General features: G+C 51.1%; 2 protein-coding genes and 2 non-coding genes across 6 annotated transcripts; 1 reads left to right on the top strand and 3 right to left on the bottom strand.

Moving 5' to 3' along the window:
* Positions 1-3,060: 3,060 nt before the first annotated feature.
* On the bottom strand, positions 3,061-8,485 carry RPL12 (ribosomal protein L12). Its single transcript, XM_065418669.1, has 7 exons — positions 8,329-8,485; positions 7,761-7,834; positions 6,672-6,770; positions 5,617-5,698; positions 4,503-4,589; positions 3,254-3,366; positions 3,061-3,156 (listed from the first exon to the last, which is right to left on the bottom strand). The coding sequence occupies exons 1-7, from the start codon at positions 8,477-8,479 to the stop codon at positions 3,151-3,153; spliced, it is 612 nt and encodes a 203-aa protein (XP_065274741.1). The 5' UTR covers positions 8,480-8,485; the 3' UTR covers positions 3,061-3,150.
* On the bottom strand, positions 4,731-4,858 carry LOC135891480 (small nucleolar RNA SNORA65). Its single transcript, XR_010562269.1, has one exon. It is a non-coding gene; the product is annotated as a small nucleolar RNA SNORA65 (small nucleolar RNA).
* On the bottom strand, positions 5,943-6,072 carry LOC135891481 (small nucleolar RNA SNORA65). Its single transcript, XR_010562270.1, has one exon. It is a non-coding gene; the product is annotated as a small nucleolar RNA SNORA65 (small nucleolar RNA).
* A 5,369-nt stretch (positions 8,486-13,854) lies between the features above and the next one.
* LRSAM1 (leucine rich repeat and sterile alpha motif containing 1) lies at positions 13,855-56,313 on the top strand. Of its 3 annotated transcripts, XM_065418768.1 has the most exons (24): positions 13,855-13,926; positions 16,590-16,646; positions 19,080-19,124; positions 22,191-22,268; positions 23,002-23,070; positions 28,144-28,228; positions 31,541-31,662; positions 32,090-32,180; positions 34,747-34,877; positions 37,304-37,333; positions 38,669-38,791; positions 39,310-39,449; positions 41,042-41,086; positions 42,273-42,343; positions 43,650-43,749; positions 44,748-44,835; positions 45,522-45,596; positions 47,535-47,615; positions 52,133-52,228; positions 52,887-52,985; positions 53,991-54,122; positions 54,694-54,775; positions 55,088-55,224; positions 56,121-56,313. In XM_065418768.1, the coding sequence occupies exons 1-24, from the start codon at positions 13,855-13,857 to the stop codon at positions 56,244-56,246; spliced, it is 2,175 nt and encodes a 724-aa protein (XP_065274840.1). In that variant the 3' UTR covers positions 56,247-56,313. The 3 variants fall into 3 exon arrangements, with proteins under 3 accessions (XP_065274840.1, XP_065274842.1, XP_065274841.1); XM_065418770.1 differs by lacking the exon at positions 52,887-52,985; XM_065418769.1 differs by lacking the exon at positions 47,535-47,615.
* Positions 56,314-69,653: the final 13,340 nt, after the last annotated feature.

The raw sequence follows: 69,653 nt of genomic DNA on the forward strand, positions 1-69,653 counted from the left end.
TTTTTGACAGTTCTGTGCTGGTTAAAAAAAAAAAAAAAAAATCATTCCCCCCCACTCACATTACTATAGTAGCTGAAGTGTAGAGCTGGCCTTGGGACCAGAGAATGTTCAGATTTACAAGATTGTCAAGAGTTTAGCTCCCATTTAGGTACCTCAAGAAGTAGCAAGGTTTTTAGGATTGCTCACCATCCCCTTGAAAATCTGACCTCAGAACACAGGAATTTCTCTCCCGAAAAAGGGGAGCTGAGATAGAAAGATGGAAATAGGGACTGCTCTGTTCTAATCCCAACTGACACCACCTCAGCAGCCAGGTTGGATAAGTCACTTGAGCTCTCTGGCTCAGTTTCCCCTTGTAAACTGGAGAGGTGAGCTAGGGTGGGAGGTAGCACATGTGCTAGGTAACAGCTGCAAAGCATTTTGAACATGAAAGGCTGGACAGTTGACTATTGTTCATATTTAGGAGATGCATAGCACTGCACACACACTATTGTAAATACTTCCAGAGACACATCCCTGACCTTCACACCATGAAGAGAGTAGGCTGTTCTAGCTCAGGAGTTACCCAGCAAAGGCTGCATTGTGTTTTCAGTTACAAGTTGTAGCCTGGTTCAGACAGTTAGACTGTATAATTGCCCAGATAGGAGTGGATGTTACACTGAGGCTAGGTCTACACTACAGCGGGGGTCCGACCTAAGATACGCAACTTCAGCTACGTGAATACCGTAGCTGAAGTTGCGTATTTTAGGTCGGCTTACCTGGCGGTGAGGACACGGGAAAGTCGACCGCTGCCGCGCTGCCGCCTCTTGCCGAGGTGGATTTCCGGAGTAGACGGCAGAGCGATCAGGGATCGATTTTACCGTGTCTTCACTAGACGCGGTAAGTCGATCCCCGATAGACCGATTGCTACCCGCCGGATCGGCGGGTAGTGAAGACAAAGCCTGAGATGAGGAAGCCAGGACAAAAACCATGTACAGAATGTGGTTCTTACACATGGACTAAATATTTTAGGAGTAAATCCTGTGGTGAAACTGCCATTGTAAGTGGGAATGGCGAAAAGTTATTGGTGCACTGGGCACAAATCACCGAAAACATGCACTGGTATTCCTGCCTAGGGTGATCAGATAGCCTGATTTTATAGGGACAGTCCTGATTTTTGGGTCTTTTTCTTATATAGGTTCCTATAACTCCCCCTCCCCCTGTCCTGATTTTTCATATTTGCTGTCTGGTCACCCTAATTCCTGCCATTCATGTATTTGGCTATTGTTATGTGCAGTTACCCAGCCTAGCTCTAAAATTACTATTTTAAGCTCTCTGGAAATCTAGCTCTTCAAGCATTCAGTTTAAGTTAGTACTTTTCCATTGAAGGGGTGGTTCACTTATTCTAGCATGTAGGCTCCTGCACCAGGGTATCTTCATAACTGGAACATTTAAATTAAAACAAGCAGGTTGCAGCATCTGAATTTCATTGGGTCTCTATACATCTAAACAACCCTGACAGACACATCAAGTGGGGCAGAAGCAGCTATGGAGTTGGTTGTTACAGCTGTAGGTGAAATCCTCAAGCTCATAAGATGCATTTCACATGCTAGAAATTAATTCATGGACAAAGCACTAAGATCCTGTTTTCATGTTGTTAGGAAAGCCACTGGTGAAATGCTGAGCAGAGACTCTTAGAGAGAGCCTTTTAGTACTAAGAGAAGGGCAGATAGTCGACAAGTTTAAAATGTACCAGCTGCTGGATTCTCTTCCTTTCAGGGAACACGCCAGGACCAGGATTGTATGATGTTGAGAAGGGGCAGATAGCTCGTTTGCCCAGCTCCCCAAGTGTCATCATCCAGGGCATCAGAAGACCTAAGAGACATGAAACTGGGCCCTTCACAACTCTCTGAACAGGAGCTGCAAAGACCAAACTTTGCTCAATTTCCATCTGCTTGACAGCAGCCAATGTAGTGTGTTCATCAAAAGAGACTCACAAAGTTAACACAGCCTAAGATTCATTATGCTGCATACTCTATTACTAAGTCACCTCCCTACACTGTGATTCTGATCTGAAACAACCTGTTAATTCAGAGGCAGAAGTACAAGCCCAGTACACCTACAAAGCTTGGAGCTGTACTGTAATAATGGGTAGCTTTCGCTGTTAGAAATTGAGGATGCTGCCATTCACCATACATTTACTAGTAATAAACCCTTGAAAATTGAACATTTGAATTGGACTAGGTGCCTATTACACACCAAGACTGAGGGTGCCTGCCTTCACTACCACTCAGGTTGAGGAGTTTGGAAGCACTCACTTTTCACCTGTTATTAAAACTGATTTGTCTAAGTATATTTAACATGGCTGGGTGTTCAGGAGTAACTTTCCATTTAAGATGGTAGCATTATATAATGTCAGGATCATACTGTATCCTGTTTCATCACTACCATGCATGAAAGCTTCATAATTTAAATGAGTTAGTGCTTAAGCTAGCCACCTGAACAATCTGCCTGCAGGATGTACTACATTTTAAACCATGACTGCAGTTCTCCATAGCCTACACATGCAAAGATATCAGTATTATTTATGCTCCTCTAGCTGCTAGGTACACATAGCACTTGAGCATAAGTTAAGATTTGCACAGATTTACTATTCTGAATAAACCACCTGCTGGCATCATAGCAAATATGACTAAGTAACTTCTGACAAGCAGTACATATATTTATGATGGCAAGTTTTAAGAGGGATTGGAGTTAAGCAAAGCCAGTTCAAGTACAGTGGCACTTTATGTTCTACACCATGAGGTATTGTCTCTAATTCTAATCGAGACTATCTCCACTTTTAAACCTTTGTAAGATTTCTGTAGCATGTTTTCTCCATTCCAAAATGCAGGGGGTGTCTCAAGTACAACCCGTTAGCGTAGCTAGTAAATTAGTTCACTGTGTGACCAGAAAAAAATCCTGTAATCTTGATGTGGCATGTGGGAGAATACAAACTGTCTGGAACCAACCATGTGTTTAGATTCCAGCATTTTGCACCTTCAGATGACAACCTAAATCCTGTATTTAAACTACCAGACCATTCTCAGACAACTGCAGGTTTTATTGAGGTTTCATAATTGTTACAAAAAAAATCTTAATTAACTTTCATGTTGTGAGTTCTTGGCTTCTGTCTTAGTTCTGTTGAAAAAAAGAAAAAAAAATAAGCCTCCCATTAGTAAAGAGATATTTGTTCATAGTCAATGCTAGTCAATTTCAACTGAAGTTTGAGACTCACAGCTGGGCACTCTATTGTGCCACTGTTGATGTCATCGATGACATCATGAGGATGTCTGCCATCAATATTGCAGCCAACAGACTGAGCAGTTCCTAGAATCTCCTTAATGGTTCCTGTAACAGAGAGACTGCATCTTAGCCCCACCCCACAACACAGTGGTGTGACATAGACCAAGCCTGACTTGCTTTCAGAGTTCAGCTTTTTCCAGAAGAAGGAGGGGGGGGGGGAAAAAAAAAAGCGCGTCCCTGCTAGGTATGTCGGTAGCAGCAGTCAGTGACTTACGACAGCATGTTAACTCTAGTGCACATCTCCCTCCTGGTGGAAGTCTGTTAAATGCTGAAGTGTTTGATGAATGGGTGCAAGGAGGCTTGGCATGTGTTATATGGGATGCTCCTGGGGTCCAGTGACCCCTAAAAAAATTTCAAATGGAGGTGCAGACCCCTTTGGAAATCTTAGGCATAGTCTGGGGATCGCTAGGGATTGATGGATCACAGGTTGAAAGCCACTGCCCTATGCCATTTTTCTACCTATACAAGCCATAATCTCCATTCCCAGAGGTCTGCAAGGTGCATTAGCAGGATTCACAGCTGAGGGCATAATGAGCATGTCCTGGAACGTGAGTCTCCTGCATGAGTGCAGAGCATTGACATACCCAGGAGACAACCTAGAAAGGTCACTGATGTTTCAGGACAGACAGGAAGGTACATGGAACCTTCCAGAAGGACATTCACAAGTTCCCTTAGTATCCCCCTTCATAGCTGACTTGGCTGAATGTAAGACAGGCCTGTTACTAAATGGGTCTGACCAACTTCTAAGACTAAGGTATCTTGAGAAACTGAATCAGATATGCAAGCTACTCAAGAGGATTTATATTGTAGTTTAGGAAGCTAGCTAATGCCCAGGTACCTGTCAGCAGAGGACCAGTTAGTCCCCTTTGGGAACAGACTGCACTGTGACAGGGTCAGAAGTATGGGGGGAAAAACATGTTCTGCCTCTGCCAGCTTGACTGTCCAATGCTCTGAAACTACCACTTCACACCAGGAAGTATCGTAAGTGAAAACCTACAGCAGAGGCTGAAGTTGCTGGCATGGAGCCCAGAGCTGCACTGTAGGCCAGCTAGTGGGTAGACAAGCAGGATGAGGGCTTCTGCAGCCCATCTGAGTTCAGAAGGCGGAGCTGGTTCAGGCACTCAGGACCAGCCTATGGCAGCCACCACATTAGTAACCCACTAGCAGCATACTGCTCTTACCAGAGAGCTCCCGGGCCAAGGACCTGTGCCTCATCTGGCGTGCGATGTTTACTATCTCATCAAAGCTGACACTGCCACTGTGTTTAACTGTGAACAAAATCAAACCACCTGTGAGTCCCCTGAAAAGTATTAACCAAATCAGTTCAACTTCTCAGCCCTGGGAGTGGAGAGGGTAGGGGGATAATACACCAGCACACTCATTCCTTATGAGGTCTTGGTTTTATCATCTGGTGTTCCCAGACTTTGGCACAGAGTTACCCACAGAGAGAATAACCCTGTTTCCTAAGCTGGTGTTTTCTATCAGCTCACCACTGGATTGTACCAGCCACTTCATACTAGACAGGTACAGTGGCAGGTGGCTGTTTTACTGAAGTTTTAGACAAGTCAATCTCCAGCTAGTCCAGGGGTTCTCAAACTGGGCATTGTGACACCTGAAGGGGTCACGAACTGTCAGCTCCAAACCCTGCTTTGCCTCCAGCGTTTATAATAGCATTAAATATAAAAATGTGTTTTTAATTTGTAAGGGGGGGGGGGGTTGCACCCAAGAGGCTTGCTGTGTGAAAGGGGTCACCAATACAAAAGTTTGAGAACCACTGAGCTGGTCATACAAGTACAATGATCCACAGGCAGATCATTTCAATTCCCTGCATCCTAGGGAGTAATTTTCCCTTCAGATAGATTTGGATTGTACTTCTGTGCTTTGCAGGTTGGAATCTCGAAGTGCTTCACAACATTAATGAAGCCCCACAATCCCCTACAATGTTGGCAAATATTCCCATTTTGCAGAGGAGTAAACTGGAGGCAGGCAAGTTAAGTGACAGCCAGCCAGATCTGGGCTGGCTGGATGCACCACTTAGCACTAGTACCAATAGAAGTTAGCAAAACGGGAATCTTAGGGGGCAGGGATAGCTCAGTGGTTTGAGCATTGGCCTGCTAAACCCAGGCTTGTGAGCTCAATCCTTGAGGGGGCCACTTGGGGATCTGGGGCAAAATCAGTACTTGGTCCTGCTAGTGAAGGCAAGGGGCTGGACTCAATGACCTTTCAGGGTCCCTTCCAGTTCTATGAAATAGGTATATCTCTATATATTATATTATTATTATAAATTAATCTTACTGTTCTTCTGCTTCTTCCTGTCACGAGGAGGCTCCTTGAGGGCTTTGATGATTAGGGCAGAGGCAGAAGGGACAACCTCAATCTAAATGGAGGAGAGGCACATGTTTTCTTTAGGAGATACTGAGGTCAGAAAGCAAATGCAGAATCCTTGACAGAAGAACTAGCCAGTCTCAGGACAGAGCTAATTAAACACATCCTCCGACTCACACAGAATTGTAATTAACCTAAATGCATTGTATTTACTAGAAAATAATTACAATCACCCTCCCACCTGTGTGTACTGGACATGCCTGTTGCGTCTTTCCATAGAGAAGAATAGTGTGACTCAATGTTCCCAGCCTTTCGGCACAGAGCTCTCCACAAACAGAATAGCCCTGCTTCCTAAGCTGGGGATTCCTCTCAGCTCACCACTGGAGTACACCAGTCACTTCAGTACAAGACAGGTATGGTGGCGGGTGGCTACAAGTATACTGAAGAGCAGTTGGAATATTTCGGTTTGGCAGTGTTCCCCTGGTCTAAAAACTTGCTCTCTACCTCCCACCTCCAGTATTTATCAGTCAAAGGTTACACCTGAAGTACTCTCTCAATGGTCTTGGAACCATGACGACAACACTAATATGATACCAACCCTGGCAGACCGATGAACCCACTTGTTTCTCTCCACTCTGTTGTCATTAAACTTGATGGTCAGTTTGATGCCTGCTCTTAACTCAGACACACACCACCATTTCTGAGCACAGTGAAACACACAGCGCCGTCGGTCTAGACAGCCCTGAATTACACTCTGAAATGCAGCTGCCTCTGGGCCAGAGGCAGTTCTGGCCTTGGATACTCCCCAGCTCTTCAGAGCCTACAGAGATTAGGAAGGACTTTGTTTTTAAGGTCTTGTCCAGGAGACCCCCACACAGTAAACTGCATGGAACTCATTTTATCTACCTCGAAAGGATGAAGGGCTGAGTCGACCCTGCCGGGACTGACATTTGTGGTTCCAGCTAATCCAGGTGTTTCAAGCCTGGCGCTTCTACCACTAAGCCAGCCCTTCTGGCGTTTAGTACCTGAGCTTGCCTGTTCTGGATAGTGAGTTTCACTGTGATCCTCAGCCCCTTCCAGTCACCTGTTGCCTTGGCGATGTCATCACCAACCTTTTTGGGAGACTGAAAACAAGAACAAGCATTTAATTGACTTTTTCTCTTCAGAGTGACATTTTCCAACACACTCATTTATTTGAACTCCTGTATTATGTTGCACACTTCATGCCCTGTACCTGGAGTTATTTTTATTGTTGTATTTGAAAGATTCCCCTCTTGCCAAACAAACAGCTAAATTCACTGATGTGAGCAAATACAAACCCTCCTGTGTATCTCTGCAATCTCATGGAGAGAAAAATGCCTCAGCAGAGCAAGCCAAAAACCCAGAAGTGGCAGCAGGGACTGCTGGACACACATTAGACAGCTTTCCCTCTGCCCTGACTGGCCATTTGCACCAATCCACTCCCACCCTCAGTCATTCCCCATCACACTTCTCACTCCCTTCAATGGCCTTTTTATTTTGCTAATCTTCCTCCCCTCCCCCCTCAAAAAACCCAGCTCAATACCACAGCCCCCTCACACACAGGGAGGTACACTAACATGTTCACACACCACACCCAAAGAGATACAATAGCCCAGTTATACAAAAACAATGGTAAATTCAATTTCTTGCAAGTTTGCTCTCAGCCCAGTCACAAGTATCAAACTCACATCTATGACAAACCCTACAGCATTTTAGAAGAGCCAACTCTTTTTATGTAGGGCAATTTTCATGCACTGAGAGTAACTGAACACTTTACAGAGACTGCTAAGGCAGTAAACAGAGTTCCTAGCTAAAAGGGAAGTGGGTACACTGGATTCCTGTAGTTAAAGAGGCAATTGACTCAGTCTAGCTCAGGACTCATACATAGTTAATTTCAGCTCATAGCTATTCTACAGTGGGGTTTTAAGAGGTTCGAGTTGGGACAAAAATCTCTAGCTTAGACTAAAGTAATTTAACCCTAATTATACCCTTTTAATAGATTAGCCATCCAGGTATCAGTTACAGCAGCATCTGTTAAGTACATTTTAATACCGTGAGTTACATATAGTAACAGCTTTCCCAGCACTACTTACCAAACCCAAAGGGCCGATTTTAGGTGCCAGCGCAGAAGTGGCACCGACCTCCCCGCCGGTGCATCTCAGGAACACTAAGGTAAAAGCAATACAGAGAGGTCAGGGAGCTCACACAGCCCGCGGTCGCTTGTAAGGCTTTGCTATAGCCTGTACCCAATGACAAACCCAAAGAGGGTCCGGCTGTACGCAGCACGTGCAGCCTGAGCTGCCCACGGGGAACAGCAGCCACGTGGCACCCAGGGCCGTAGCCCAGGCCCCAGCCAGACGGCAGCTGCGCAGGGGACACCGGCTGGCCGTGTCTCATCAGGCGGGATGAGATCGGCTGTAACGCTGCACAGCCCCCGGCTGAGCGGGGCGCGCTGCCAGGCCTCGGTTAGGGGCGCGCTAGGTACCTAGGCCGGGCACCGGCAAAGCAGAGCGCGCCAGGCCGCCCCACGTCAGACAGCAGCGGAAACCACCTCAGGGAGCGCCGCGCTCCGCTCCCCGCCCCGCCCGGGCACAGCGGCTCCCCGACGTGTCGCGGCCCCAGGCCCTGCATCTCCCGTGCCGCCCCCCCGCACCAACGTACCGACTTTGATCTCGTTGGGGTCGAACTTGGGCGGCATGGCAGCGGCGGGCCCGGGCCGGATCCGGGACGCGAGACACAGGCAGCTTCCCGTCACCTCCCGGCCTAGGATAGCGCGCACAAGAGACCGGAACCGCCTCCGATCGCGCAACATATACTAGCCGAGATCTCGCGAGACACATGCAAGCCACACCCTGGCCACCATGTTAGCTGTGGGCAAGAGCCCCCAGGAGGGCGGGGGAGCTCGCCCGCCATGTTGTGTGTGGGCAAGGCCCCCAGAGGCGAGCTAGCCGCCATGTTAAGTGTGGGCACAGAGCTCCGCGGAGGGAGAGGCCCAGCCGCCATGTTATCTGTGGGCAAGGCCCCCAAGGAGGGAAAGCCAAGCGGGGGCCTAGGTCGCTCCTTCTTCGGCTCCTAGCGAGGAATGGGTGGGTCGCACGATAACAAATCCCCTGTCTAGCTGCAGGTCCCTATGACTTCGGATCGCGGGGCGGCTCGCTGTGTAAGCACAGCCCTCACCAGTCCCAAGCCTGGCGAATGGGACGCTCTGTCTCTCTTGTGGCTCATCTCTGTGGCGGGTAGGTCAGGTCATGTGACCCCGCAGCCGAGGGGGCGGGGCACCCGGAAGTCCCTATTATGACCCCGGAAAGTGGTGAGTAAGGGAGCGAGATCGGGCATGAGATGAGTCCGCCTGGGGCCGTGCCTGGGGGCGGGGAGGGGCCGTCGGTGGGGCTCCCCGCCGCCTCTGGCTGTAGCTGTCTGGGGCTCCCGGCGTTGCCCCGGGCTCGCTGACGCTGGGCTGGCTGTACCACCGCGCAGGTTGCCAAGGTCCCGTGGGGCTCCCCCCGCCAGAGGTTTCCGTGACAAGCTGAGTGGGGGGTAGGGCTCCCCCTCCCGGCCCCGCTGTTCGGCCTGAGCTGGGAGGGGAGCGGCTGGTTCCCTTGGCGTTGCCCCCTCCTGCAAACTGCCCGTCAGCCTCCCGTCCTCTCCGTCCTGGCGAAGGCCCCTTCCTGCCTCTGATGGGTTCCGCACCCAGGGGAGATTCTGGCTGCACAGCTGAGTGGCTGGCTCGGGGCTTGTCAGTATCTTCAGAGACAGGCTGGCACAGTCACCCTTTGCACATCGCAGGTGATATAAGGTGCATGATAAAAGAAGTGTATCACAAGGCCGTGCAACTTAGCATGCTCACAGGTGTGATGTGCAAATATACCCAGAAAACTGTTACAAGAACATTATTAAAGGTTTGACGTTCAGGCATGACTCAAAGTTAGGAAATGCCAGTATTCAGACTGGAAATAAGGTGTAAATGTTTAACAGTGAGGGTAATTAACCACTGGAGCAACTTACTAAGGATTGTGGTTGATTCTCCATCGCTGACCATTTTTAAATCAAGACTGGCTATTTTTCTAAAAGATCTGCTCTAGGAATTATTTTGGGGCAGGTCTGTGTTATATAGAAAGTCAGACTAGTTAATCACAAAGGTCCCTGCTGGCCTTGGAATGTATGAAAGAGTGCTTGTGCAACCTTAAATCAACCTCCTTGTGTGGTATGCATGATACAGTCTGTAAATACATGGTCATATGGTATTTGACATATTGACACCCACATGTGTCATCAGTGTGGTTAGAACCTTTAGATCCACCACATAGACCTCGGCCACTTGAACTAATGGAGTAACTGATAGCAGGTTGTGCACTGGAGGGGAATAAGAACATAAGAATGGTCATACTGGGTGAGACCAATGGTCCATCTAGCCCAGTATCCTGTCTTCCAGCAATGGCCTAGTGCCAGGTGCTTCAGAAGGAATGAACAGATTGGGCAGTCGAGTGATCCATCCCCTGTTGTCCACTCCCAACTTCTGGCAGAGGGTAGGAACACTCAGAGCATGGGGTTGCATCCCTGACCATCCTGGGTAATAGCCATTGATGGACCTATCCTCTATGAACTTATCTAATTATTTTTTGAATCCTGTTGTGGTTTTGGCCTTCACAACATCCCCTGGAAACAAGTTCCACAGGTTGACTGTGTTGTGTGAAAAAGTACTTCCTTTTGTTTGTTTTAAACCTGCTGCCTATTAATTTCATTGGATGAGCCCTGGTTCTTATGTTATGTGAAGGAGTAAATAACATTTTCTTATTCACTTTTCCCACACCAGTCAAGATTTTATAGACCTTCCACATGTTTGTTGACCCCCTCAAAGAATTCTAATAGATTGGTGAGGCATGATTTCCCTTTATAAAAGCCACAGTAACTGTTCTCCAACAAATTGTATTCATCTATGTGTCTGATCATTCTGTTCTTTACTATAGTTTCAACCAGTTTGCCTGGTACTGAAGCTAGGCTTACCGGCCTGTAATTGCCAGGATTGCCTCTGGAGCCTTTTTTTAAAAATTGGCGTCACCTTAGCTATCTTCCAGTCATCTGGTACAGAAGCAGATTTAAATGATAGGTTACCACAGTTAGTGGTCTTCATGTGATCTGAGTGTTCCACCCATCCAACTGGCTCCCAGCCTTTCCACCCTCTGTTTTCTTCATTGTCTCTCAGTTCCATTTTCCTCTCCATCCCCTGGCTCTCAGTCCCAGTCTCCTTGTGCATCCAATTCCAGCCTATCCTCCCCACACCAGCTCCACGCCTTCTTGCCCAACCAGCCTCCCTGCCAAACTAGTCCTAGCCTCCCCTTCCTTCCTGACTCTCAGTCTAGCTCCTTGCCCAGCCAGTTCTAGTCTCTCCTTAACTTCCTGTCACAATCTGTTCCCCACCCAGTCCCAGTCTCACCAGACTCCTTGCCCCAGTCGACTCCTTTCCCACCCCCATGGTCCAGCTTTTGTCCCTTCTGTATTTGGATCAGGCAGCTTCCTCCTCCACACAGCCTGGGTGCCAGCGAGGTGGTGGTGTCTCTGAGAACATTCTGAGGACACTGAGAGCTCCATGCTCTCAGTTCCAGTGACCTGTTCCGCCCCAATCTGGAGCAGTAATTACAGGTAAAGTCCAGTTTTTCCACTGTAGCCCTGGATTGGCGCATGCTCAGTCACTTTGTGGGGATGGCCCAAGTGCAATCTGGTCACAGGTAGAAGTTGCGAGAGGATGGCACATGCTTAACCTATGTGAATTGTGATTTTTTTCAAAAGGCTTATAACTCAGCCATGTTTGGGTGGATTTTCACACGGAAGACAAAAAGCCTTTGGGTCAGCAATGTGCCATCTCCTTGCTGAATGTCACCAGCTCCAAAGCATGAGGGCACTAGAGCATGTCAAAAGATCGCCAGATTTTTTTTTTAAACATTGCAAAAGGACTTATTTTTCCCTAGCGTTGTTCTCGGAAATGGCTGAACCATTTTGGCTGAAATTTTTGAAAATAATTCAGTCTGTGATAGACACCTGGCATGGACAACTTTACCTTAAATGGTTGAAATCTGGCAACGTTATAAACAATTGAAAATAGAGTGTTATAATGGGATGTGTCAGGCAACCTTAATAGGCAGTACTACCAGCCCACCAATAATATAGTGATGAGATAGCTTTCATGTACACAGCACCTATGGAAAAATGATAGTCATGTAATACGTTCTGTTTATCATGCACCCAGGTCATGTGCTGTGTGCCAGCTAACCCACATCTGCTGGATGACTTCCTGAATTTCTGAGCAGTTTCCAAGCAGCTGCCATTTAAAGGATCCAATTTGCCAGACAACCGGTTGAAATTTCTCCTTCTAAACTGCCCTTCACAGCAATCTTCAGTCTTGGAGCAGTGGCATAGTTAAGGGCCCATGTCTCACAACTGATTGGGGATAGAACCAGGTCTTCACTTTCCGCTGGGATGCCCAGCACCCAGTTCTAGCCCTGGAAGGACCTGAGATATCAGACCTTCCACTTCCCTCATTGTTATGTCAGAAAACTATTTTAATGTTTAGAGGTCTTTACAATGTATTATTTACAAAAGTCCTCACCCACTGCAGCCCTGTGTGTTTGGGCGCATATAATCTACGGCAGCCTACCTTTGTAGGTGACAGGCCCTGAACATTGTATCAGTTTAGAAACCTAAAATCTTGCAAACACTTTTACAGTGTTTGACATATATAAAATATATGTGGGGATACGGTAGGCATTAAGAAACCCTACCTTCCCTGACTCACTTGTGCCTTCACTGCTTGTGAGTTATGCAGCTACCCCAACATCAGCCAATAAAACCTTTGTAATGGACCAGTAACATTGTGTATTGTGTGTGTAAATTTCTACGTAGAGTATCATTTTATAAAGCACTAGGAGCCATTCAAACAGCCAGATCTGGATTGGCTGAATATTCCTAATTCTCTCATTCTGCATCTGGTGCTAGCTGCTCTTAGTTTAGTTCTGACTGCTGGACTGTTCCATTTTAAGGTTATTCTGAGGGAATGAAAGCTGCCATATTTTTCATGAACTTAATGTCATTATTTTGTTGTTTATATTATAAATCTTAATAATGTCTGGTGCTGTGATGCTCCCTCTGATGGGACTGTATCTGCCATGTGCATGTATAGCAGATTGTAATACATCAGTAATACATAGTCCCAGTCACAGCTCATCTGAGAGAGAACCATTCAGTTACTCTTTGCAACCCTGTATCCCAAAGCTCTTTGAGGTTTTTGGTACATTATCTCCAAACGGTAGTAACCCCCAGTGCATGTTAGTTCATGCAGGCCTCATTTCTGAAGATAGGAATGGTCTTGGTGTACTACAGCACTCTCACCTTATTGCTATTGTTGCTACATGACTTGCGGTATTGTTTGCATAGTTGCTGGTTAATTCAGGATTGTCCAAATGTGTCCCACAGAGTCCATAATTCGGTGTAACAAGGCCACCCTAGTGTTTAATATGGCAAGACTGTCTGCAAAAACTACAGGTCGCAGCATCAATACTCAAGCTTGAGCTGAGAGGCTTGTCCTCCAGGCACTGCAGTTTGGAATTTATCATCTCTGCAGCCCATGCCACTGCATATGACTAACTCGGTGGCAATCAACTCTGATTTTATGGGCAAAGTTTAGGTGCACTTGCGTTAACATAGGTCAGAATGAAAGTGATTATATCTTTAAAAGCCTGCCAACTGAAAATGGGCTTTAAACTACTAGATGTTTTAAGCAAAAGTATTGGGTGATTAAAATTGGAGAAGTATCCTACTTGGATTCTGTATTTCTGTCTAAAAAGCAAGTGCCTGAAAAGTATTACATTAGCACGAGGCAAAGGTGGGGTTTAAAAGCATAAAATAATCTACTGTAATGGCAGGTACTGCCTGGATGCAAAATAAGCATCCAATTGGGCACTCTAATCCTTCTGCCAACATGGAGTCCCACTGATTTATGGGGATCATCTGGCAGAGTCAGCCTAAACAAAGACAAATGCAGAGATGGTGATTTTCTCTTCTTTTTACTTAGAGTGAAATTCCTTAACACAGGCTCCCTGTCAACACCTGTTACATACACTCCCTGACTCTTCTGCCTTTGTTTACACTGATCGCTTTCTGCCACTGAGACAGATCTGGAGTGAAAAGCTAAAGATGCTGCTGTTCTTCCGTAAAAGGAAACCCAGTGATGAGGCCCGGAAGCGCCTTGAATACCAAATGTGCCTGGTAAGCTTAGGGGTGGTGCTTTTCCCTTTTCTGTATCACTCTTTTGGATAAGGATGCTAAGCTGAACTCCCAACCACTGGTAACTACAGATCCTATGCCACTTTCACTACTAGGTGCTACTGCAGTGCGAATAATAATAATGAATGAAAGTCCAGGTGTTTACCTGCACTGTGATTTGGCCAGGACAGCTGGGGTAGATCCTCAACTGGTATAAGTTGTCATAGCTACATTGAAGTGAATGAAACTACAATGCTTTATACCAGCTGAGGGTCTGTCCCCTGGTTTATATTCTGCTTCCTTAAAATAATCCCCAGGTAGTTTTTTCACCACTTCTAAAAGTAGTTGTAGAGTGGTGCTGGCATAGGATGACTGCCATGTTGTACCCCAGAGGCAGCCACATTTCGGTAGCGGGAGATTGATTCCTATTTAAGCAGATAGCAAAGTGCTTCAGGATGAAAGGCCTTATGCACTGTATGAGGTGTAGCTGGTGTAACTGAGAAGAGATGAGTGGTTTTAGACTTTTTCCCCTATTCATAATTTTAATCATTTAGAGACACTAGCTAGCCAAAGGATCAAATGTTGCTTTGGATGTCTGCATCCAATGTGTGTATTTTAAACTAGTATGATGTATAAGCTCTGCCTCTCTAAGCACTTCCTGCCATCTTGCTCTGCACTAAAACCTTCATTTAAAGCTGAATTTGGCCCCTGTATTTTCTGACACGTATCTGCATGACATCAGTTTCACTACCCGGGTTAATAACAGTAGTTACATCTAATTGTCTGGTGAAAACAGGAATGCATAAATATGTATTAATAATGCTACTCCCTGAAGTCATTACTTTGGAAATGCTTAGACCCCCAAAATGTAATTTACCTTAGAAGCTGCAGAGGACTAGAAGAACTCTTCTTCCAACTGGTCATTGTATCTTTTAATAGCTCAGATGAGGATGCTGAGTGTTATGAAGAATTGCCCTTGTGACTTGCAGCTGCTTCTAATTCTTCCTAGTAACCCCAGCAGCCTGACCAGTGAAAGTGATGGTTTTCTTTGTGTCTGAACATTACAGTGATTCATTTGTTCAGAGTCCAATCAACTAATTGGACTGGTTTGGCAGTTGTTGTTAGCCTCTGTCGGGTTCCCCATCACAACTCCCTTTCACTTTTATGTTCATGTAAGCTGCCTTCATTTCAGTAGACTGTGTGAAATGAATTTGCAGGGAGGGCGGCTTTGGCTAGTTCCTAGTGGGACAGGTGTACATGTCACAAAATACACAAAAATGGTCGCTTATAGGCCCCCTTGTTGACAGTCTCAGCAGAGAGGCCAAGGACAGTGAACCTACCCTTTTACCCCAGATATGGTTGCACCATGTCAGGATTGGCATATTGGTGGGGCAGTAAAGGGGCAGCTTGCCCTGGGCATTGCTGGGACTTTACCTGTTCTGGAAATAAATGGGAGCTTTGGTCTCCAGGGCTATCAAACTGTTACTCCACCAACCCTAAAATTCACTCAAACGTCCACCTTCACGGATAAAGCTTAGGTGGTGTTTGGAATTGACTTTTTGCTCCTTGAAACTTGTCTGAGGGGCCCCAATTCAGCAAGGTGCATAAGCACGATAGAGCTTTTGAGTCAGTAGGACTATTCACGAGTTTAAAGTTAGTCATGTACTTAAATATCCTCCTGGATCAGGGCCTAGGTGCTTATGCACTTGAAGACCCTGATCCATCCCCCCTTGAAGTGAGTGGTGAAACTCCTACTGCTTGTAGTGGTGCAGGGTCAGGCCCAAAGTGTGTCTCTGCTCTGGAAAAGTGTCTGTAAAACTAGCACTGTGGGGCCTGGTGTTTGTTGTCCCAGGATTATTGCCATAGTGGCTGTGCTTAGTCTCCAAGTGAAAGGATTTTTTTTCTAACTGCCAGCCCTGTAGACTCAGTCTGGGCTCCAAGTCAAGCTGGACTCTTTCCATCCTATGAGCATCACTAATAATAACAAGTTTGGGAGGCCAAGTTATGCTCATTGGTGCAACCTCATTATTGCCTTCAGTGATAGCAACAGGTTTACACAAGTGCTACTAACTGAAACATAATAACCGCTTTACACAAGAAGGAATGAATCCCAGCTCCCCTTTCAGCAGCTGAGTTAGCCCTGTAGCAGGAATAGAAAGCAGCAGCAATTACTTTTGTTCCTATAGATAGCAGAATCTGATTCTCAATGCACAAAGGGAGTAAGTCTGATGACTAAGAGGTGTCATTTTTACAGTAGTCCCTTTATGTAGTAGAGCCTCCCTCTCATTCATGGCATGATCTATTTCTCTCCAGTCCTAGAGAACCAGGAATTATGTCACTAAAACACTTTCATATGCTCTCTGTTAAAATCTTCTCGCACAAGTAAGTGACGTCTCTGCTCTTGATACAGAAATTCACTTTGCTGCACAAACAATGTTTGTATTGTAGAATTTAGTTTCTTGGTTGCATGAGCAGGGCTGCGGGTATAACTATGGAATATACTTTGCATCTAATACTTGCCCTTGATTGTGGTGGCCATAACAAAGAGCTGTGATTAAATTTCTATGTCAGCAGGGTAGTTTAGCCAACATGCAGCAAGAGGCCACTTGTCTCTCTAAGCATTCTAAAGCTGCAGCACATATCTCTATCTCTTTCTCTCTCTGTAGGCAAAAGAAGCTGGTGCTGATGACATTCTTGATATATCTAAATGTGAACTCTCCGAGGTATGTGATTTGCAGAGTGAGGGGACCTGTCCAGCTCTCTCATTTCCTCCCAGTACTGAAATTCAGTCGTTATACTCTGATGAGTCTAGAGCAGTGGTCACCAACCGGTCGGTTGTGATCGACTGGTCGACCCTGGAGGATCTCCCAGTTGATCATGATCTCCAGCTGCACAGCGGGGCTGCCTGCCTGTCCCGGACCCACGCCGCTTCCAGAAGCAGCCAGCGCGGCCCCGGGGGTGGGGGGGCAGGGGTCTCCCTCCACACACTGCTCTTGCCTGTAAGCATCGCACCCACAGCTCCCATTGGCTGGGAATGGGGAGCTGTGGCCAATGGGAGCTGCGGGGGCAGTGCTTGCAGAGAGGGGCAGCACCCGGAGCCACGTGCCGCCCGCCCCCTCCCCCCAGGGGCCGCAGGGGCGCATTGGCGCTTTCCAGGAGTGGCATGGGGCCGAGGTAGGCAGGGAGCCTGCCTTAGTGGCAGCCACACTTCAATGCCAACTGGGAACTGCTGGAAGTAAGTGCTGCCCAGCGGGAGACCGCACCCCAACCTTCAGCCCCGAGCCCCCTCCTGCACCCCAAGCCCCAGTCCTGAGCCCCCTCCCAGAGCCAGCACCCCAAACCAGCCCTGAGCCCCCTCCCGGAGCCAGCACCCCTATACCCCCTCCTGCAACCCGAACCCCCTCCTGCACCCCAAGCCCCAGCCCTGAGCCCCCTCCCGGAGCCAGCACCCCCATGTCCCCTCCTGCAACCCGAACCCCCTCCTGCACCCCAAGCCCCAGCCCTGAGCCCCCTCCCAGAGCCAGCACCCTGTACCCCCCCTGCACCCCAACCCCCTGCCCCAGCCCTGACCCCCTCCCAGAGCCAGCACCCCGTACCCCCTCCTGCACCCCAGCACTGTGCCCCAGCCCGGAGCCCCCTTCTCCACCCAAACTCCCTCCCAGAGCTTGAACCCCTCACCCCTTCCTGCACCCCAACCCCCTGCCCCAAGCTCAGCCCAGAGTCCCCTCCTACATTGCGAACCCCTCAGCCCCAACCCAGAGCCTTCACCCCCTCACGAACCCCAACCCCCACCCCAGCTTGGTGAAAGTGAGTGAGGGTGGGGGAGAGCGAGTGACTGGGGGGGGGGATTGGAGTGAGTGGGATGGGGCTTTGGGGAAGGGGCGGGGCCTCATGGAAGCAGCAGGGTAGATCCTGGGTTGCCCTTAAATTCAAAAAGTGATCTTGGGCATAAAAAGGTTGGAGACCACTGGTCTAGCGACAGAGATGAACCTCTTAACTTATCTGTGTCATCACTTTATCCGTGCAGAATTGTTCCCTCTTTGTTCAGTCTCGTTCATCTCTTGAAGTGTGGGGCTTCTGCCCCTTTCTTGGGAAGTCTTCTCTGTGGCCTAAGACAGTAGTTCTGCACCTTTTCCATATTAGGAACACCCTCCTGTTTAGCAATATAGGAAGAGAAGGGTGGTCAAGACCCCCAACACCTTATTGTGATCCCAGGTTAAGAATCCATGGCTTAATATATCTCATTGTCAGGAAATTTATTTGTGAAAGGCTAACGGTTGCTTTTCTTAACTTTATCCCTTTAGTACTAGACCTAGGAATCTTGCAACCTGTGCTTATTTACCTGTACAGTAAAAGTCTGTGGTTCCAATACAACTAGGCAGCTGCTTTAAGAAGAGAGAAAAATCCTAACTGCAAAGCAAGGCCCCTCTCCTAGCTTTGTCTTCTTCTAGGCTGCCCACAAACTTGGAACAACCCAGATGTTGAAAAGCGAGGACAGTAATAGTGAGGAATTGCCACACCCTTTAGCAAGACACATCTTCACATTCTGGCCCCCTGATGGTCTGTGAGATGCAAACCCACTGATGTTTCACCTTCATGTGAACAAGACAGGTCAAAGCATCAGTGGTTCCAAATGTGCCATGGTGCTTGGTACTGGCTAAAAGTATGCGCTGATCTCAGTTTTCTGACTGCCCCCTGTGTACAGTTGCCAACATATGTAAAGGCATCTATCCTCTCCCCTTTCCCATTTGGCCAGGGTGTGTGCTGGGGGTTACAAAGACATGCTGGGATCCCCATTTGTATAGTGACTCATTTAGAATGTGCCTGGGCTTCTGAGGGATCTGCACACTGCCTGTTAAGCTGTCCAAGTCCTGGACAGCTGCCCAGACCTAGCAGCACATTCTCTGTTAGCCCGAAGTCCCTGTTGTGCTGCCCAGAGCCACTGGTTGATGTTCACAGCAGTGCAGTGAAGTGCTGGGTCCTGGGACCAGCTATTGACTAATGACAGAGACCAGTAATCTTAGAATCAGTTGGGTTTTTAATGAAAGCGGATTGTTCAGTCCTGTGGATGGATACTTTAGAAATGCTTAGAAAAGTAATGGCACGTTGCAATGTATCATTGTGACATACTGAGCTATTTTTGTGCTTGATTTCAGATTCCTTATGGCGCTTTTGCAACATGTAAAGTTTTGCAAAAAAAGGTAAGAGAAGTCTAAATACTAAGCGTTATTACAGTATGTGAAGTGCCTGTGTAGCGTATATGGGTATTTAGATGATGCTTCAGAGGAAGGTGAAATCTCTGTCCTTAATGCACTTGGCCAGTTGTGCAATGCTATATATAGAGGGTTTTGTGATGTTTTCTTGGGGCACCCAGGATTCTGTTATCTTGTTACTCCCCTGCCTCAGCGAGAGAGAGACTTGCTGGTGCTAAACGTGGTGTCAGTTCCCTATCACTCTAGTCAAACAATCTACTCAGAAGCTCTGCCAGCCTTGCTTTACCTTGCCAGTTAACTTTAGGTGCACTCCAATCCCTCTTGAAGGCATTCCCTGCAGTATCCAGCCCCTGTCACTGGACACTCACAGAAATTACCAAGTTCGCTATCTCCAAAGGGACACTGCACACACCAGCCTGTTTGATTCAACTAAGGATTCACACTTTGCTTAATATTACAGCACTGAGATGTACTTATGATAAAATCAAGATAAATTTATTAACAAAGAGAAAGATTTAAGTGATGTTGCATAAAGGTAATGGAAACAGAATTCGTTAAAAATAAAAACAAAAATATCACACACTTCTAAGAGACTAAACATAACTTTAGCAAGCTACAGTCCTTTGGCTAAAGCAGTTTTCTCACCCTCAAAATCTGTCTGCAGAGCTTGCTGGTTTTCAGTCAAAACCAGGATCCATAATGGTCACGAATCACTCCCCTCTGCCAGGGGCATGGATAACAAAATGTCTTTTTGCTTCTCCTTATATTTCCCCAAAATTCATTGTTTTGACCCCAGAGACAAGACAACCCCCCGGTGGTTTTAGTCTCCAGTGCTTTCCCAGGCTGATTTCATACTCTCCGCTTCCCCGGTCAGCCTGGCTTTTCCTGTTGACTTGCATGCAAATGCAGCTCCCATCATGTTGGCTTTTGCATTGCTTGATTTACCTGCCTGCCAAGGTCTCTGATGTAAACCAACATTCCTGTCTGCGACAAACTTGTTCATCAGCCCTGCCTGGTCATGTCGTTTGAACACATTTGTAGCACATTGTAACGATGCTGGTTCTGGCGGGACCCAACTGAGAGTGCCAATTCAGGACAAATTGCTTAAACAGGGCAGTTACAGCCCAAGGCTGGGGTTTTTCCACCTCTAAGGCAAACCAAACCAGCCAGACTAAGAGGACTTCGGTCTCACCCCACTGGCTAACCACAAGTCACACAAGCAATTCCCTTAGACACTCCAGTTTCCCAGTATCACCACCAGTGCCACTCGTTATGGGGACAAATGGTTATGAAAACCAATACCCCAATAAAAGAAAAAAGGTTCTCTCGATCCCAAAGGACCAAGCCCCAGACCCAGGTCAATATACAAATTAGATCTTACCCACAAATCACGCTGTTGCCAATCCTTTAGAATCTAAAATCTAAAGGTTTATTCATAAAAGGAAAAAGATAGAGATGAGAGCTAGAATTGGTTAAATGGAATCAATTACATACAGTAATGGCAAAGTTCTTGGTTCAGGCTTGTAGCAGTGATGAAATAAACTGCAGGTTCAAAATCAAGTCTCTGGAATAGATCCCAGTTGGGATGGGTCATCAGTCCTTTGTTCAGAGCTTCTGTTTGTAGCAAAGTCCCTCCAGAGGTAAGAAGCAGGACTGAAGACAAGATGGAGGAGAGACATCAGCCTTTAATAGTCTTTTCCAGGTGTAAGAACATCTCTTTGTCCTTACTGTGGAAAATTACAGCAAAATGGAGTCTGGAGTCACATGGGCCAGTCCCTGCATACTTTGCTGAGTTGCAAGGCGTATTTGCCTTCTCTCAATGGGTCAATTGCATAGCTGATGGTCCTTAATGGGCCATCAAGCAGGCTAGGCAGAGCTAACACCAACTTGTCTGGGAAGTTTCCCAGAAGCATAGCATAAGTTTGAAATACAGACAGTATAGAGCCAACATTCACAACTTCAACTACAAAATTGATACACACATATAGAGAGCATAATCATAACCAGCAAACCATAACCTTGTCTTAGACACCTCATTTGACCCCCTTTATACAAGATTTGGTGCCACTACAGGACTTTGGTTGCAACAATGATCTATATGGTCCCAGATTATATTATTAACGTCACACACATACATACAACTTCTTAGTTACCACCCATATATACATCTCACAACGCCTACGATGACCAGTATACCATAAAGCCAGAGGTCCCCAAAGTGTGGGGCGTACCCCCCATGGGGGCATGGAGGAACATCCGGGGGGTGCTGTGGGGCCCAGGCCAGCTGCCATGGGGGCAGGGAGGGAATGCCACCCAGCCCCTCCCCGCCCCCAGCTCTGCTCTGCTCCCGCCCTCAGGCGTCCCTGGCCCCAGCCTAGGTGTGGCTCCACTCCTGACCCCGCACCAGTCCCCAACCTCAGCACCCCCACCACAGCCGGGCTGCGGCCCCACTCCCAGCCCCAGACTCACCCCTGGCTGCAGCCCCAGCCTTGGCCCCTTTACCCCGTCCACATCCCTCCCCCTGACCTGCGGCCCCGTTCCTGACTGCTTTGGGGTCCCCCATTTGGGGACTGCTGCTATAAGCTTTCATGTAATACCTCACATGACCTTCTTTACAGACAAATACTATGATAGCAGTATGTTAGGTGTAGTGAGTTTGTCAAGCCTGATAGGAGTTGCTGTCAGAGAGTAGTGAACCACTAATGGGCCTCTGTTTCACAGGAGAATATGTGTAGGAATTCTTGCTGAGCCCCTACAGGAGTTAACTTAGAATGAATCAAATCTCCTGCTGTCTTAGCTTGCATGACCTCAAGTATTATTGATCAGAAAATTATCCAGACCCTATTTAAATCCAGCTGTGATATCTGACTCTGGCCTCCTGTGGCAGCCAGTTCCACTCATGCAAATAAATATTTTATTTAATATTTAATCTAATCAGGTCTGAACCCCTTACAGAAATAAAATAATTGAATACAGAATGAAATCCACGGGGATGTGGTTGTTCAGGCTGTAATATCTCCTGTGATGTTATTCCAATGTTATTTTTCTTTTCAGGTGCTGATTGTTCATACAAATAATCTAACATCTCTGGTTCCAAAGTCCTGCAGTCTCCTGAATCTCATAACTGTGAAGGTAACCTGTGACCCTGTAACAGTGTCTCTGTTCTGCAGAGTAAACCAAATAAACCCCCTACCCATCAAACTGATTCTCGCCTCTAGGGACTGGCAGCGAGGTGCAAAGGCTTCTTCACTGAGCTCACCTCTTCAGTTTCATCCCCGGGAGGCAGTGGCAGGAAGTTTTTACCATCTGGTGGCTGTTGAGCTCCTGTCACTGGCACTACCGTGAATCCATTTGTTTGCAGAGGCTGGGTTTTTCTTAGTCATAGAAATGCAGGGCTGGATGGAATCGGGAGAGTTCATCAAGTCCAGCCCCCTGCACTGAGGCAGGACCAAGTAAACCTAGACCATCCCTCACAGCTTTTGGTCCAACCTGTTCTTAAAAGCCTCCAGTGACAGGGATTCCCCACAAGCTCCCTGGGTGACCTGTTCCAGTGCTGAACTATCTGTAGAGTTAGAAAGCTTTTCTTAATATCTAACCTAAGTCTCCCTTGGTCCAACCTGAGTGCAGGTTACTTCTCGTCCTTCCTTCGCTGGACATGGAGAACAATGGATCACTGATAGGGGTTAGGTGCCCAACTCCTATTGGAAGTCAATAGGAAATGGATGCCTGATGTTCTTAGGGCCCTTTGAAAGTTGCAGCCTGGCAGACTGACTTTCACTGCTGGGTAACTGCTCTCCTTTCATGCTTATAATGTGACACCTCACCACAAGCTTGGTTGAGATGGAATCTTCTCCTCCTGTCCTAGGTTTTAGATCTCCATGACAACCAGCTGACATCGCTTCCTGATGATATTGGCCAGCTGACATATCTCCAGGTAAAGGGTTTGTGGGTTGTGTCCTGGGTGCCTGCTTTAGGATCTGTTCTAGGGCAGCGTGGTTGATTTGTATTGCTATTAAATAGCTAACTAGTATTTTAAATGATAGTTGTCAGTGGCTTGGATCCTTATCACTTTCCCCAAGAGCCAGGCTAATCGCAGTGAAAATGGCAGTATGGGGCATAGCAGATGCGTCACATTTCTTGGTGCCAGTTTACACCACTCTGCTATAATTGGCCTTCAGGCTAGGGCAACGGCTAGCAAACCAGGTCATCAAGTATGTGCCAGAAGAAGAAGTTTCCAGTCCTATTGCCTTTCTGAAATACTCAGGTTCTGCAGCTCCTATTCATAGAGAATCATAGAAGATCAGGGTTGGAAGGGACCTCAGGAGATCATCTAGTCCAACCCCCTGCTCAAAGCAGGACCAATCCCCAGACAGATTTTTGCCCCAGATCCCTAAATGGCCCCCTCAAGGATTGAACTCACAACCCTGGGTTTAGCAGGCCAATGCTCAAACCACTGAGCTATCCCTCCCCCACAATGAATGTGTTGGGAGCGACAGTCCCGGTGTGCCTATTGTAACTCTGATGTCCTGTTGCCACTGGAGAAAGAGACTAGTCCTCCCCTCCTGCTCTGCGCTCTTGCTGCAGAGAGCATTGCTCTAGGAAGTTACCGGACATTCCACGATGAGAACCCACTGGAGCACAGGGATCTTGTCTCCTGAGAAATGAGGAAGAGCATTACAAGACTTAAAGTATGTGTGTATTGTACATAATATGGAGGGGGCACATGTCCTGTGCAGCCTGTGAGAGACCTGCCCTCAGCAGTGACTTTGGGAGCCCTGTTCCATAGACCATGAGAAGCTGTGCATTGTGGAGGAGGGAGATGGTCTCCGTGGGTAGGGCAGGATTGGACCGTTATGTGAACAAACTAACTGAGACCTCAGCAGCATGCTCTGATTGGGTTGTATGCTCTGCCCTTCTGTTGGGAAGGTGGCGCTCTAGCAATGGAGGCTGGGAAATGTGTTCCAGATGGGGAAGAAATAAATCAGCATCTGCCAGTCTGAGGGGGGATGGGACTTTTTTCCATGCTTTGACTGGGGGGCTAGATAAGAGCCTCCCCCTAGTAAACACTGAGATCCCACAGTAGTCCCAGGCAGGGAATAATGGTTGCAGTGTCTCCTGAAAAATAGACTAAGCAGTGACTAATTAATCTTTAGATGCTAACGATGATAGACCCTCTTGGAAGTTACTAGCTGATCTTTAGGTCCCTCTGCCTGGTATGTGGACTTAGTTCCATTATTGCGAGATGCCATATAAAATATGAATAAACCAACAAAATTAATTCTGATTACAGCAGCTTTGGTAGAGGGTTCAGCTGGGTTTCATGCCCCTAGACCAGGGGTAGTCAATAGGCAGACCATGGGCCAAATCCAGACACTTTTGCGTGGACTGTAAAAGTCAAATTGGCTGAAGCCAAGCAGGGCAGGATCCATGGGGAGGGGTGGGTGGCTGGGCCAGGCTGCTGGGCACAATGTGTCTCCAGGCGGCTGCTTGGTGCAGCTGCAGCCTCACCAGCTCCATCCTCCACCAGCTGGCAGCAGCACAGGGATGGAGCGAGTGGGCCATATGGGTGAATGAGCAGGCGCTGGCATCTGGGCTCAGTGAGTGGGGCAGTGGGAGCCTCTCTGGGCGGGGACCTGGCGGGCGATCTGGGGACTTGTGGGGAGCTGGGTCACCCAGCCCACCAGGTCAGCGCAGCTGCCACGCATCTCTCAGCCAGGTCACCTGCCCCACCACGGGGCCTCAGAGCCAGGCCCCAGCTCCCCACCCTGGAGAAGGGGAGAGGCAGGGAAGCGCTGACTGATGGGCCGGCACTGAGTCCCAGGCCTGCACCAGCCACCCTGACACCATGGCATGGAGCAACACTGCCCCCCACCTTGAGAGTGAGGCCCCAGGTGCCCCTTCCAGCACGCCCCAAATACTTCCTCCAGCACCCCGCAAAAGCCCCCTCCCAGTATACAGACCCTCCAGAACCCCCCAGGAACTCCCTCCAGCACCCCTCAAATACCATCTCCCAGTACACACCCCCTCTCCAACACCCCCAAATGCCCCCTCCCAATACACACAGCCCTCTTGTACCCCCACAAATACTCCCTTCAGCACCTCCCCAAATCCTCTCCCAGTACACAGACCCCACCAGGCAACTCCTCCAGCACCCCCAAATTCTCCCTCCCAGTGCACCCACCCCTCCTGCACCCCTAAATATCCCCTCTTAGTACACACCCCTCCAGCACCCCCCAGTTACCTCCTCCCAGTACACACACTCCTCCCTCATTGCCCCAAATATTCCCTCCAGCACCCCCAACTGTACCCCCAACTTCCCCTCCCCTTCTGTCAGTGTCTTTTTTTTGGGAACTTGAAATATGGTAACCCTAAGCTGGGTGTGGTCAGTTGGGGGCGGTAAGGGGAGAGGAGCTGGTGGGAGTGTGACGGGTTGGATCACAGAAACCCCCTGGGAGCTGCCACCTGATGTGCCAAGACTACCTCTGCTCCTGTTTTCCCTGCCAGCTCAGGAGTCCAGCACCCTGTCTTGCTGAGCCAGACATTATAGAGACATTCCCGTCTGCTCCAACACAGACCCAGGGTCTGAATTACTTGCCCCAAAGCTGCAGGTTTACCTGAAAGCAGCTAACAGAAGTGTTCCTGTCTTTAACACTCAGATGCCCAACTCCCAATGGGGTCTAAACCCAAATAAATCCGTTTTACCCTGTATAAAGCTTATGCAGGGTAAACTCATAAATTGTTCGCCCTCTATAACACTGATAGAGGGATATGCACAGTTGTTTGCTCCCCCAGGTATTAATACATACTCTGAGTTAATTAATAAGTAAAAAGTGATTTTATTAAACACAGAAAGTAGGATTTAAGTGGGTTCCAAGTAGTAACAGACAGAACAAAGTAAGTCACCAAGCAAAATAAAATAAAATGCGCAAATCTATGTCTAATCAAACTGAATATAGATAATCTCACCCTCAGAGATGCTTCAGTAAGTTTTTTCCTCAGACTGGACACCTTCCAGGCCCGGGCACAATTCTTTCCCCTGGTACAGCTCTTGTTCCAGCTCAGGTGGTAGCTAGGGGATTCTTCATGATGGCTCTCTCTCTTTGTTCTCTTCCACCCCTTTATACATCTTTTGCAAAAGGCGGGAATCCTTTGTCTCTCTCTGGGTTTCCACCCCCCCCTCACTGGAAAAGCACCAGGTTAAAGATGGATTCCAGTTCATGTGACATGATCACATGTCACTGTAAGACCCCAAGCCTTCATTCCTCCCAGCCTGACTCACTGAAAGGCTTGCTAGCAAACAGAGCCCCAGTCAATTGTCCTGGTTGATGGGAGCCATTAAGATTCCAAACCACCATTAAAGGCCCACACTTTGCATAATTACAATAGGCCCTCAGAGTTATATTTCATATTTCTAGTCCCAGATACAAGAGTGGTACATTTATACAAATAGGATGATCACACTCAGTAGATTATAAGCTTTGTAATGATACCTTACAAGAGACCTTTTTCATGAAGCATATTCCAGTTACATTATATTCACTCATTACTATATTTTTATAAAACCATATAGACTGCACAATGTCACAGGGGGTAATCGGCAGGGTTATATGCCTACAATAATTTTATTTGACAAACCAAAGTTAATACTCCTTGTAAACTCAAAACAAATTCAAACTTAAAACAATTGTCTGAAAATGTTTTAATGCTAATATTTGCATCTGACATTTTATCGATGTATTTTCTCAAAGTCTCAGATCTAATTTATTACATCTTTCCTGGAGGTTATTTTTAGGTTATACAGTGCACTAGCAATATAGGCCCTGGGTGTATTACACAGCATTGTATGTGTTGAACAGGGGCACTTGTGGTGTGAAAAATGTTTCTCTGGAGTCTGGACCTTGACTATACCCTGGCCAAGAAATTTAGACCTTGACACAAAAAAATTGACTACCTCTGTCCTCGATCCTAATACTCCTCAGGGAATTCTGCTCTATTATGCATGTGCAGAAGTCATGTGTCCTGCTGAATTTTTTTTTTCCAGCAGAAAATACATTTCTGTCCCTGAAGTACTGCAGTTCTGCCTTTGCCCAGCAGAGGCCGCTGTGGCACCAAAACAGCTAGCACAGAATTCCCCCAAGAGTAACTCAGAGGAGTCTGGGACAGCCATAGACTGTTATGGGTTACTGGGTCCTCAGCCTATGTGTCAGTATATAGCACTCATCTGATCATATCTGGCTTATTTTTCTGTGCAAACAAAGGGAAAAGGTGGGCATTTAGCCATGGCAGAAGGTCAGCCTGTTTTCCACCTGCTGCACCTGAACTCAGTTCTGTGTTCTACTTTCACCAATGAATGGGGATCACCATTGTTCTGAGTAAATGGACATGCTCTGGGTCTTGCTCCTAAAGGACAGCTCTGCAGGGTCTCTTACTAGCAAAGCCAGACCCTTAGGCCATGTCTACACTACAGCCTGTGCGTCGGCAAAATGTATGTTGCTCCATGGTGTGAATATTCCACACACCTCCGAGCGACATAAGTTACACCAACATAAGTGTTTGTATGCACAGCACTATGTCAGTGAGAGAACTTCTCTTACCAATATAGCTTATGATGCTCGCGGAGCTCTCTCCCGTCGGCATAGAATGTCTTCACCAGATGCGCTGCAGCAGCGCAGCTATATCGGTACAGTTGCACCACTACAATGCTGTCCATGTAGACATGGCCTTAGGGACTGCAAATTGACAAATCCTCTTAAAGTGACTCAGTGGGAGCTTCCAAGAACAGCTCTTCCCAGCTAGGCCAAAACTGTGCTCTTGTCTTCTGGTCAGCTGCAGACTCCCAAGTCTCCCTGAGTGATTGGCCAATGGCTCTTTCCAAGAGCTTTGTTACCCGAACAGTTGTTCTTAAACCCATTGGGCTCGTGGGCACTCAGACACAGCATAAGCAAGCAGAGGTTCTGAGGCTTACAGAATGAATCGCTTGAATATCTTCTCTCTCTTAATATCCTAGGTCCTAAACATTGAAAGGAATCTCTTAAAATCTCTTCCACGGTCTATAGGGGACCTCGCCCAGCTCCAGACCCTCAATGTGAAAGGTATGGCAAACTTTTCTAAGGCTGGCCACCAGGAGAGCATCAATAACAACTTCCCAACTCTTAATTTGCATGTAATTTACATGTTTTAAAACCATATTGAACTCTCACACCCATGGTTCTTGCTTGTCCTTGTATCTTCCTCGTTAGATGATCAGAAACTGTTGCTTGTTCAAGTTCTCCAGCAATTCAAAATACTGGTCCTGTGCCTGCTCAGACCAGTAGTTATAGGGAGAGAGCAATGGGCAACTGCATTTTAGAGCTCCCCAGTCTATATTTTGCCCTATGGCTGCACTTTGGGCACCTGGTTTAGATTATACATCCCTTGAATCTCCCAAGCATAGAGGGGAGGAGAGCAGGGCAGCCTGCATCTGTGGAGGGAAATACAGTCAGAGAACAAAGTAATCTCTTTCTGCCTGGTGACTTTGTCTCTGCAGATGCCAGTGGTGCTAGGCCAGAGGAAGAGGACTAGAGGGCAGGGGAGTGGGAATGCTGTGTATGCTGGTTGGGGTACTAGTGATCTCTCAGGGAGGGGGGGTGTAGATCACATGCCACCTTAACCGGTCATTTCCTCTATTTTGTGGGCTTGTTACTGATGTACAAAGCCCACTGACACCTCAACCCTTTGTTAACAAAGTTTTTGTGTGGAAATTTCCTTTGCTTAAATTCAGGCACAAAACTCTTCTCTACTTAGTGCTATGTTTTGGGAGCGCATGTAGCGACTCTTAATACAGATGGTTGACATGACAGGAGAAGTCAGGCAAACAATAGATGACTCTTAAATATTTGAGTGCTGGGGTTGTTTCTCAAACACGCTGATGCACCTCTTGCTCCGTGATCTCCTATGAAATCCCCGTGCTCTGAACCAGGCGCTAGGTTGGTTCAGTTTTCTGCTAGGCTGGTAGAAAGGGCAAGGAAGCAGTAGGATTGGCAGATCTGCTGTAGGCTATTGAAATACCCCCATTTTAGTTTAGTTGTGACAATGCTTTTGGTGTGGTGTTGTGGGGGATGGGAAGAGCTAGACTCTGTGCTGTGAGACTAATTTCTGGCAACAAGAGAAGTGAGGGGCTATAAATATAGAAATCTCTCAGAAAACCTGTCTCTGACACTATGTATAGCTGCAAGGTAATGAGAGGGGTGGGCAGCAGCAGAGGGGTAGGTCAGGTGTTGTAACAAGCAGAAGTAGCTGCCTGGAAATAGCTTGCACTAGCCAAGCTTTAAGGTAGGCCCACCAGAACTCAGCAGCCAAATAATCCTCCTGGATTCGCCAGGCCTGTATCTCTGCTTTGGCCACAGTGGGCCAATGTCCCTACAGAGCAGCACAGGCTTAGGAGAACCCACGAGAACACTCTGATAAAGGGAACATTGTGAAGCAGGGACTGGACTGGAGTGTGTGGGAGCTTAGGTAATTGCTGTGTTCAGCTGAAACCCTGGCCTCTTTCCCCTTAGATGCACAGGCCAATAATCAGTATCCTTCCCTCCCATCCCATGTCTTTGCAGTGGAGTTAAGATGTTCCAGCACCGCGTGTAGTTCTCTTAAGGTACATCTACACTGCAAAAACCCCCACGGCAGCAAGTCTCAGCGCCTGGGTCCACTGACTCAGGCTGATACTGCAGGGCTAAAGCTAGCAGTGTAGATGTTCCCACTCGGGCTGGAGCCTGGACTCTGAGACCCTCACCCTTTGCAGAGATGTACCCACAGACTCAATGTCTCAGTAAGGGCTTGTCTACACTACCGCGTGGGGTCGAGCTAAGATATGCAACTTCAGCTACGTGAATAGTGTAGCTGAAGTCGACGTACTTAGATCTACTTACCGTGGTGTCTTCACTGCAGTAAGTCGACAGCTGACGCTCTCCCGTCGACTCCGCTTGTGCTTCTCGTTCTGGTGGAGTACCGGAGTCGACGGGAGAGCGCTCAGCGGTCTAGACGCGATAAATCGACCGCTGCTGGATCAATCGCTGCCCGCAGATCCTAATGTGACTAAGGAAGGAGGTTCTGTGCGTGCTGAACTGCCCAGCACATTGTAGTGCTTAGGAATAGCTGATTTGGTAAGCCTCAGGCTGGGGCTGTCAGGATAGGCCCTGATGACCTAGCTGGCTGTGGCCAGCTAAGGCATCTAACAAAGCATTAACCATACCAGAGTGTGTGTACAGTTTGTGTAGTTTAATAAACAGTCTGGAACCAAGAGGTCCCACAAGCCCAAAGACTAGGTCTCACTCTGAACTAGGTAGCTGGCAGGGCTGATTTCACTCAAATGACCAAGAACAGCAGTTTAGCTGTTTGGAAAGGCTAACTTTTCTAGGTGTACTGTCCCTTTAAATGTTAATACCTCTGTCAGGGGCTGGGGGCATTTGTGCCTGCTCCTGGCTTCCTCCCCATCTGTTCCCCATGTGCCCTCGCTGTCACATTAGGCTCCTCGCCCCCATCATGGCTGTTGGCAAGTCTTGTCATTTGTGGCTGTCCACAGTCTCTATGCCCCAGCCTCTCCCCTGTCAGCCATACGGTGACATTCTCACTGCCCTGCCCCCCGCACCCCATCTGGCTCCTCTCCAGTCTGGACACTGCTGCCAAAATCCCTCTCTCCTAGCTGCTCAGCCCTGGGCACTTCTCCTCTTGGAATCCCTCAATTGGCTTCCACTCCCCTCCAGTGCCCTGTTCTCCTCCTCACCTGCCAGGCCCTGACCAGCTCCACCCCTTCCTCCAGCTCCCCTCCTGCCTCCTGAATTCCCTTCCTGCGTTTTTCTCCCACTTTCACTTTTGTTCCTTTCATGTTGCCCCTTAAGCCTGGAGTCCCTTCCCTCTGCTTAGGGGTCAAACCCTGCCTCTCCACAAAGCCCCTCACACTCAATCCACTGAGTCCTTAACCTGGTACATTTTTGTTCTGGATTGTAGCTAGTCAACCTCTTAGGCCAGGGACCATCTTCCCTATATCTTTTGTAAGGGGCTGGCTGGTCACATGGTGTTGGCTTCCAGCTGGCTGTGTCCCACTGTGACCTTCCCAGGGAAGCAACTGCTGTAGTGACCTCAGCGATGTTATGTGGCATTGCTGGCGAGCGATCTTGACTATGAGGGAGGCATCTACATTGGTCTCTGTGTTAAAATGTGCTGAGCTTGCACCACGTTTTGAGATCCCCTCATGTATGGTACATAATGTAGGGACAAAGTGATTTTTATTCAAAGAGTAGTGTAATCTCAAGTCAGTGTATTGAAAATACTAAACTAGCTGGCAGCTGAGGGGCTTGCAATTCAAAGGAGTGAATTCTCTGGAGGGTCGATTTGGGGGGTGGACTAATCAGCATCCCTTTTCTCCCTAGGTAATAAGCTGAAGGAACTGCCTTCTACCCTGGGTGACCTGCGCAGCTTGCGCACCCTTGATGTCAGTGAGAACCTGCTGCAGGAATTGCCCCAGGCGCTGGCTCACATCCGCACGCTGGAGGTATGCAACCCCTACATACAAATGGCAGCATTAGGCACCCATAGTCCAGGCAACTGCAAGGGTCCCCGAGGCAGTGAGAGGACCCCGGATATGGTGACTCAGTTACTTGTCCCTGGTGACAAACACAGTTGCAGCAGAGCTGGAACACACCCTACCTGTGCGGATGATTCCATTTTTTCTCTACAGAATGGCATCCTCTATGCACAGTGCATGTGAGATCACGCTGGCTGCGGGTGATACCTGCTAGTGCAGAATCATTTTGCCATTCAGTTATAGTGAGGTGCAATGAAAGTCGGGCAGATCAATCTCTAGGGTGAAACTGTCCTTTTCTGCTGCTTTGACCCCCTGGCTTTGAGCCAGTGGGACTCTGTCTGGGTTGTTAGATTGTGAATGAAAGCTGGAGCTCTGTGTGCTCTTTGTTTTGGAGACTCTGACACTGGATGCTTCGTCCATGATCTACCCGCCATATGATGTTTGCAGTGCTGGCACAGAGTCTGTCCAGCAGTTCCTGTGCAAAGGTAAGCAAGGGGAGCAGCCTGTAGATGGGGGTGAAAGGTCAAGGGTCTGCTGCACAGCATACCTGCAGCTAAATGCCAATCGGGTCTTGCCCTGAGTTCCAGGAATGTGTCTGTGAAGGCGTGATGTTCCAAAGGGGGTTGGTACTTCATGAGCTGTACCTGGTACCTCAGGGAGCTCTTGATTGGTGTTTTGCTCATGTGGCAGATACATTAGACAGCATGTAAGCCGTAGCTGGCAGACAGCCAGAGTATGAGCTACGGGCTGGGTATTGACTTCTTACTGGCTTTTTGAAATTGATGACTGTTAGAGAGCTTATTCCTTCACTCTCAGAGAGCTTATTCCTTCACTCTCACACTTCCCTGGTCCTTCTCGCATTAACAGAGAGCAACAATACCCAAAGTCCGAAGGTGCAAACAATTCGATGTTTATTGGGGTGAACTTCCAGCAAGCTTAAATCCAAGTTCCTTTTTCCTTATTTTCGAATCCCAACTTACTTCCTGTTTGCCCCTAATTTATATAGTAATATTTTTAGCTATACCTTAACCAATCATTCTACTAAAATTTACCTAACCAATCCTAACATATTGTAACATGATTAGCTAACCAATTATATCCCACTACCTTAATTAGTTTACACCCAGCAAAATTAATTATACAGCAGACAGAAACAATTACAGAACCAGACAGAGACCACGCAAATAAACATACAAAACGATACAGAAGTGAAAAGCGACAGAGGGTCCTGTGGCACTTTTAAGACTAAAGATGCATCTGAAGAAGTGAGGTTCTTACCCACGAAAGCTTATGCTCCCAATATTTCTGTTAGTCTTAAAGGTGCCACAGGACCCTCTGTTGCTTTTTACAGATTCAGACTAACACGGCTACCCCTCTAATACAGAAGTGAGGATTTCACAACTATATCTATACAGACATAAGCATTTTCCAGCTGTCTATTGATAAGTGAGTTCTTACCAGACAGAAAACTATCAACCTAAGTTTCCTTTTATATCTTCTAGGCTCTTCCCTTTCTCTGGAGGTGATAGGAATATCAGAACAGGATTGTATTCCTAACAGCCCAATAGCACCTTATTTCCATGTGACTAGTTTGGAATGTGAGGATGTGACCATACATTTCCCAGTTTATGGCTGCCTCTGCTGCTTAGCCGAAGGCCTTAGCCTAAGAACCAGGCCTCAGACTGTTACAGTGAGAGAAGGCTCTTACACATACAGACAGTGATTTTGATTCTTTCTTTTATACCTCTATAACTAGCTAAGTGATAAGAATACACCTAAATTCTTAAAGTATAGGCCTTTACAGACAGGCCTGAATATCTATATCCTAACAATGACCAATTTCTGAAAGGGGCAAGGTTGGTCTTGTGGTTAAAGCATAGGCATGGGAATGGGATGGCATATGCTGACCCCACACTGGTGAGGAAAGGGTAATGAGCTGTTGTGGGCTCAGTCAACCCTGCCCCACTCCACCTGCAATAGGTGTCAGTCTTGGAGGGAGGGTTACCAGGGGAACAGCACAGCTCAGTGGGGGGCTGACTGGGACGGAGAACAGGCTTCCAGCTCTCACTCTGAAAGTGGCGCCTGGCTGGGGCTGCAGACTGCTTGAGAGACAGCTGGCTGCCAGACCCTTCCCGGGGAAAGGTGGGCCCGATGCAGGACTGTTCTGATTTGCTACTGATGACTCGCCTGCAGTTGCAGAAGCAGGTGGCTGCAGGTATTGCCCCGCCTGAAAGGGGCGACAGCCCGATAAAACCCTTTTGCCTTTTTACACCTGCCCAAGGACTCTGTAGTGGTCTGTCCTGAGCCCAGGAGAGATCTAGGTGCATGGAGTCCGGAGAGCTATTCCAGGCTGTGTTACTGACTGTGTGACTGTGGACAAACCACGGTCTCTGCATCTTCTGTTTCTCATCCATAAAATGGGGACAATGTGACTTCTCTTCCTCATGGGAGGATGTCAGGTTTATTTCACAAAGGGCTTGGAGGCCCTGGGAGAAGGACAAGGGACTGGTATTAAACACTTAAGCCTGCTAGGGGAGAAGAGGGCGAGGGAGGAAGTGCTGCTTGTGTGTGTAAGCTATATAGCCAATATGGGGGGTGCTAAATGGAGTCAGACTTTCAGCTGAACTCCCTGCGATAAGAGCGATCAGGGCAAGAGTCAGAACTGTAAAATTACTGTAATTCCACCTGGGCACAATCTCCCCCTCGGCTGATCCCCATGCAGCCCAGTCGAAGTGGGTCTGGTGACTCTGAGTAGCCTTGTTTGTCCCTAAGGAGAAGGGGACACTAATGCTCCTCCCACCCCAGTGCTTGAGACCATTCATCACAGCCGCCATCTTCCTAGGTGAGTACAAAGCCGCAGCACTTCCTTCAGAGCCTGCCATTGCCAGCTCCTAGCTGGCACCAGGGATCAGCGAGCTCCTTCAGGCACTCTACCAGGGTGGGGAGTGAGAGACCGTGATTGGAAGCAGAGTCTCCCTGGGCCAGCCCTGACCCACATGTTGTGTAACTGGGTGGCTTTGTGTGATTTGCCTAGTGTCTGGTGTCTTCCAGAGTCGGGAATCAAATACTGCCCTCCCTCCCAGTATCTTCTTCCGGTGCTGGAAAGTGATGGAGGAGAAACATCAGTGGATGGTGTCGACAGACGTGTGCATAAATACATGGAGGAAGAGAGCGAGTGGCAGGTGAGGATCTCAGCCACATACAGAGCAGAATACTGGCACTTTGCACTTCTGCAGCACCTTCCATCTGTGGATTTCCATGCCCTTAGCTCACTAAGCCTCAGGATCTCTCACCCCTGGGAGGTATGGAAGCATCATCCTTACATCCTTTGGCTAAACGGAGTCACTCAGGTCATGGAGTGAGTCGGTGGCGGAGCCCTGATGCCCTGGAACACAGCTCCATCATCACGGCCCTGCTGCTCAGGGTGTTCAAAGCGCACTGGAAGCCAGTTGCATAGAGCACATTATACATATTCATGTTAGTATTTTCCTGCACTACCTTCATTTTAGGTCAGCATCTTGAAAGCAAGGAGGCAGGATAGCTAGAGGGACGCGCAGAGTGTAATGCGATGTGTGGCCTGGCATTGCAATACTGGGAAATTCTGAGTCTTCTCCAAGGGGCATCAATGGAAGCATTAAGGCTCCATATAGGCGACTTTCCCATTCAAAGGTCAGGCTTTAGAATGGGAAGTCCTGCAGCTCCACCCAGGAAGTGTGGAGTCAGCCTCTGTAGGTCTCAGTTTGATACTGATTAGCTACGGATGCCACATGACAAGTGTGCTGGGAGATCTGTTGAGAATCCTTCTCCTGTAAGCCCTACTGTGTTTTATTTGAACCCTTTCCTCACTTGGGGTATTGTATACAAACCAGCATGCCCCGCTGCTTGCTTCTCATTTGAGGCCAACGTGCCTAATTAGGCCCAGTTTACCACTGTGTAAATCCAGAATCACTGCTTGTGGTCAACAGATTTACATGAGAGCAGAATCTGGCCTATCAGCTTCTGTCTCTAACATCTCAAACCCTTCCATGGTAACTAATTGGCATTGGCTTTAGATGGGCCACAGTACTGCAAACTGAGGACCCAGATTTCTAGACATACACCTCTATCTCGATATAACGCTGTCCTCGGGAGCCAAAAAATCTTACCGCGTTATAGGTGAAACCGCGTTATATCGAACTTGCTTTGATCCACCGGAGTGCACAGCCCCGCCCCCCTGGAGCGCTGCTTTACCGCGATATATCAGAATTCGTGTTATATCGGGTCGCGTTATGTCGGGGTAGAGGTGTAGTATGGGGCATGCAGGGTCAGCCCTGTACAGGGCTGTGTGGAGAAGAGCTTTTTCATTGGACCAGCTTTAGCTAGTAGGGTAGGGCTAGATATCTTTTCAGTTACAGGTTCCCTCTGGGAGCTTAGCTGGGAAATCTACTGCGTGAAAGTAGGTAGCTGTAAAACCCTCATATTCGTTTATTTTTTTGTAATGATGAAGAGATTTGTTTGTATTTGTATTTCCCCCATCTGCAATCCCGACATTGCAGCTGCTCGGCTGCAAGTTGTACAAATGTAACAATGATGCTAAGCTTCCCTATCGTATATCTGCATCCTTAGATTGCCAGTCTCTTTACAAAGGGGGATGAGCCTCGTTATCCCCGGTTTATCGATGGGGAGCTCTGCATGTTCACAGCCCTTGCCCACCTCTTCCGTGGAGTTGGGCTCTTCTGGGACTCAGAGTCTGAATTTCCTCCTTTGCACCAAGTGTGGCTCCTTTCACGGACATGGAGTTATTCCTGACTTACACCAGTGTGAGAAGAGAATCTGGCCCCGGGCACTGGTAGAGGGAACTGAGGCACCCCTTACAGGCTTGGCCCTGAATTTTCAGTGGCCCCAGAGCATGCTGCTTTCCACCAGGTTCTGAATCTCAGTGGCACCTGGCTGGGATGGGCACTTCTCCCAAGTGTGGCTGGGCAGGGGCAGCGCGCTCTGAGAACAGTGACTGTGGGTCGAACCATTTCCTCTTTAATCAGATTTAACAGATTGTCAGGTCATGTCTGCGCTACAGCAGCAGCTATGCTGCTTCCTCCTACAGCGACAAAGGGTTTTTCTGTCTGTAGGTAATCCACACCCCCGAGCGGCAGTAGCTAGGTGAACAGAAGCATTCTGCCATCAACCTAGCTGCATCTACCCCAGGGGTTAGGTCGGTATAGCTACAGAGATCACAAGTGTGAAACACTGTAGCTATGTCAACCTAACAAGTGTAGACAAGGCCTTAGGCCATGTCTACACTAGAGAGCTTACAGTGGCGCCGCTGTAAAATCTCCAGGGTAGCCGCTCTATATTTAAGCCACCTCCAACAAGCGGCAGTAGCTGTGTTGGTGGGAGAAGCTCTCCTGCCGACATAGCACTGTCCATACCGGTACTTACAACGGTATAACTTATGCCACTCGGGGGGAGAGTATTCACAGCCCTGAGTGACATAAGTTATACTGATTAAGTGGTAGTGTAGACATAACCTCAGTCGAGGAAGAGGGAACGGAGTGCCCTAACATTACCTAGAGAATGTGGTTCCCCTGATTTAAATACCTCTCTCTTAACGATTTCATTTACTTTTCAGAACAAATTCTTGGATTATGAGAAGAGGAAGGTAAGGAAGAGTCCCTGCAGAGGCCTTTTCTGGGAGTTCTGAGTGTGCTCGTTTCTCTTTCTGTCCAGTTGAGCAAACCAGCACTGAATGCCTTGAAACCCGGAGCTCTGCAACCCCCCGCTCTCTGAGTGAGAGAGGCATCAGAACACACACTCCACATCTGACTCTGAAGGCAGGAATTGCCTGACACGCACTAGTTGTTTTCCTTTCAGATCAGTTTGTTTTGGCAGCCGTGGCATATATTTGCGTGAGAAGTCCCAGTTCAGGTTAAGCATGTGTCCATCTCCATGTGGAAGAAGCAGGGCTGCTTCTAGTGCTTATGCTTTCTGAAGCCCTCCCAACCCTTTCATCACTTCTTTTCGACTCTCTAAGCTTCAGGAGTTTTGGTGCCTGGCTAGATCCACACGTATCCACACACAGCTGTGCCAGAGCACCCGCGTCCTGACCTACAGCCCCCTGCTACTCCAGCCCTGGGCCCCATTCTGCCGAGGTACCTCAGTACTGCCCCACAGCAGCTGTTGTTCCTGACCCCCTCCCTCCTACCATATAGCTCTTCCAGTGCACCTCCAAGCCAGACCTGCAGCTGTAGCGAGAGCCCTTGTTGCTGCTCCACTCCTTTGCACATGCAGCTAAAATGTCAGTGATCTTTTCTGCAGCCAGAGTGCTGATTTGCTGTCCATTGTCACCCCAGGACTGACATTACTGCTCCTCTGGCTTCCACCTCTCATTGAGCCTCTGGCTCTGGGATTCTTTCCCCCGATGAATTGACTGGCTGCATTTTTCCCAGTGAAATCTCACTTTATTTCCTGCCCCTCTCCTTAACCTCTGCCTGTCCTCGCTGCTAGGCCGACACCATGAATGTTCTGCACTCACTCTGTGTGTCACCCAGTCCCCCTCCCTCAGCTCAGACTTTCTGACTGGCTCACTCTGTTGCTGACGGCCTTCTCCGCTGGCGTTCTGAAGCTCCTGGGGATTTCCCTGGCCTTCCAGAGGCTAACAGTACCTTGCTGCATCTCTCTCTTCCATACAGCGTGTTGTGGGGCTGGGGGAGAGGGTGAGCTCACTGAGTGAAATGACTTTCTGACCATGCTGAAATGTTAGTAGCAAGGCAGCTGGAACAGCAGTTTCCTCTTGGTGCTGTTTGGATTCCTGTGTAGGAATCACTGGATTTTTCTAGTTGAGCACTCCAGCTCCCTGGCTGGTTTAGCCTGGACGTACAGTTGGGATCTCATTGCCCTGATACTGTTTTCATCAGCCTGGGTCTTGGTTTGAATAGTGGAATAGCCTGCAGGCTGCCGATCCCGACCCTCACTCTGCTTCTCGCTCCTCTGCCAGGAAGAGAAGATGCTGGAGAAGCTGGAGTTCGAGCGTCGCCTGGACGTGGGGCAGAGGGAGCATGCTCAGCTTCTTCAGCAGAGCAGCAGTCAGAAGGAGGAGATTCTGCAGACTGTGAAGAAGGTACATCAGCTGGGGCCCAGGCTCTGGCACCCGGCCTGTGGCTGAGGAGTACATTTGATCAGGACTGTCCATCTGTCCTGCTCTGGACAGACTTGACCCTTGCCCACCTGCTCCCTTTCAGAACAGGCATTTCATGTATCGACATGTGGGCCCCACCCATGCAGAGGGGCCCCCAGAGGCAGCACTGACAGGGCTCTCCTCTCAGCTCTCTGTCATTTTTATTCCCAGTTTCTCCTCTCCTTTTGATTCTCCAGAGGGCCTTTCAGGGACTGCAGGGACAGTCCTGCACTGGCCTAGAGGTGACCTAGCATGTCTCTGCTCTTTCTAGTGTCTCTAGCTTTCACGTGATGCTGTCAGTGTCGGTGTAAGCTCTGGATAGGCTCCCTGTCCACCCTCTTGGAACCTTTCAGCTCCTTGTAATAAAACACCATCCTCAGCGATTCTCACGGGCTGTGGGCACAGCTCAGCAGAGTTGTCACTTCTCTCTTTGGCTAGTTTCCCTTTTCCCCTTGCCACAGGAGCAGGTGAGGCTGGAGAAAGGTCTGACAAAGCATCAGCGCAACCTGGAGGGAGAGCACCTGAAGCTGCTGGAGCAACTGAAGCAAACGGAGCAGGGCATTGCCAGCCGAATTCAGAAGCTTCTGGAGGAGAATCGGAGGTTGGCCTCCTCCCTGGATACCTTGCCGTCAGCCCTGCCCCTCTGCACATTTATTTCTCTGTGTCCCGTTTTGTGCTGACCTGCTGCTTGTGACCTGTCCATTTCGCTGAGGTTTTTCCATAGTCAAACTCCCCAAGCAGCACAGAAATGACTGAATGGGGTGCGGAGGGATAGCTCAGTGGTTTGAGCATTGGCCTGCTAAACCCAGGGTTGAGAGTTCAATCCTTGAGGGGGCCACTTAGGGATCTGGGGAAAAATCAGTACTTGGCCCTGCTAGTGAAGGCAGGGGGCTAGACTTGATGACTTTTCAGGGTCCCTTCCAGCTCTAGGAGATAGGTATATCTCCATATAGTATTATAGCAGTGAGGGTGAATCCCTGTGATGCTGTGGCAGGGCAGGGGTGAGGCTGGAGAACAACCCCAAGGGAAACCCTCCGTGCTGCAAATCCTTGTTTGGAGGCACATTCTATCACAGCCTTCCTGGTACAGACTGTGGACAAAACTAGCCAGTGTGCCTAAGGCCTTGTCCATACATCCAAGATGTCCTACTTTCTATGGATATAAGCCTCTAGTGTGGACACAGTTACATGGTGTCTCTATGCCTTGTCCCCAAAGAGCTGGCCTTGGGCTTAAGACACCTCACGGGGACCTGAGCTTTGGTTTCACTTCCAAGCCCTGCTAGTCTTTGCTTCTTCTCTGGCTTTAGCGAAGTTTTTGGAGGTCCGACTGAATGACCAAAATGGTCCTGCCGCCCCAAGTCTGAACTCTGAAATTTGTTAGGTGCGAATCAGCCACAGGCTGTTGTCACTGGGGCTGGCCACTGGAGGGCGGCATGATCACATGTGTTTGGCAAACAGGGGACAAACCTAAACTTTCAGCCCAGAATTCCTGGTGCAAATAACTGAACAGAAGAGTTTGGGCCGTGGTGGAAGCTGCTGCACCCTGGGTGTCCCAGCTCCCACTGCCTGTCCTGAATCTGCTCGGCACAGAGCTGCAGACAGATTGGTGCTGACCTGAGCCCAGATACTGAGGGGAGGGAAATGTTGCAGAGGTGCTGTACCCCAGGAACTGTGTGTCCTCTTGCTTTGCAGGAGAGGGGAACACCAGCTAGTGTGTGTGGTGTATGGAGTTATATGATGAGGCTGCCAACGGCAAGGAAGGCTGCCAAGCTCCTCCATGCTCCAAGGGGTAAATCCTCTGGCCAGCGCCTAGCCCAAGCCCTTGGAAAATAGGTACAAGGAAGGAATCCTGCTCCACCCCCACTCCTCCCATCATGGGGTTGGCCTCCCAGTGGCTCCCCCGTGAGGGCGAGGATGGGAAGATCTACCCAGAGGCAGTGTCCCCCAGCCCCTTGCCTTTTCCACTGATGCCTGTGCCCTGAGGGGGGGGGGGGGGAGCTCACATAGCTCCTGCCCCCATGTAGCAGGACTGCACCCTGGCTGCAGCTGACAGCTCCACCAGCACAGAGGCAGGGACAGTGGCCAAGCCAGTGGACTGGTGGTAGTGGCATGTGGCTTGCTCAGGGAGGACTCCGCTCCCTGGGGAGAGGGGTGCCCTGCTCTGCAATAAAAACCTTCTGCTTTATTTTTCTAGGCAGAAACAAAGTTCAGAAATTTTGAAATCCCTGGAGAACGAAAGGTAAGTGCCCTGCCTAGGACAGGCTCCTCTGGGCAAGGGCGAGCGGCTGGGATGGAGGGATGGACTCGTTCACCTCTAGGCCATGATTCTGAATCCAGCTCAAGTCAGCAGGGATAGAAAGTTGTTTGCATCTGGCAGCCATTGGGTGGCCTGTGTACAATGAGTTTGTTGGGTCTCGGCCTGGTTCCTGGTGAAGCAGGAGTCCACACCACAAGAACCAGATCCACGGTTGGCAATAATTGGCCCGGGTGCTGGCAGGCTCAGCAGAGAGTTCAGGGACTAACCAGGCTGTGAACATTGCTGTGGATAACCAGAATACCCACGGTTGTTACAGCTAACAGTATGGGAAGGGCGAGGAAACGGTGTCCCACTCTTCAGGATCAGGATGAGATGTAATGTGGGGGCAGATTATCCCTTGTCTGCCTGCTGCAAGATTCCTTGCACCTTCCTCTGAGGCATGTGCTTTGGGTGCTGTCAGAGACCTGATACCAAGCTAGATGGCTCCAGTCTGTAATTCCAAGGAGAAAATTGACCTCTCCTCTCCCCCACAAAGAGGAGGTCCCTGCAATCTCCTGAAGTGCTAAATGTGGGTCAGAGGACCCAGCTACATCTGCTGGCTGTTGTAGGGCAGAGGGTTTCCAGGAAGGTGCCGCGCTGTTGGGTTGAGCACTTTGGGGCCATCGATCACCACCATCCTTGTTGTTTATGCAGTGCCATTGATGTGCGTAGCAAGGCAGAGATACAGAGTCCTTGGCACTCTAGAGGCTGGGGGGGTGTATATGGGGGGACCCCAGAGAACAGGAAGCAAAAGGAGGGGCTCACCATTTAGGGAGAGGAATAGAGGTTTCATAGAAGTTATTTTGTTTCACTTATTTCTTACTCCCTTGGGTTTTCCCAAAGGCAGCCAGCCTGCTGGCAATGCCCTCTGGTTCGGTCATGCTGGGAGCAACGTAGGCACCCTCCCCAGTGGACAGGCAGCGTCCTGTCTGCGGCTGGAGATTCCTGAGCCTCTGCAGGTCTCCTCCTGGCATCTCTCGCTCACACGGATGAGTGACCGGATGGAATCACTCAGCCATTCAAGCCCAGGGTGCAGCTTTGAGGAGGGTGGAGAGGGCATGGCTGGCTGGCAAGGGTGAAATGTGGCTCTGGCAGAAGCAGTGGTTGAATGGACCTGCTTCTTTCTTAGAATAAGGATGGACCAGCTGATGGCAATAACGCAGGAGGAGACAGAGCAGCTACGCAGCAGGGAAGTGGCCTGTAAGTCCAAGGGAAGGGAGTTGTGGTGGTCATCTGAGGGATGGGGGGGGGGGGGGGGCTGAGAGGGCCATATCCTCGGGGGGGGGGGGGGGGGGCTGAGAGAACTGTATTCTCTGGGGGGTGGGGAGGGCTGAGAGGGCCGTATTCTCACGGGGATCGGGGGGGGGCTGTGAGGGCCGTATCCTCTGGGGGGATCGGGGGGGGTGTGTGTCTGTGAGGGCCATGTTCTCTGGGGGAACGGGAGAGAGAGGGCCGTATCCTCCTAGGAGTGGCTCCTGGCTACACATGACTCTTACTGCTATAGCTTGCCTGAAATAGTGGTGTGAGCAGGTGTGTAGCTAGCACTGGGTCCCTGGATGGCAGCTCATCCATTACCTTCCTGCACTGCACCACTAATCCCAAGGGAGTCACATCCCTCTGGCCACTGCCATGGCTGGAGCAGTGAGAGATCTGGCAAGGGATCAATCCCCAGCACACACATAGCACGTTGTACATTCAAACCAGCTACAACTGGCAACCAGCCAGGTGAATGAGGCAGGGCTCAGACCTGCATAAATGTTACCACGGGTAAATACTGTACCCTGGGGGGGGGGGGGGGGTTGGGGGTGCTGCCTGGATCCAGCTGAGCCAGCTGTGCCGTATAGGAGCGGGAAGAAACTGATTTTGAAGTTTGGAAAGCAGCCCAGTGTGTGCGCTCGTTACACAAAGACACGCGTCTCACCTATGCTGCCGGCATTTGCTGCTGGGATTAAAATGTGTGTGTGCAGGAGCAAGCGTGTGCCCTGCTGCGACAGAGACATCTGTGCTGAAGCTATCTCAGAGCCAGTCTCCTGCCTCAGCATCTATTCGTGGGTATTTCAACCCTCAAAGCAGTGACTTAAACCTGCCTTGGTGGGATAGCAAAGTTTTCACCCATCTCTCTAGTTCTCTCTCCTTCAGCAGCTGGGTGGAGGCCCCAGGCTGCAGCGGGGAGATCAGACCTGCAGCCCAGTGAGACCACTAGTTTGTGACTCTGCTCCTGCAAGCAGCTGCTGGGGAGCTGAAACTGGGGTGGTGCCCTGCAGAGGCTGAGAGTCTGTGTAGAGCAGACTCCACAGGGCACCCTCCTGGCTGGCCTCTCATCAAGCCCTGATTAGTGGTTGCCCATTGGGAGGATGCAGCTTTACATGGAAACAGGAATGGAATAAAAATTGGAGGGGGGACCCCAATTTTAGCATGTTCTTGTAGCTGAGTGGGGAGCAGGAATGATGCTGGACACAGAGTTAACCTGCTTCTAGCACTAATCACTCCTCTTTGTGTCTCCCAGCTGCCATGCAACAAATGCTGGCTGAGAGCTACAAGAACAAGCTCATCCACATGACCTCCGAATCTCGAAGGCAAGACCTCGTCAACCAGGCCTGCTCCAGGTACCTAGGGAGAGCAGTGTGACTGGTAGCAATCTTATAGAACCCCTTTCATTCCAAAGGGCCCCAGCACAATTCTGAGACATACAGTCAGGGATCTCTGCAGCCATTTCTGGAGTGGAGCACAACAGCTATTTAACAGCACACAGCAGCACTAAAAATTGAAGAACAAAAGGGTCCACCAAGATAGAGCTCTTACATTTAAACACGAGTAATACGAGTGTTACTAATGCTCTGGATTAGTAAGAACTGAAAGAACGGTATAAACCTGATTTATTTTATATCTTACATTTCACTCAGTTTGGAGGGTGAAATGAAACCAGTCATTTCATTTTTGATTAGTCACTTTCACTGCCATGCAGTCGCACAATGCTCTTTGGGGGCCTCTGCGTGGCCTGGAATCCATGGGGCACTTTGGGGAGAGGAAAAGCATCAGAATGTTGGTTCTTATCCCTTGAAAGCAGCCAGAGCAGTTCTCTCATTGATCGTCAATCAGTTGCACTTACAGCGCAGTTCTGCTCTGACAGTGACAGTACAAATGGCCCACTGGGATGTCTTTTTACTTGAGAACTGAGACCATTTCCTCTGCGATCACTGAGGCAATGCACTTCATGGGACTATTTATACAAAGTCCCCTCTTGGAGCAGAGGCCACACTTTACATCCGGGAATATGATCCCCACGCTTTGATGTTTTATGAGCTGTCGGGCATGGACACTGAGTCACTCACAGCAGGTGCACCAGTAAGTTGTGCCTCTGCTTTTGTTTCATTTATCAGCCGGGGTTGGTTGGTGGGAAGGAGTTTACACACCTGCCAAGTGCAGGGTAATGTCACAGTATGAGAGCTCTGGCTGTCCACCCATGCTCAGTAATAAACTCTCCTGTTTTAGGAAGTCCCCATTCTTGGATTTCTCTGAGTTCATTTCCATGGCCAGCTTGACCTCTTATTTGCATTGCAGTCTGAGACCCTGTAGTAATCCCCTGGTTATGTATCTCTTGCAGCCTGGCAGAGATGGATCAGAAGTTCCAACAAATCCTGGCTTGGCAACAGCTGGATCAGAACAAGGCCACTAGTCAGATCCTGGAGGAGGTAGGCTTGTGATCAGGGAAGCTAAGTGCATGTTGTAATGGGGGTGGGGAACAGAGCTGGCATGACAAGCACATTGGCTGCTCTAAAGCCTTGTTAAAACTAGTTAGTTAGGTGCAGAAATCTCTGGCAATCTGGATAATTGGTTGCAGTGGCTAAAGGGAAGCTATGTAATGACTTGTTTTCTACCCAAAGAGCCAGCAGGAAGCTTTGAGGCATCTGTGAGAGGAGGGCAGGTGATGGAGATCATGGGAAGCAAAGACAGTCAGGTGACTGGTTTTGGGGCTGGGTGACCTAGAGCGAGTCACAGGCCAATGTTTTCAAGCCAACCACTAACTCTGGGTGCCCAGGGGAGATGCTGTGGGCCTGACTTTCAGAGGTGCTAAGCCCCCTCAGCTCTCCCTGATTGCAGATTGCTGATAGCATTTGGAAAATCAGACCCCAGCTGTTAACACCTGCTTTGAAAATGTTTGGCCTTAATTTCTCCATGCCTCAGTTTACCAACTGTAAAATGGGGCAATTGTGTTTTATTTCTTGGGCTTGTGAGGAGGCACCCAAATTCTGCAGGGGTGAGCACCAGGGAAGTGTTTGTAAATCAGATCATTTCAGTGTACTGAGGGTTGCTGGTGTGTTTGCGTCCCCATGATTGGGCCTCGTTCCTGGGTTAAGCAGAATGTAATGTTTCATAGAGTGAAATGCAGAAAGCGGCCTTTGAAGCCCTTCAGGTGAAGAAGGATCTCTTGCACCGGCAGATCAGGAACCAGGTGAGTTGGCACTGGCAGAGCAGAAGCAACCAAAGATTCAGCTTGTTCATCTGAGTGGTGAGAGCATTGCAAGGAAAGTTGCGGTGCTGCATATGCAGAGCAGGGTCTAAGGAAAACCAAGGACCCTTCTGTTTCTGTAGGGCTGTGTAACACAAAGTGTCAGGCAGCACTGATTTGATTTAACAACACTTCTCTCCACCATGGAGGAGTGACGGTGAGGTCTAATAGATCCAAGGGAAATGGTGGAATCCCCATTACTTGAGTCATCTGAAACTCAACTAGCCAAAGCACGTGAGAATGGGTTATAGAGAGCAATCCTGCACTGGCTTCTAGGGATGAGCCAGAGGGAGCCAGGCCTCCGCCATGTGACAGGCTGCATAGTGAGCGGGGCTGCTGTCTCCATAAGAATCCATTGCATCTCCATCCAGACCATTAGACTTGCACATTGCGGCATGAGCTCATTATTATTTGTTTCTGTTGCCAACCTGCTGTTTGATCTCCATTTTGTTAAAGATGAAGCATGTTACTGGGGGTGGGTGGTGGAGACAGTTCTGGGGAGCACGGCACCAGGATGCCCTTCTGGTTAAACGACAGAGAGGACCTGGCCAGTTTCTCAGCGGAGTGCTCCAGGCTTTCCCCTGTCTGACTCTAGGAAAGGAGCTCGGTGTAGGAGATGGGGAGGAGAAGTTGAACGGCTTTGCTTTGCTATAACAAGCTAAACAGGGCCAGTCTTTGCAGCTTGTGGGAAGCCCACAGGCCTCGCCAGTGATCAGATCACACAAATGTGCTTTTTGCTTGAACTTGTACCTTCCTTGCAAGGTTCCGTCACTGGAGTTCACCAGCAACAAGAAACCTTGTGGATGATCAGTCTACTTATCCCTGGTCTACAGTCCTAGGGTGTCTTTGGGTCATGTCTGGCCCTCAGGCCTCACTGCTGGGCACCTCTCTGTTAAACGCTTCGCTCCTGGGCCTTCACTTCCCCTGCATTCCATTGGCATGCTGTGCACCTAATGGAGTGTTAGGATGCCCCTGGAGCAGTCAGCTGCATGCCAAGGGTGTTCTTCCTGGATGGTCGTGGGATGTATGGCAGCAGATAAAATAGGGTGGGATAGCTCAGTGGTTTGAGCATTGGCCTGCTAAACCCAGGGTTGTGAGTTCAGTCCTTGAGAGGGCCACTTAGGGATCTGGGACAAAATCAGTACTTGGTCCTGCTAGTGAAGGCAGGGGGCTGGACTTGATGACCTTTCAGGGTCCCTTCTAGCTCTATGAGATAGGTATATCTCCATTTAAAAAAAAAAAATGGTTCAAGTACAAGCCTGAGCGACAAGCGATCTGGGCTCTGTTCTTGGCTTTGCCACTTATTTGCTGTGGGATTGTGGACAAGTCACTTTGCCTCTCTGTGCCTCAGTTTCCCCATCAATAGTATCTGTTATTTGTATTGTAGTAGCACCTAGAAGCCAAATGTTGCGTGCCCTGTACAAACACCTAGCAAAGAGGTGGGCCCTGCCCCACGGAGCTTACAATCTAAGGAGCTGCATTAACACAGAGTTAATGTGTCCCTACTTTCCAGGCTGGCTGAGAGGCTTGAATGAACCAACTGACTGCAAAGCACTTTAGGGCCATAGGATAGAAGGTGCTTAGAGACAGGCACATAAAGCGCCTTCTGTTGTGTGGGGGTGGAACACAGCTAGTTAGCATCAGGCAAGAGACTAAGCATGAGTAGCTGGCAGCGCAGTCATGCAGGCAGTGCAAGGCAGCTTGTGGGTTGTTTACTTGGCCCTGGAGAATTGACAGAACGAAGGGAGAGGACAGGCTTCCCAAAGCGCAGTCCAGCCCCCTGTCTCCCCAAGGGCAGCTGTGCAGTTAAGGCCGGCGCTAAAGCAGCTAAATAAAAGTCATTTCAAATGTCAGTAAAAAACTGTTTCATCTTCTGTTTAGATTAAGTTAATAGAAACAGAGTTATTGCAGCTGACACAGCTGGAGTTAAAGAGGCAAGAACTGGACACAGAGACACTGCAGGTATGTAGGGCTCCGGGGCTGCCCCCTCTTCTACCCTGTACCTTTGCTCTGGGGTCTCAGAAGCTCTGCTCACTTCCTCTGCTCTTTGCAGTTTCTAGGTGGTTTCATGCTTAGTCAGAAGGGGATGGTCCCCAAATTCCCCCTCTCCTGCTGCTTTCTGCAAACATTGCTGCTGCTCCTGGAGATCTTGAGTAACTTTCAGTTTGAAAACTTGGCAGAAGCAGGCTCATTGGGCAGGGCAGGAGCTTCTCCTAGCACACATCTTCCAAGCATCTCATGTTTTCTTGCATTGTTTTTTTTTTTTATTTTAATTTGTTTAAATATCTGCCAAAAATGACCCACACCTCTCTCGTCCTCCTTTCTAAGCCATGTCTCCAAGGTCATCACAGCATCCCCTCTGCCAGCCAGCCTCCCATCCCAAGGGCAGTTTTCATCCAGCTGTATTGAGCTCAAGTTGGGTTAAAGCAGCTTAGCTTTAGTTTTCTTTCATGTGCCTTTGCAGGAATTGTCTTGCTATGTGAATTACCCCACAGGGTAATTTGCCAGTTCAGGTCACTGATCCAGTAAGTCTGGTATCTGTAGCCAATAGCTGATGTGTCAAAGGAATATAGTTTGCTTAGTACACCCTGCACTGATCAGTTGACACCCTGAAGCATGAGATTCGATTGCCACTTACTCAGCGTGTGTGACTGTAAATACAGTTAGTCATAAAACATCCCAATAACTGACCTCTGGTGGCAGGGAACCCTCCAGGCTCATTATACCTGGGGGAAGCAAGCCAGTCACAATTTCCTCTCTTCTGGGAGGCTGCCAAATAGCTCACTGTAGATTGTCAAGAGCTGGGCACATCCCTACGCACCTGATACACAGCCCAAGGATCATGGCACAGCTAGTTGCAAAGCAGCGGCTACAAGGGGAAAGAGTGGGAAGTCCTATGGTCAAGTGAATGAGACGGGACTGGGGTATAGGCAAACTGTGGCAGTGCTAGGGATGGCGGTAAAGTGTCAGGAATGGTGTCTTTACCCTAATCTGTTAGCTACTCTCAGCACGACCGCTTAGAAACTACAACTGAGCCACATTCCCCCTGGTAACCCATTAGCCAGCGTGTTTATAAACAAGCCCATAGCACAATCAGCATGGATTCACCAAGGGCAAATCATGCCTAACTAACCTAATTGCCTTCTATGAGGAGATAACTGGCTCTGTGGATGAGGGGAAAGCAGTGGATGTGTTATTCCTTGACTTTAGCAAAGCTTTTGATACGATCTCCCACAGTATTCTTGCCGGCAAGTTAAAGAAGTATGGGCTGGATGAATGGACTATAAGGTGGATAGAAAGCTGGCTAGATCGTCGGGCTCAACGGGTAGTGATCAATGGCTCCATGTCTAGTTGGCAGCCGGTATCAAGCGGAGTGCCCCAAGGGTTGGTCCTGGTGCTGGTTTTGTTCAATATCTTCATTAATGATTTGGAGGATGCCGTGGACTGCACTCTCAGCAAGTTTGCAGATGACACTAAACTGGGAGGAGTGGTAGATACGCTGGAGGGTAGGGATAGGATACAGAGGGACCTAGACAAATTAGAGGATTGGGCCAAAAGAAACCTGATGAGGTTCAACAAGGACAAGTGCAGAGTCCTGCACTTAGGACGGAAGAATCCCATGCACTGCTACAGATTAGGGACCGAATGGCTAAGCAGCAGTTCTGCAGAAAAGGACCTAGGGGTTACAATGGACGAGAAGCTGGATATGAGTCGACAGTGTGCCCTTGTTGCCAAGAAGGCCAATGGCATTTTGGGCTGTATAAGTAGGGGCATTGCCAGCAGATCGAGGGACGTGATCATTCCCCTCTATTTGACATTGGTGAGGCCTCATCTGGAGTACTGTGTCCAGTTTTGGGCCCCACACTACAAGAAGGACATGGAAAAATTGGAAAGAGTCCAGCGAAGGGCAACAAAAATGATTAGGGGGCTGGAGCACATGACTTATGAGGAGAGGCTGAGGGAACTGGGATTGTTTAGTCTGCAGAAGAGAAGAATGAGGGGGGATTTGATAGCTGCTTTCAACTACCTGAAAGGGGATTCCAAAGAGGATGGATCTAGACTGTTCTCAGTGGTACCAGAGGACAGAACAAGGAGTAATGGTCTCAAGTTTCAGTGGGGGAGGTTTAGGTTGGATATTAGGAAAAGCTTTTTCACTAGGAGGGTGGTGAAGCACTGGAATAGGTTACCTAGAGAGGTGGTTGAATCTCCTTCCTTAGAGGTTTTTAATGTCAGGCTTGATAAAGCCCTGGCTGGGATAATTTAGTTGGGAATTGGTCCTGCTTTGAGCAGGGGGTTGGACTAGGTGACCTCCTGAGGTCCCTTCCAACCCTAATATTCTATGATTCTACAGTAGTTTCATGCATTGTCTTGAACCCTTAATGCAGGATCAATGCCCAAAATGGGGTGCAGCAGGAACTCACCTGAAGCCCAAGCGTTGCACTAGATGTGCATCAAGTGGAGCAGACTGCAGCTGCCACCCTCTTTAGTATCAAAGTGCTGCCTGTAGAGACGCTAGGTCCCATTATACAGTGACTGGCCTGAGCACCCTTCCAGCTGCTGCGAGCTGCAGTCTGTGCAGGCCACAACCAACCAGGGTAGCTGGAGAGCAGCATTGGAGACCTCTGTGGTTGCACTCCAGCCACATGTGCTCCAGGGGGCTAACCTCCTGAATCGGTACTGCGTTTGAATGTTCTCCCCGGCAGCAGCTTGATCTTGGGCCTCCGTGAAGTGGGTACATTGGGCATGCCTGGGGGCTGTGGGGAACCTAAGAGAAGGCCTGAATAACTGGCCAAGGAAAGCTGGCCATGCGGGGAGGGGAGCACCAGGCTGGATTCGTCATGTGAGAGCTAAGCTGCTGCTTCTGAGCCATGCATCAGTGGCTAAAGCTCCAGAGCTATTACTTACCCTGTCCCCTGAGCAAATGGGGAGAGGATCAAGCAGCAAGAGGGGGATGGGAGCTGATTGCTCACAGAGGTATGTTTCCAGCAGAGCTTTCCAGGTGGCTTTCTCCAGGGTAGTTGTCTTATGACCTTCAGGGAAGCTGATCAGTTCTGTGCTCCAAACCAGCCCTTTCTTGCTCACAGAATCCATGTGCCTGGATCTGTGTCTCTGTGGAAATGAAAGAAATCAACAGTTACAAACAAACGTGAACACAACAGTTCTGTGTCGAGGGAAATGTCTTCTCCAAATGAGATCAGCACAAGACAGAGGGGTTGTGTGGCTGGTGTCCCATGCCTAGTAGCCTTCCTTTGGGACAGAGAGGAAGTCAGCGGGTATTTCACAGACCTCAGACACCCACCACGTTCATGGAAGCTGCTGCCCACATTTTGTCTGCAGTCTCCTGCTGCATCACCCAGGGTTAGGGGGCTCTGTCATTAAATCCTCTGTTGAGACATAATCCCCTCAAGAGTTACGCAAGAGAAGCGATCAGAACCCGCCCCTGTTCCTGTCAGAGGAAATTCCTGCCAGCAATGTGTCTTAGCCCTGTCAAGGCCATGCTTGATGAGAGCGTCTCTCTGCTCCCCAGGCCTCTTCTGGGGGCTTGCCTCCAAATAATGTTGCTGGCACCTTGGTCCCAGCCATCTAAAATTTCCAGATCCAGTGTTCTGTTGGTTTCACCAAACTAACACAGAGCTAGGTAGGATAAACCTCTGCAGCTGCACCCCTGTTGTGACCAGCGAGAGGCGCTGTGATTTGTAATGTCCCAGGGGTATTCCAGCTGTTCTGCTGTCATCACTGTCCTTGATGACAATGGTTTACAATGAGGACTGCACCTCTACAGCATCCTCCCCTCCCCCCACAGCCACAAGCTCAGGGCAGCATACAACAGAATGAAGATCAAATCCCAGCCCCGTGACATACAGCTCCATCAAACCAAACAAGCCCCCTGCCATGGGGCCTGATTCTATCTGATATTCATGAGATCTCGAGGAGTCCAACCATCTCCAAGGCCATGGAGATGCTGTTGCCTAGGCCCGTCCCCACCCACCTGGGTACCTGGCAGGCTTGCAGAGCTCAGCCTCTGTGGCCTTGCTGCAGATAAGGAAGGGGAATACAGATGTACCTGTTGCTATAGATCGAGGCAGAGTCTCCAGCTGGAGTGTGCGGGTGGATTATGGATGAAGGGCTGCCTCAGTGAGTCTGGTCACTCTGCACAGCGTGTGGCGGGACTGGGGTAATGGACAAGTGCAGGGCGGTATGTTGAGAACGGGGGAACTGCCATTACTGGGTCTAATGCACACGGCAGCGACCCCTGGCCCCCAGCAGAGATCTCCCCAAAAGTGGGATTGGGCGTCTGCTCAGCTTTGCTGAGGTTCAGTTGGACATGGCTCAAAAACTTTGGTTGAGTATTTGAGCAAAATAAATGCTCTGCCCACTGGAGGTTGTGCGGTGTGGCTGAGGGACAAAGCTCTGCAGCTGCACCCCTGCCATAGCCTCCATGTGGTCTGGAGACAGGGCTGCCTCTGCTTCTGCTGCAGGAGGTGATCACAGAGCAACGCCGAGCCCTGAGCTACATGCTGCAGCAGCTGCTCAAGGAGAAGAAGCAAAGGGAAGAGGAACTGCAACAAATCCTGGTATGTGGTGGGACTTGTTAATGACTCTGCGTAGAGCAGGAGCAGCAGGCAGTGCTATGTGGGGGGTGGCCATGGGGGAGAAAAGGGGACCAAGACGAGGGATGTGATATTCTGTGCTCATAGGGCCCATTAGTGTCAATGGGAGCCTTGCCAGTGACTTTGGAGAGCTTTGAATCAGGCTCTTAGTGTCCCTGGACCAGTGTGGGCACTGTTTGGCAGAGGTCATCATGCATACTCCCTCCCTGCCAGAGCAATGGTGACCATTGCAGTGGTTGTTTCTAAGGGAGGAGGGAAGCAGGACACCGAGACCCTATGCGATATCCATGGCCTGCCGATGTGCTTCATCTTCTCGAGCCATAGCCATTGGCAGCCCCTTAGCACAGTTTGGTCCCAGCGTGTGGGACAAGGGTGCCTGGAGGGTGGGGGCGGAAGGGAGATGGAGAATCCTGGGGGTGAGCAAGAGGAGGGATGTGGGGATCAAAGCAGAGCCAGCCCCAGGAGGCCGTTAAGGTCCCAGCCCTGGCGCTCCATGGCAATGTGAGCTACCATCGGTGGCTCTGAGCTTGCTCCACGCTGACGGTGCTGTTGGCTTCCCCTTTGGCTCTGCAATTCAAACTCCCTAGAGCCCAGGTTCTAATTCACCTTCTTTTTCTTGTAGCTGGAGATGGAGGCAAAAAGTGAAACGAAGCAGGAGAACTACTGGCTGATCCAGTATCAGCGCCTGCTGAACCAGAAACCTCTCTCACTGAAACTCCAGGTCACTGCGGGGTAGTGCTGGGATTGCGGTAGTGCTGGGGGCCATGGTACTAGGCGCTGCCCCAAATCTAAGCCGGTAACAAGCACTTTCCATTGCCCTGCCCACGTGCTCAGCTGGAGCTAGGGCTGGAGAGCAGTTCCATTAGCAGTGTCACCGCAACGGCTGCAATGCTACCAGATCGGCTTTCCTCTGATCCCCTTGTGCGGTGCCTTGCTAGACCTCCCTGCCCTACGCAGGGTTGTGGCTGCTCAGCATCTCCACAGAAATCCCAGTGCGGCTGTCAGGAGGAGATGCTCTTCCCTCTGAGCCTGCAGTGAGCCAAAGCCAGCATGGCATTGGGGGTGCTGGGCTGCCAGAGGTATGGGCCTCAGCCTGAATGTTGAGCTCCTGGTGCTGATTACACTGATAGCTGTTTTAAGAATAGGACTTTTGGTCTTAGCCAAACTTCAGCTCAGGTAGCTGCATTCAGCTTCCCCAAATCCCCCTGCAATTTCAGTTGAATGCAGGAGTCTTTTCACTTCCTGCCCATAACTTTTGCCCTGTGTTGTGCACTGTTACATAGCTGCTGGAGTGGTGGCTCAGGTGGTTGATTTCAGCAATGGCTGAATTGATCCCTGTTGGCTGCACATCGACTGGAGTTTGTAAAGCACTTTGGGAGGGCAGGGACCTGCCACAATGGGAACTCTCAAACCCTTGGTTTTACTCTTCCAGAAATGGAACATTGGGGCGTGGCAGGTAAACTAGAAAGGTGCAAACGCTGCTCAGATGCAGCAGTGCTCAGGGATCCAGCATCTCTTGGGGAGCAAACGTACCTCTGAGGAAGGCTTCTAACCAGCGATTACCTAGAGCAGGGCGTTGGCCTAGAGAGCCGGTTTGGGAGCAGTGCTTGTTCCTCTTATGTGGCTCACCCCGACCCGGGGCTGACCTCGCGCGCTTCCTGACCGGGGGCTGACCCTGCACGCTTCCTGGCCGGGGGATGGCTGGGATTTGCCTTGTCTTTTGCAGGAGGAGGGCTTGGAGAGGCAGCTGATAAACCTGCTAATCGAGCTGTCGGCTGAACAGTATGTACCAATCTTTGCCCATCATCGGCTGTCGCTGGAAATGCTCAGCACCATGACCCTCAGCGACCTGGCAAAGGTACGATGGCAAACGCCCCTGTAATGTCACTCCCTGCCTCTGCCCTGCACTCCAGGGGCTGATCCTGCCATGGCCCTGGGCCTGGGCAGCCTAGGGAAGCCCTGTTGGGCTTTGTGCTTACTGTTGTGTGTGCGGGGGGGAGAGAAGGGGAGGCTGGATGGAGTGCCTCATGCAGCCCCATGTGCCAGATCAGCTGGGTGCTCTTCCAAGGGCCTGTCCCCCAACACAGGGGCCTTACCAAACGGCTGCTGCTGTGCAGAAGCCACCCCCTGCAGCATCTTCTGGGAAGGAATCTGTACAGCTGGCTTGGCACCTTCATCCTCCCTTGAGTGCTCTCCGGGCCTTTTGCTGGCCCATGCCGATAAATGCTTTGGTTCTGGCTCCAGGGCCTAGAGGAGACGCAGGAAGGCATCGCCTGCTTCCCAAGGCATTGCGGCATGAAGCCGACAAGCCTTGCCCAGGCTGTGTATCCTGCTTGGGGAAACATGGCCTCCCTCTCGCTCTGCCTCCCCAGGGGCTCTGTTCTCAGCCCTGGCCTCTCAGAGCTAACTGGCCTCTCCTTGTGCTGCAGATTGGAATCACAGAAACTGGCCTGCAGCGCGCGATCCTCAGGCGAGCCCAGGAGATCCTGGCTGTGGCTAAAACAATCCCAGGTACCACCAACTTATTCCTCTGCCTCATTGCTGGATGTCAGTGTTCTATAAGCGTCCAGCAGCCTCCTAGTCCTCTGGGCTGAAGGTCTGCAGCTCTGTGCAGGCACTGGACAGCCCGAGTGGGGAGTGGGGAATGTGCAGGGCTGAATGGGAGCTGGAGAAGAGGCAGGCCAGGGAGGAGCTGCAGAGCCTGTTGTTGCTGCAGCCTCCCACCGTTCAGAGGGAAGGGCTCCGTGATATACTGCTTGGCCTGGGGGCTGGTGTTAAGAGGAGGCTAGTGCTGGCACTCATGCTTTCTCCTGCTGACCGCAGAGCTGCTGAAGAGCACTGAGACCAAGGGCCCTGCTGCCCCAGAGCCGAGCGCCCCCCCTGAAGAAATCCTCCCTTCTGCACCCCAGCTGGAGCTGGACGAGAGGAAGTCTGAGTGCGTGGTCTGCATGGAGCAGGAGGTGAGATCCTGGAGCTGGTGAAGGGACTGATGGCTGGAATGCTGCAGCTGTGCAGCAGTGTACAGCAGAGAGCTCCCGGAGCTGACCTACTGGGTGGGCTCAGCAGCCTAGCCCAGGGCAGGGCCCTCTCATCTCTCCCTTTGTGGAGGCTGGAAGGCACACGACACCCACCTCCCGCCTCAACAGCTGGCTGCTGTAGGGAGCTGCTTCTGATCCTCGGCACTTGCCAAGAGCCCAGTGCGTCCTCTTCACGTCTGTGAGCCCAGCCCTGGGCTGCCAAACAGATGGCCGAGAAGAGCAGCGAGTGGAGATGCTGACCCTGCTCACCTTGGTGTCCTTCCAAGGGGTGCTCACAAGCAGGATGGGGGAGTAGGATGAGTCACCTGGCAGGTGGGGGAGAGATTTGAGTTTTCACCTGGGTTTATCCCTGAAAATGGGGCAGGGCAAGATACAGGGTCAGGCGGGGGTTGCTGACAGCCCTGATCCCCGCAGACTAGCTCTGTCCAACCCCAGCTCTCCAGAGTGGCGGTGCCTGAGCTCTCTGCTTCGCGAGCCCTGCTTTGCTCAGTGTATTCAGGAACATAGGAGAGTGAAAGCTGGGTCCAACACTGGATCTGCTTCAATAGAAACATGCAGTGCTTAGAGAAAGGAACCAGAGATCAGGACACCTGGATTCTAGTCCCAGCTCTGCCATGGACTCACTGAGTGAGCTTGGGCAATTCACAGCCCCGCTCTGTACCTCAGTTTCCCCTCTGTAAAAGAGGAGTGACACTGCTCTTCTACCTGGAGGGTGCTGCAAGGCCTAGCTGGTGATTGTGTGCACCAGGCTTTCTACTGTGCGGTGGATGGGGCAGGAGCAGTATGACCCCCATCTCCACTCTGCCTCCTTCCTGCAGGCCCAGATGATCTTCCTGAACTGTGGCCATGTGTGCTGCTGCCAAACATGCTGCGAGACCCTGCGCATCTGCCCCCTCTGCCGCAAAGACATCGTGCAGCGCATCCGCATCTTCCACAGCAGCTAGCCAGGGAGCAGCTGCTGGGCTCTTGGGGCTGGAGGTGCCATCAGCTGGGAAGGCCTGCTGCCCGAGGCTCCTCGGAGGCCTGGGTGGGTGTCAGATCTGCTCATCCCCATGCCACAGCGTATCAACCGCCCCTCCCAATGTCACGTGTACACTTTGCACTGCTCAGAGCCTGTGACTGTGAGGCTGCTTTGGGGAGGACTGGAATGTGCACTGTCCCCTCATGTCCTGGGGGGGGTAACTCCGGGGCTGAATGTTCTCATATGCTCCTGTAGGCATGTTTAGCCACACCCCTCTTCCCCCCACAGTAACCCCTGCAATCGCCCCCTGTGCTATGCAGATGGAAGCAGATGCTGCTGAGTGACTCATGGTCTGTCTCAAGTCGGTGGATTTCTGCCTCCCTTGCCTTGCCTGTCTGTGTGCTCCCAAGATGCCTGGGGGGCTGCAAGCCCGTCCCCTCCCTGTCTAATGTATTTATTTGCCTTCAGCAACATGATCACACTACACTGTTTCCTCCAAGCCAGAGGAGACTGGTTCAGTCAATAGCTCCCTTTCTGCATGGACCCGGGCACCTGGGAGACCAGAGCTCCTCCATGGGGTGCTGTTGCTGGGAAAGGACAAGCACTTGGCAGCAAGCGTGGGATTCTCTGGGAGCCCTGTCAGGCCCTCACACCCCGACTGCTCCAAGCCCTCACACTCCTGCACCGGAGGGATCTGACCCTTAAGCAGCTGACCATGCCGGGAGAACCATGATTGGCACCCCCGATACACACACTTTAACCCAGCTCCCATTGCAGGGGGAGGGCCCGTGGGTCTGCTGGCAAGGAGCTGTCTGTCAGGTTGGATCTGCTAGCTAGACATAGAGGGGGCTGGTTCTGAATGTAAGTGGCTGCTCCAGTCTTGCACCTTGGACTGCAGGCTGATAGCGCAGGTCAGGCATGGACTGGGAGGGCCCACTCCCGTCACTGGGTTTGGGGAGGGACAAACCAAGTAGCATCCGTCAGCGATGTGACTGGAGAACTTGCAGCTGACCCTGCAGGATGGGGCCCACAGCTGCTCTGCACAGGTGGTCCCGCTGGAATTGTGGGGCCATTTGTCCAGCCCTGCCAGGTCCTGGCTGAAAATAAATGTGCATCTCTGAGCTAAGGCTCTGATGTCCTCGGGCCGCTGCTGCCGCCCTGAGCCAGCACTGTGGGGGAGAGCAGGGCACTCTTGCCAAAGCTACGGGCGGGAGCTAGCCATGCATGGGGTGATGTTCTTGATGGAGCTGTTGGCAGCTTTGCATTGGGAGCAGGGCATTTGGTTAATTGCTTCTCCATTTTAATTAATAAGTAACGATTTCAGTAAGTCCCTGCTCTCTAGACCTTGACCTACAAGCTGAACCAGCCTGTCTCGTTCCTCCGGGCGCAGCTGGTTTGTGCTGGTGGCTGTTTACTCACGTTTTCTTAAGTGTGAGGGCAGTTGAAGGGTGACTCAGTGTTGGGTACTGGCCTTTTACCTCCATGGGCCGAGGTTCAAAGCCTGTCCTGGATCCCCAATGGCAATGGGACTGCTGGGATTTCACTGGTTATCCTCATCTGTCTGCATCAGCGAAGCCCAGCTCCTCAGAGCTGGTGGTGTTGGCTCACCTCCCTCCCAGAGACCAGCAGGGGGCACTGCGGGGCGGCGGCAGAGCTGGGGTGTGGGAAGGCCATGGCATAGGACTGGGATAGGAGGCTGTAGGACTACGGTGCAGGTGGAGCTAGACCTGCTGATGCCAGGCCTGGCTCTCCAGAGCAGCACTAGGCAGTTCCGTCACTGATCTCCTCAGCAGCTGAGCTCTGGGAGGAAGGCTCTGGAACGTGGGACCCACTGGCTGCTTCTCTGGCCCCAGCCTCATGACTGGTGATGGCAAAACAGTGGAAGGCTGATTGGGCCCAAGGCTGCGAGACGTGCCTTGGGGGAGCTGCATGCTCTCTCTGTGCCATGGTCAGGTGGCATTACGAGCATCCCTGGTCTGGGGGGGGGGGGGTCACTTCCCATCTGAGGGACCCAGGAGGGCTGGAAGAAGGGCCATGTCAGTGGGGTCCCAGGGCCTGTTTCTCAGCACAGCAGGGGGCACTACCCACACCAATGACATGGAGGAGCTGCCTAAATGAACTCAGATTGAAATGGGGCAGGGGTCCCACAGAGGTCGCTCACCCCATCCCCAGGGCCTTTTATTGCTGGGTCCTGATCCTGTGGGTGGCTGAGTCCCCTTCGCTCCCAGGGCCTTCTGTGGGGGGGCGGAGTGGGGAGAGGCAGGATCGGGCCCTTCCTCCCTGATACAGGGCTCAGTGCTGGAGCAGCAGGTTCATGCTGGAGCTTCCTTTGGCATCTTCCCTGGCTGTCCCGCTCTCTCTAGGCTCCAGGACCCTATGTGGGGGCGGTTCCAGGCTGAGGACTCTGAGGAGGTGCATCTTGGGACATGTCTGATTGGGGATCCAAAGTCAGCATTGGGTCTAGGCAAGAAAAACCCAAAGGCCCCTCTGCCTTTGCCTCAGAGAGCAGGCTGGTCCCTGGCTCAGTCTAGGAAAGCAGCTTTGACCGCTCTCCAGAACCCCTCTCAGAACAGTTGCTGTGCCCCCAGCATGTGGCGGGGGGTCAGAAGGCGGCATGGGCTTATGGCAATGGCAGCAGCATGCACAGCACCTCATCCCCACATCTCATCCAGCCCAACTTGGCACTGACCCTGGCAAGTGAGTTTGGGGTCTGAGTTCCCAATGAGCTGGAGGCTGTGTCCCACAACTCCCCCTGCCCCCAGTGCCATCTCCCCACTGACCCTTGGGGCCGATCTGTAGGCCATGGTGCTATGGGCCTTGCGAGTTCAGTAGCCAGAGCTGCCCAGCCAGCACCTGTTTACTAGCTCCCACCTCACCCACCCACTTTGGAAAGGCTCCCTCCCCTGCCGTGCTTGCCCCCAGCCTGTGAGCCAGGCCTTTCCACAGCACCCTTCCCGCTGGCCCTGAGGTGCCTGAAGCCCTTGGGGAAGGCTAAGAGCATAGTATAGCCACCACACATATGTATTTCACTACTGAGCCTGTATGTGAATAAATGCCTTCAAAGGCTGGGTCCTGGCAAGGCCTGGATTGAATTTCCTGCCCCAGGGACTGCGAGCGCCTCAGAGGGGCAGGGGGAGCAGAGTGCCCCTCTGGCTCTGGCAGGTTCAGAGCTCAGGCAGGTTGTGAACTGGGCTGTGTTGGGGGGCAGGGTGGGGGCAGGGAGGGAGGCTCCAGCAAAGACAAGCCCTTACGTGCAGCTGTTTGCTGGAAACGTGGCAGTGTCTGTAGGGAAAGGCCCGCGTCCCATCGCTGTGTCTCTGCCTTGGGACTGTCAGGTTAGATCCTCCAGCTGCTGCTCCGGGGGCAAGGCCTGGCATGTGTGACTGCAGCATCACAGGTGTTTCTGTAACACTGCCCAGCCACCTGTGCCAAAGGTAAGGCAGAGGTAATGAATGACCAAGCCAAGAAGCAAGGTCCACAGCCTGCCCAGAAACAAGCCTCAGGCCAAAGGTCCTTGGAAAATGCAGAGCTAGGAGAAGGTGTTTCTTGGCCCTCCCCCCATGTGGTAGCTGGGATTGGACTGTGGGAATGAGTCTCGCCTGTCGCTGCTGGGAATTGTTGGCTGCTGGTTGTTCAGACCTATTTGCGTCTTGTTTCTGGCAAAGAAAAGAAAGGAGCATGAAACTGAACGATAACAAACCAATCGCCCTGCTAGGGGCTAGCGCTCCCTCCACAGCCTGTGGCATCTGCAACAGCTAAGGCTCTGCATCTTGGGCTGAATCCCCTGCTGTTGCCCAGCCTATGGCAATGCCATTGAGGGGGGGGCCTATGCTGGTAACACAGGTCAAGCCTCATGTCCCCACCTGAAGCCTCCCTTGCACCCTGGGTGTTCTGGTCACACCTTGTAAGTTAGAGAGGAAGGTGGGTCCTGCAGACAATGGACGGATCTTCCCTCAGCAGCCTCCCTCCTACCCACCTCACCTTTCCTCCCCCACCAGCAGGCTGCCTACTTCTTTGCCAGCTTCCCTCCTTTCCCTGTTGGTTCCATGGTGCCCTGCCATCCCCAGCCCTTGATGGCCAACCTCCTGCTGCCAGCCTTGGACAGATACTGGAGAGAATTTCCCCAAAGACCCTCTCAGAGTGCAGCTACTGTTGGAAGAGCTGATGTAAAAATGGTACCTTTTTATTGCGCAGCTCTGCGACCTGCAGGGAGCGTGCTGATCATCTAGTCAGAGCTCCTGCAGAACCTAACCCAGTGGTTTGTGTATCTAGCTCAATTCCTAAGAGCAGCTTTTGGAAAGCCAGCCAGTCTTGATTTTAGACACCAAGTGATGGGGAAGCAGCCTGGGCTCATTACACTTCCTTTAAATTTTGCATCTTGTTTTCAGTTTGAATTTTGCTGACTTCAAGTTCTGACCATTGCAGCTTATTTTACTTTTGTCAGTCTGCTCAATTAAAGAGCCCTGTAGTATCAGCAAGACCTCGATGTAGGTACCGAGAGACCATGACGAAATTACCTCTGCCCCTTCTGTTGGATAAACTAAATAGATTGAGCTCCTTCAGTCTCTCACTGAGCTCTCACGGGGGGTTCCAGGCCCCAGGCAATTCTTGTAGCTCTTTGGTGAACCATTTCCAAATCTTAAATCTTTCTTTAACGTGTGGACAGCAGAACTGGATGCAGTATCCAGTGATAGTCTCACTAGGGCCATGTACAGAGGTAATACCACCTCCCTCCTCCTAACTATTCCCTTCCATAGTGTGTTAGCCAACAGCATCGCACTGGGAATGCATGTTCAGTTGGTTATCCACCTTGGCCCTTCATCCTTCCCAGATGTACAGATTTTACTGGCTATGCTACATTGTCCCTGCATTTCTCTCCTGTTAGCCGTGCAGAGCTGATGCTGCTAAGGTTGCTGTGGCTGTACTGCACTCAGGGACAATTCAAGGTGTGACTGCAGCACGGGTAGGTGTACCTGAATCAGTAAGGGTTTGGATTTGTCTGTGCTTCATGCCTGAGATGATGGAGCCTGGCTTGGTTCTTGGATCCTAGGGGTTGGGGCTAGGAAAGAGACTTCTTTACTTTCAAACGAAGCAGATTTACTCTGGAGTCAGTCAATACCGATGCTCTTCCACACGACCCCTCCCTGCAATGCTGTACAGAGTTGCCAGTGCCCCCTATTGTTAAGGTGACCTGATGCTTCCCTTTACAATACCCTGTTTTCAGTGCTTATAACTTTGCCAAACGTTATGCATTTGGGCTGATATTTCCCAGGCCCAGTGTCTGCCTCAGGCTGAATTGTTTTGGGAAGCTTCAGCCAAACCCACTCAGCCACTTCTCAGAATGAGATCAGGTAAAATACGTTCTTGTGCCCATGTCAATCAAAAACTCTGACCCGTTTCACTCTGGAGCGGGAATGTGAAATGTGGCAGGGGGTGGCCTTGGGGAGAGAGAGAGACACACACACACACACTCTCTCTCTCTCTCTCTCTGAGTGAAGAGCTATCAGGGCTGAGCAGGACTTCTCCCGCAATTGCTGCTCCTAGCTGCTGGGGGGCCAGGCACGAGTACTGAGAGCAAAGACTATCGCTCCTACAGCCTGATTGAAGTGCAGAACGGAGGTTGGAAGGGGAATGATTGGGGGTGCGGGGGATTCAGCCTCCTTGTGCATATGCAGTGTTCTCATGATCACATTCGGTGCAGAAGCTGGGCGCTGTGCCATGCATGAGGCAGGGCTGTAGGAAGAGAAAAGAATCTTGTGGTTATGGCAGCTGAATGCTGCCCTGGAGGACTCAATTCTATCCCTGTCTCTGCCACAGAGTTTGTGTGTGGCGATGGGCATGTCACTTACACCAATCTTTTCACAGTTCATTTTCTGGGTGCCCAGCGCACGCCCCTGGCCCATAGGTGGAGGGAGGGTGACTACAGTTGGGGAAGCTAACACTTAACAGCTACCTGGAGGGTGGGGGTAGGACAGTGAGCTCGCTGGGCCTTGCACTCACTGGGGGCTGTCGGAGAGCAAGCTAGCGCTGGCTCCTATCCCGTGGCCACAGGAGGGCTGCATAGCAAGCCCACCTAGCTATGTCCTGTCCCATGGAGGGGGCTGGCCTGAGCCTGGCTTCCCCCCACCCCCAGCCTTTTGGCTCCTTCTCACCACAGGTTGGGTCAGGGCTTCCCCTCGAGCTGGACATGCATGTGAGGGGCAGTTGGGGAGCTGGGCTGATAGATTGGGGGGGCTGAGCCCCCGCTAGCCATAGCCACCCGCCACCTGTACCCTGGGGTTGGATCTGCAACCGCTGCAGCTGAGATCAATTGGCAGTCTGCTTCGCACACAGAACGGGCTATAAAAAAACTAACTGGCTGGGAAAAGCAGGAACTGTGTCACAAGTTGGGCAACCAAAGCGAGTGTCCACTGTTGACGGTTTTGGCCTTCTGTGGTCTGTGCTGTGTTCACCAGCTGGATGAGGAGGATGACACTACCACCTACTTGCAGGGGGTGGTGTGAAGCTGAATTCATGAATAGCTGTGATGGACTGAGGTGCTGTGGTGAAAGCAACATAGCAAAGCACCTGAGGAAGCAACTACTCTTGTGTTCAGTGCAGGGTGCTGTGGTAAATAATGCCTGGGGCTGCCTGCTGACCACAATGGATAAAAGAAATAAGGAGGTGCCTGTGGAGAACAGAGCCTGTGACGACTGAATCCTGGTGCATACACACAAGGGGGTGGGTCAAGGTAGCCCAGGCAACTGATTTCTGATTCTGATGGCTTGATTCTGCACCTTCAGGAAGCTCTTTGGAGGCAGTTGTTGGATGGGGACTGAGTCCCCTGGGAGAGAGCCGCTGTGCCAACCCAGCACCTCTGGGCACTTGGTTGAAATGCCTGATGGGGGAGAGCTGGAGGTTCAGAGCAGCCATAAACTCTGGGGCAAGCTGAGGCCTGGGAGTGCTATGCCGCCCCCCCCGCCTGAGCCCTGCATGTGCTGCAGCACGTAGAGGGTCACTGTTGCAATGCTTTGTCCTGCAACCCCAGGATCCTTGGGAGGAGAAATTGGATTTCAACATCCTCATGTCAATAGTTGCCTGGTGGGGGCGGGGAGGGGACAAATAGTGGGGCCAGGCCTGAGCCATCTCAGCCAGTCGCTGTATTTGCCTTCTGCAGATAACCAGCTAGGCACTTGGGGGTGAGGAAAGAGGGAGGAGGATTCCACCCCACGCCTGGGCAGTAGAGGGGGTCAAAGCAAAGCCTGGGAGCAGAGCTGAGGTAAGTGCTCTGACTCCAGCCATGGTGGAGGAGAGGGGCCCTTCCTGAGCCCACTGCGGCCCGGGAACCCCTCATTGCAGGTCCCCTCCAGTCTGCACTGCAGCATGCAGCACACATGGGGGTTTACCACTGAACCCCAAGGTGCTATCACCCTCCCGGCGTGGGGGCAGGGCTGGGCTCAATATGGGAGCTGACAAGAGGATGGCAGAAGTGGCCCAGGGCTTTCCCCTTTCCCTGAACGTTCCCTGTTCCAAGGCTGTTGTCACACACACAGTAATCAGTGACTCCCGCGACTGGTGAGCGGCTCATCCCAATGCAATACTGTGTTTCCTTGCCCTTTGCGCCAAGTGCCAGATGGGTGGGCTGGCAGCTTGGGGGAGCGCAGTCGGAGAGCCCCAGCAAGTGGAAGCAGTTTCCTCAGAGTCTCGCCTGCTGCTGGCTGGCTGGGTTGACTCTGTTCAGCAGCTATGCTGGTGCTGGGATGGCTGCTGGAAAGGTAGGGGCAAAAGCATGTCCCTGGCTGCTGCGTGTGCTCCCACCCACAGCAGTGGGGACCTGGGGCTGCTGGATCAAAGACCCACCGGTTTTGCTGCTGGGCCAGGTCTTCTGAGCTGCCTCACCCCCCTCCCAGCTCTGCTCCTACCGGCCAGTACGTCGAGTAGGGTCTGACAGACAGGGCTTTGCAAGATCCGGCTGAGCCTGGGGGAGCGGGACAGGGCAGGGAGCGGAACTGAAACGGCTGCTGGGGATTGGGGGGAGGGGTGACGTACTAATCTGTAGTGAGCTCAAGGCTGTGGCATTAGGCCAAGTCCCATACTGCACCAAACAGCCCTGCACAGCGAGGGGGGAAAGGAAGCAGACTAGTGGGAAATGTGGCAGGGAATCCCCACTGGCAGGTGCCTCCCAGTGTGGTTGTGGTGGTGGGGAGGGATAGTTCAGTGGTTTAAGCATTGGCCTGCTAAACCTAGCATTGTGAGTTCAATTCCTGATGGGGCCATTTACAGATCTGGGGCAAAAAATTGAGGTCCCTTCTAACCCTGATATTCTATGACTTCTCTGCCCTGAGTTGATTGACTACCTGTTTGCTTCCTCCCTCACAGCCATATCACCTCAGCATCATTCCCCTTACCCTTTTCTGCCGCCCCAACCACTCACCCTTTTCCCCTCAGGGCTCCTCTCCCTTCCCTTTAGCTTATTCCCTTCAAATCGCACTCCCCCCCCAAAAAAAACCATGGCACTGCCATGCAATTTGCCACTGTTCCTGCTGGGGTGCTCTCTGCTCTCCCTGCCCCGCCCAGGGTCTGTCTGGGCTGCTTCGAGTGTCAGCGCTTTGGGGCAGGGACGTTTTGTCCTGTACTTGCATGGCACCTAGCACCCTGACTGATGGCAGAGACTCACAGGAGTGATGGTAAGACATACAATAAATAATAACAATAAGCCACACCAGCCAGGCATCGTCTGTTCCAGGCTAACTGCGGGGAATACCAGCAATGAGGAGGGCTGTGAGAACAAACATGAACACGAACACACACACACACACACGTATGTCTGACAATGGGGGGGTACCCCATCCAGCTCAGCCTCCCCCTCCACACTTTGCTGGTGGTATTTGTTTGGCCAGCACTTTCCTCTCAAGCTCTGCTCCCGCCCCCGAGGAGTCACAGCTGCCAGGGTGCAGATTGGTGTGGATACACCATGGCCCCTGCTAAGGAGGGGCGATGAAGCTGAACATATCAGTGACTGCTGTTAACACAGCCTGGCTAAGCCAGTGACCAGCCAGTCCCATTTCCAGTCTTTGGCCCTGTGCAAACAGCGCCCTGTGGTGCGCAACTCCCCAGCCCTGGCCTGTTATTCCAGCTTGGACTACGCTTAGAAATGACGTCGGTCAGAACAGTCAGAAATGTTACGCTCTGAGTCCTGAGATTAGACTGAGCTAGCCTGGGGTGGATGAAAGAATTCTTCCACCTTAAACCTAGCTACCACCTTGGAGGAAGTGGGTCTACCACTGCACTGGGAAATCCCCTTCCCTCAACATAGGAAGTGTCTACACTTGAGTGGCACAGCTACAGCACAGCAGCCTCAGGCCTAGTCTACACTAGAAAATTAAGTTGGCCTAAATATGTCGCTCAGGGGTGTGAAAAATCCAGACCCCTGAGTAGAGTAGTTAAGCCAACCTAACCCATGGTGTAGACAGTGCTAGGTCAACAGAAGAATTCTCCCGTTGCCCTAGCAACCGCCTCTCAGGGAGGTGGATTGCCTATGCTGATGGGAGAAGCCCTCTGGTCAGCGAAGGTGACGTCTACACTGAAACGCTCCTGCTGGGCTCAGAAAGCACCTTGGCTTCTCCAGGCAGCTCTCTCCATTGCAGGGCACTGCTGGCTCCCTAGGGCTGTTGCCAGCACGGGTGGGTCACAGCGAGGAGCTGAGGCAGCCACGTCGTTCTTGCTTCCGCTGCCTGTGTTCACGGGCGGCTCCAGGCACCAGCGCACCAAGCGCGTGCCTGGGGTGGCAATCCGCGGGGGGGCGGCCTACCGGTCGCAGTGGGGGCGGCAATCAGGGAGCCTTCGGTGGCATGCCTGCAGGAGGTCCGCCGGTCCCACGGTTTCGGCAGCAATTCAGCGGTGGGTACGCCGAAGCCACGGGACCAGCAGACCTCCCGCAGGCATGCCGCCGAATCCACATTACCAGCCGGACCTCCCGCAGGCGCGCCGCCAAAGGCTGCCTGACTGCCATGCTTAGAGCGGCAAAATACATAGAGCTGCCCCTGCCTGTGTTGGCTTTGGCTCGCCTCGGGGACTTCACGCTCTCTGCAGCGGCAAAGCCACAGGGCTGGCTCAGGGCAGGAGCCGAGGACCCAGACAGCCAGCAGGGCAGCCAGGACTCTCTTACTGGCTGATTTCATCCCTGGGGGAAACTTTCCTCAGCACCCAGCTCCTCTGGTGCGGGAGCCAAGGCCAGTCCAGCTCCTGCAGCCCTGGGGATGGGCCCTCAGTAACGGCCTGAGCCAGGGAGCTCAGCTAGAACCCTGCTGCTTCCCCAGGACAGGTCCCAAGGCAGCAGGTCCCACCCCAGCCCAGGCCTCATGGCGCTGGCTCCGGCTGATGTCCTGCTGGACGTGTGTGCCAGGGAGTGTGGGATTTGCTACGAGGCCTACAAAGTGGCTTCCAAGTGGCGGGTGCCCAAGCTGCTGCTGTGCCACCACTCGCTGTGCTTCTCCTGCCTCAGGAAGCTGGTCTGCCAGGCCCAGGCCATCTCCTTTGTGGTCTGCCCCTTCTGCAGGATGGTGACCCTGGTGCCCGAGCAGGGGCTGCAGGCCCTGCAGAACGACGAGGACATTCTGAGGGAGGCATCGGCCCTGTGCAGCCTGCGCAGCCCCGGGGTCCTGGCGGGGGCCAGCTTGGCCTCAGGGAAGGAGGAGAGAGAGGAGAAGGAGGAGGAGGAAGAGGCGGCCCCCAGCACCTTGGAGTACTCCACAAGCGATTCCTCTCTCTCCCTGGACATGGAGTTTAACTACATGACCCATTCATCCATCTTCACTATAAGCAGCGTGGTCTCCCCGTATGGCTTGGCGGTACCAGGCAGCTCCAGGGCCTGGAGCGGGCTCCATATGCAGGAGGTGCAGAACGCCTTCTTGGTGGGGCTCCCAGGCCGAGCGGCGTCTGCGGATGCTCAACCACCCATCTCCTCGGTGGAGAATCTGCGCCTGTGCTTCGCCATGGGCATCCTCATCCTCATCATCTCAGTCTTCTTCCTGCTGGTGTTCCTGAAGTAGGTCAGGACCTGGGGGTGCAGCAGGAGGGGCTGCTGGAACCGGTCCAGGACAGAACTGACCCAGTAGCCATGGCGGCAGGGAGCCAGGCTGCTGATGGAGCAATGGGGAGAGGCCTTTTCAGATGGATCAGCTGAGCTCTGACCTGGGACCCCTGCAGGAGCCCAAATGCGGCGGCCTCCACCCAGAGCCTCGCTAAGCCACATGCGTGGTGTCCTCAGTGCTGGGGACGCAGGGTGGGCTGAGCGTGGGTGACAGGGGGAATCCCCTACAGCCACCTAGTGGCAGCATGAGAGTTGGGGTGAACACTGGGCCCCACGCATGGGGTGGTACTTAGCGTCTCTGGGCAGGAGGCAGCACGCTGCATGACTGAATTGGCTGCAGATTTGTCTATGGCTGAGTGACTCTATGTGGTGTGGTCACTAGAATAGTTGGTGGTGCGGGTGGCATGGGGGTTTATCCAGAGCTCTCTGCTGGGTGCGGGTGTTGTGAATGCGCAGAACTGTGGACAATTCAGCAAAAGCTGGCCCAGCTGGCCTCCAGAGACAGAGGCATTCAGAATTACAGGCCCATTTTGGATACGGCCTCGTTTAACAGGCAGGGATTGAATAGCTCCCTGCTCTAGCTTGACTGAGTTAATGGCTAGAGCTCACGTCAGCAGCAGCAGCTGCGTCTCACCCTCCTTAAGTGCTAAGGCTTCTAGGCCCAGATCCTGAAAGGTACTGGGGCTGCCTCCCAATGTCCATTAAAGTCAGTCGGCGTTAGGAGCCTAAATAGCTTTGAGGGTCTAGGCCTTACTGCCTGAGCATGAGCACGCTCGGTTGGGTGCACATGTGTGGTGAGAACCCCCCTCACCCTCCATCCCCTACACCTGGAATTGCTTCCCCCTGAACAGTGTCAGCATTGCCAGCCCCTAGTGGTCAGGGGTCAGGCCCCACACGCAGAAGCCTGAACACTGGTATTTCTTCTTTGAGTGATTGCTCATGTGTATTCCACAATAGGTGTGCATGCTGCACCGGAGTCGGAAGCTTTTTCCTTAGCAGTACCCATAGGGGAGCGCCCCTAGCGATCCCTGGAGTGGCACCTCCATGGCGCGGTATAAGGGGCGCTGCGCGCTCCCCCCACCCTCAGTTCTTTCTTGCCGCCAGTGAAGGTGCTTCAGAACTGCTGTGCTCCAGCTTTGCTGCAGCTTGTCCCCAGAACTGCTTGTTCGTTCAGTGTATGATATCTGTAGTTAGTTAGTTTGATTAGTTTAGCTAGCACGCCTGGGCCGGGGCATGCCCCACGCCTTGGGTTTTAAGTCGTGCGACACTTGTAGGTGACCTATGCCAGTGAGTGATATGCACGCGGGCTGTTTGGGGAAAACCCATCTCAGCTATCACTGCAAGATTTGCAAGTTGTTTAAGCCTTGGACCAAGAGAGAGAGAGATTAGGCTCCGGGTCATCCTGATGGAGTCGGCGTTGACCCCGACTCCGATGTGCCGCTCCGAGTCGGCACTGGGCACCGCGGTGTTGGTGCGCGGTGACCCCTCGCCATCTACTAGTCGGCACCACTCCCCGTCCAAAGGTCCTCATCTCAGAGGGGCTATCATAGCCGGTCATGACATGAACGTCGACGCCGTTCCCGTTCGTCCTCTCGCTCCAGGACCCTCCCACAGCCCCGGACATCGATCGCCGGCAAGTCACAGTCGTGGATCCATCCACTGGAGCCGATCGCGGAGCAGCTGTTACCAACGGTACCGGTCCTCCACGTTGAGTTCACAGTCTCGGAGTTGGCACCGCTCCCGGTGCCACCGCTCCTCCCAGTCCAGTGAAAGCAGCTGGTCGTACATCAGTCTGTCCATCAGTCTCCCTTCATAGCTGTCCATCAATGGGTCAGGCCAGCCAGGCCAATCAGCCCGGTCCCCCAGTGCCACAGCAGGTGCAGTGGCACCGGGCCCCGTGGCCAGCACAGTGGTACCAGTGGGCACCAGGGCCCCCGACGCAGCCCCTGGTGGGGGCTCGCTCGGTGGCCGGAGCCTCAGAAGGGCCGTCAACCTCCCTCTCCCGGCCTCCGAGGAAGGAGTCGGTGGGACGTTCATCCTCGGTACCATGCCCGGAGACCGACCAGGTGGTGGATCCTCCAGTGCCGGTGTACACGCAAAGTACTGCACCAGCCTCCTCGCCCTCCCCGGATGAGGTGATTACAGCTCCTCCTCCCTCCGTCCCGCAGGAGGACTCTAGGGCCCACCAAGAGCTATTGAAAAGGGTGGCATCATACCTCAACCTCCAGGCAGAGGTGGTGGAGGAACCCTCGGACTCCCTGTTTAACGTCCTGTCTGCCTCAGTACTGGGCAGGGTGGCCTTGCCTCTCCACAAAGGGG

Source organism: Emys orbicularis, chromosome 18 (genome assembly GCF_028017835.1).
Source record: "Emys orbicularis isolate rEmyOrb1 chromosome 18, rEmyOrb1.hap1, whole genome shotgun sequence".
Lineage (NCBI taxonomy): Eukaryota > Metazoa > Chordata > Testudines > Emydidae > Emys > Emys orbicularis.

What these genes read in the sequence shown, in the direction of transcription:
- RPL12 (XM_065418669.1), bottom strand. Translation starts at nt 8,479, where the DNA reads ATGTTGCGCGATCGGAGGCGGTTCCGGTCTCTTGTGCGCGCTATCCTA. An exon ending in TCCAGAACAGGCAAGCTCAG is followed by an intron (nt 5,699 to 6,671) that starts GTACTAAACGCC and finishes TCCTCCATTTAG; the next exon opens with ATTGAGGTTGTCCCTTCTGC. An exon ending in CTTGGCCCGGGAGCTCTCTG is followed by an intron (nt 3,367 to 4,502) that starts GTAAGAGCAGTA and finishes TCTCTGTTACAG; the next exon opens with GAACCATTAAGGAGATTCTA.
- LRSAM1 (XM_065418768.1), top strand. Translation starts at nt 13,855, where the DNA reads ATGCTGCTGTTCTTCCGTAAAAGGAAACCCAGTGATGAGGCCCGGAAG. An exon ending in GTAAAGTTTTGCAAAAAAAG is followed by an intron (nt 19,125 to 22,190) that starts GTAAGAGAAGTC and finishes TTTTCTTTTCAG; the next exon opens with GTGCTGATTGTTCATACAAA. An exon ending in GTCAACCAGGCCTGCTCCAG is followed by an intron (nt 43,750 to 44,747) that starts GTACCTAGGGAG and finishes TATCTCTTGCAG; the next exon opens with CCTGGCAGAGATGGATCAGA.